Source organism: Spinacia oleracea, chromosome 2 (genome assembly GCF_020520425.1).
Source record: "Spinacia oleracea cultivar Varoflay chromosome 2, BTI_SOV_V1, whole genome shotgun sequence".
NCBI lineage: Eukaryota > Viridiplantae > Streptophyta > Magnoliopsida > Caryophyllales > Amaranthaceae > Spinacia > Spinacia oleracea.
In genome coordinates, this window is record NC_079488.1 from 37,503,469 (window position 1) to 37,575,557 (window position 72,089).

General features: G+C 38.6%; 1 protein-coding gene and 1 long non-coding RNA gene across 3 annotated transcripts; one reads left to right on the forward strand and one right to left on the reverse strand.

Annotated features, from left to right (window-relative positions):
- Window positions 1-34,055: 34,055 nt before the first annotated feature.
- Window positions 34,056-47,604, reverse strand: LOC110795387 (uncharacterized). 2 transcript variants are annotated; one of them, XR_008927031.1, is made up of 7 exons: window positions 47,454-47,604; window positions 47,042-47,202; window positions 35,437-35,607; window positions 35,166-35,304; window positions 34,975-35,076; window positions 34,793-34,901; window positions 34,056-34,676 (listed from the first exon to the last, which is right to left on the reverse strand). It is a non-coding gene; the product is annotated as an uncharacterized lncRNA (long non-coding RNA). The 2 variants fall into 2 exon arrangements; XR_008927032.1 differs by having other exon boundaries at window positions 35,166-35,307.
- A 1,294-nt stretch (window positions 47,605-48,898) lies between these two features.
- LOC110795394 (RING-H2 finger protein ATL13) lies at window positions 48,899-50,941 on the forward strand. Its single transcript, XM_022000400.2, has one exon. The coding sequence runs from the start codon at window positions 49,134-49,136 to the stop codon at window positions 50,652-50,654; it is 1,521 nt and encodes a 506-aa protein (XP_021856092.2). The 5' UTR covers window positions 48,899-49,133; the 3' UTR covers window positions 50,655-50,941.
- Window positions 50,942-72,089: the final 21,148 nt, after the last annotated feature.

Here is a 72,089-nt window from a genome sequence, read left to right on the forward strand (position 1 = left end):
ATAAACGAATCTCAATTCCCCTTTTCATTTCACCCGAAACCTGCTATTTATGGAAACCTGCTAAAAATAGTAACTGCCGTAAAAGGTAGCTTCTAAAAGTGGCAAATCATAAAAGATAGAAATCTGTCAGAATTAGGTGTTGCATTCCAACATAAATCCTAAATGAGATAGAAAACTGCGAGAATCCTATTCCTAATATGATTCGGAAATAAGAGTTACGTATTAATTGAAATCCTAACGACCCTAGAGTTCGTAACGGGCCCAGACGCATTCCGTCATAAAATTGATACGCGCTAAAAGACTCGAATTAATCTCAAACTCTACGGATTTCAGGAATCCGAATCTGACTAAAGAAAACAGCCCAGACCCTATTTTCAACGCCTGGCTCTGGGCGCCGAAATCTTCGGCGCCCAGGCCTGGGCGCTGAAAATACCTGGGTACGTGTTGTTTCCTAATTCTTTGTGGATTAGAACTCTGCAATTCTATCTTTCCACGAACTCTCCCCTATAAATATACCCCTAAATTCGACGTGAAAAGAACAACAACAACACACAATTATATTCTGAGTATTGACTCCAACCCTTAGCCTAAGCCTCTCGCTGCGAAACTGTTCACGCGTTCTGTCGCAATCGATCCATAAATCGAACAGAACGTATCCTGTCCCATAATTGAGATTCGTTAAATAAAAAGGAGAAATAGCAAAGTCAAAGTGGTTAGTTTTCTGAGAACCGTGACGCACCTCTCAAGGGTGCGTCGTAATGTGTCCCTTTTCGATGATTTAACTGCTTTCCTCGCCCTTTTTATGAACTGTTAAACTAACTAAATCTGATTGTTCTATCACGCCTAACAAATATGATATTTTTGGGAAATCGGATTATCATGCTAGGTCCCTTAATCCTATTTAAATCAGATAATCACGATCGAATTAGTATTATATGTTGCATATTGCTAAAATGAACTCAGATTAGTTTAATAGTTAACGCATGTCCCTTCAATTATTTATGCTGAGCTAGTAAGGATATCCTGCCTCTGGAGTTATCGACGAGCGAAGTACTCCTCTCGGTAGTTATAGTCCCCCGAACCCTCAATCTCTACCTTGCGGGTGTATGTTGAGAGATCCCCACACCAGGGATCACAAGGGAACCTACGGCCGTCGTGGTCAAACATAATTGCACTCCCTTTATGTCACGATAACCGGGTTTTGTCAGTTTTTCTCATTGTCGTTAAAAACTGAATGGCGATTCCTATATTACTAGTCAATTGGGTGTATACTCACAGGAAATCCAATTACACTTGATTGAATAAAAAGAATCGTCACACCCACGAGGGACGAGGTCACGCATTAGCATCGTGCTTTTTTCGACCCCCTCACAGAACCGCATTTATTAGACTTAACATTAAATGCATACTTGGACCAAGGGCATTATTTCCTTCAGCGGGGAACGATGGAAACGATTAGTGGCGACGAATTGCACAATAATAATGTTAACTTAGTTTATGCTTAATGTTTTAATAGTTTAATTAAAGACTTATAGTAAGTTATGTACTTTTATTTTGGTTTATAAAAAGGACTATTATGTTATTTTTGGGATTTGTAATAGATTATGATTGATGGTTGCCTTTTAATTCCCAAGAGGGAGTTACGGCAATAAAGTCCCGACCGAATTAGGTAAATTCCGCTGCTTAATTAGATTAATTAGAGGTCGGGGCATTACATTAATAGTTCGGCTCGGCTCGGCTCGAGCTTGAACTTAAACAAGCTACTCGTGAACTAAGCTCGAACAAAAAAAAAATTAAATGAGCCAAGCTCGAACAGGGAAAATTAAAGCTCGGTTAAGCTCGACTCGAGCTCGGGCTTGGAAATTTCTTATCAAGCCTAGCTCGAACAACCAAATATTTGGCTCGGCTCTGCTCGTTGACATCCCTATCTCTATCTAAAAGTAAGATTTTTGTAAGAGTTATTCAATTATTTCCGCTGTGCAATATATACTAATAACGTGTTTGATTTTTGTTATCCGTTGTGAAACAAAAACAAAGTTTCTCTTTTGTTTCTCTTTGGGATGTGTGATATTGTATTCAATCGGTCTTAATGGTTGATGATCAAATACGGGGTGTGTTGGATGTTCAGTAAGTGGTAATAGGTTGTCATTATTCATCGGTTCTCCATATGTCGTAAGATATGGACGGTTTTTCGTGTGTCATAAGACATATACGGTTCTCCTTCTACCTTGAGAAAGGTTTTTCATATTGGCATTTTTTTTCCTTATACGAAACGACGGTAACGACGGGAATCCCTACAGACAAGGCAGGCATATGATATTTTTTTTCCCTTGTACGAAACGGCAGGACTCCTTGAAACGACAGTAACGACAGGACTCCTTGACACGACAAGACAGACATCTGGCATTTTTTTCCCTTGTACGAAACGACGTAACTCCTTGAAACGACAGTAACGGCAGGACTCCTTGACACGACAAGACAGACATCTGGCATTTTTTTTTCTTGTACGAAACGTCAGGACTCCTTCAAATGACAGTAACGATAGGACTCTTTGACACGATAGGACAAACATATCACATTTTTTTATTTCTCCAATCGCAACGTTCGTGAAACTGACGTTCCGATTGCGGGAGGTATTGAGGATAACGCAATTATCCTATATGATAAAATATCGTATGTAGTAGAGTTATATATAATATAAGATAGCAGTCTATATGAATTAAGGAAACCTATAAAGAGTAGGAGATCTAATTTGTATTATAAATAGAGGCGTATGCCCACGAATAACGCAACACAACCTTATATTTTCCCAATCAATATTATTTTATCACCTCAACTTATATAATCTAAACTAGCTTCTTTTGATTGAATTTACGTATCCATGACCGCCTTAAACCTCGATATTCTATTCTATAAGCCGAGTCGTGAAGACTGAAGAGTTTAAGTGTCTACCTAACTTGTCTATTTTGCCCCTTAACCAATCAATTTTCTCATTTAAATTGTTGAAAAAAGTAAAAAAAAAAAAAAAAAAAAACACTTATTCATTAATTTGTTCGGTCAACTATCCTTATTGACTTTATGTAAATCATATCTTGAACTTCTATATTAATAGTATCCTTTGATAAACAATTGCAATTCGTTTATGTTCGTTATTCACTTTAAATACACGTAACTATATTAGGATTATCACCATATTTATATGAATCTGAAACACATATCACGTGCATAAACTCTAGTATAGTAGCAAGTCTGAAAAGCAATTTGGAAGACAAAGCCTGATCTCAACTTGCTTAGATTGCTTGATTAGGAAAAAGAGTAATACTAAAACGTTTAAAAGATAGTCAAAAAGAATTTGGTGAACGTACTTGCTTCGGATTTTTAATGAAATACCCCCGAGTTTTTGCAAAATTCACCAAATGCCCCTCGACTTTCAGAAATTCACCAAATACCCTCCGCTTTTTAACAAATACACTATATATCCTTAGTGAGCATTTTCTGTAAATTCCGTTAGATTTCCGTCAACTTTAACCTAATTAACTCTATTAATCCATACTTATCTTAATTACCCTAACTAAATTTAAAAATAAAAAACTTTATTTTCCTTTACTTATTTCCCTCACCATCTTCCATCTTATGCCCAATCTCTCTCCCCCACCTTCATTCTTCAGTTCTTCCTCTACTCCTCACCATTGAAATCCGCCCAATATCTCTCCTCCCCCTTAAATTTGCTTCAAAACCAAAACAAAAAGCTAATTAACACAAAAATGCAACAATCACCCTTTTACCAGTCACACTAGTAATCCCAGACTCCCTGAACCCACGAGATATAGCCAATGCCACCAAGAACTGAGCCGCACCCACGTCCTTTCACTCAACGACGACGACAAGGGGCTCGAATCGGAACACTCACCCGGACGAGTCTGAGTTGGTCGATTCGGGCGAGTTAGCTGACTCGCCGGCGACGATTGTGGTGGTGGGTGGGAAGATGAGGTTGAGGATCGAATTCGGGTCCACCGGGTCGTGGGAGATAAAAGCCCATGTGTCTCATTTGGGGTTGTTTAGGAGATGAGAGAAAATGGAGATGCGGCCGGAGCAAGAGGAGGTGGTTTAGTAGGAAGGGTGGTGGTTAATGGTGTTGAAAAGAGGTATGATTGGTGCGTCAATTTGTGAGGAGTATGATTGTGTGCTTCTGCTAATGCTATAGCCACTGAATTTGTGAGGCATTATTTTGATTTTTATTTTCAAATTTGAAAGAGAGAGAGGAGAAAGGTTAGTAGCAGATCGGGATTGGGAGTCCATTGAAGAAGGAGAAAGGGAAGTAGCAGATCGGTATTGGGCATCCATGGAAGAAGGAGAGAGGGAAGATAAAAGGGGTGAGTTAGGAGGAAGGTTAGTTGTGGGTTGGCAGTTAAATATTTTTTAGGGTAGTTAATTAGATTAATTAGGAGTTAATTAGTTTAGTTAAGGAAAAAGTTAACGGAAAAGTTAACGGAGCTAACGGAAAATCGTCATTAAGGGCATCTTGTGTATTAAGTTTATAAATAAGAGTATATAGTGTATTTGTTAAAAAGTGGAGGGCATTTGGTGAATTTCTGAAAGTCGAGGGGCATTTGGTGAATTTTGCAAAAATTCAGGGGTATTTCATGAAAAATCCGTACTTGCTTAGACCCCATTTACAACTAAGAAATGATATGCTTAAGTTGTAAGATTATTTTAGCACCCACCTTAAAGCACACTCTCGTATTGTTCATATGTACGATTAGATCCAAATTAATTATTGGAACTTTTGGGTCAAACTTAATTCCCCCGTTCATACTGTAGACACCTACTTTTGTCTCCATTCCCGAAAGGGAAGGTTCGATGATGAGAACATAAATCTCCACTTGACAACGCATCTCCTATAAAATAACGAATCTCAATTCCCCTTTTCATTTCACCCTAAACCTGTTATTTATAGAAACCTGCTATTTATGGAAACCTGCTAAAAATAGTAACTGCCGTAATGGGTAGTTGTTAAAAGTGGCAAGTCATAAAAGATAGAAACCTGTCAGAATTAGGTGTTGCACTCCAACATAAATCCTAAATGAGATAGAATTTGCAAGAGGAATCCTATTCCTAATATGATTCGAAAATAAGAGTTACGTATTAATTAAAATCCTAACGAGCCTAGAGTTCGTAACGGGCCCAGACGCATCCCGTCATAAAATTAATACGCACTAAAAGACTCGATTAAGTCTCATACACTCTGGATTCTAAGAGTCCGAATCTGACAAAGAAACGGCCCAAACATCAATTTCAACGCCCAGCACTGGGCGCTGAAATTGCCTTGATCCTATTTTCAACGCCCAGAGCTGGGCACCGAAATCTTTGACGCCCAGCCCTGGGCGCTGAAAATACCTGGGACGTGTTCTTTCCTGATTCCTCGTGGATTAGAGTTCTACATTTCTATCTTTCCACGAACTCTTTTATAAAAATGGGGCCCTAAGTTCGACGTGAAAAGAGAACAACACACAATTATTATTCTGAGTATTGACTCTAAACCCCTAAGCCTAAGCCTCACGCTGCAAAACTGATCACACGTTCTGTCGCAATCGATCCAAACATCGAACAGAACGTATCCTGTCCTATAATTTGAGATTCGTTAAATAAAAGGAGAAATAGCAAAGTCAGAGTGGTTATTTTTCTGAGAACCGTGACGCATCTCTCAAGGGTGCGTCGTAATGTGTCCCTTTTCCATGGTTTAATTGCTTTCCTCGCCTTTTTATGAACTGTTAAACTAATTAAATCTTATTGTTCTATCACGCCTAATAAAGATAATATGTTGGGAAATTGGATTATCATGCTAGGTCCCTTAAAACAATCTATATCAGATAATCGCCTTCGATCTAGTACTATATGTTGCATATTGTTAAAATCAACTCAGATTAGTTTAATAGTTAACGCATGTCCCTTCAATTATTTATGCTGAGCTAGTAAGGATATCCTGCCTCTGAAGTTATCGAAGAGCGAGTACTCCTCTCGGTAGTTACAGTCCCCCAAATCCTCAATCTTTACCTTGCGGGTGTATGTTGAGAGATCCCCACACCAGGGATCACAAGGGAACCTACGGCCGTCGTGGTCAAACATAATTACACTCCCTTTATGTCACGATAACCGGGTTTTGTCAGTTTTTCTCATTGTCGTTAAAAACTGAATGGCGACTCCTATATTACTACTCAATTGGGTGTAAACTCACAGGAAATCCAATTACACTTGATTTGACAAAAAGAAACGTCACACCCACGAGGGACAAGGTCACGCATTAGCCTCGTGCTTTTTCGACCCCCTCACACATACTAGGAACGTAGACTACGTAACCAAGACAAAAAGACACTATATCCAGTTTTATCATCTACCTAATTTCGGGGTTCAGATGATGTCATGAATCGTTATTTGAAGAATTGTAACTATACATTTTTGTGAAAAATATTCACAAGTATCTCTTATTTTAAACAGTGTCACAATGATGACATGTCATGCTTATATGTCATAATTTATATTAACTATAACATTTAACTTATATAACCTATTATACATGTTATAAAAAAACATAAAAATTGTACCATTAACGACGGGAAATCCAATAATCGTTGATTAATGACGGGATTTCCAGTCTCGAACCCGTCATAAAAAGGGGCCGTCATTAATGGAAAATCCCGTCGTTAACCCGTCATAAAAGACATTTGCGACGGTTGTTCCCGTCTTTGTTTGGTTGTTAGCACCGTATTTGTTTGGTTGTTAGCCCCGTCGCGAAAGGATTTTGCGACGGGATTTTTGACCCATCGTAATTAGGTTGTCGTTAAAGATACAAATTTTTGTAGTGAAAAGGTAGGAAAATCTTAATATTCTAATTTGTTTTCTTCTTCATATCAACTACCTTATTTACATATTTTTATAGTAAAAATATTGCATTGATAGTAAAAATATTCTGATGACTCATAGCCTACGTGATGCTTATATGTATCAATTAAACTCCGACACGTAAGATTGCGACATCTAAATATCGTCACAACATGCGACCTTTATTCTCACCCAATTAATTATTCTTTATTTTATTACTAATGTTTGGGTGCCCAATTGGTTACCAATTAGGCATGCTGCCCAAAAGCCCACTTGGCTAACACAACATAATCGAGCTCGTCCTCAATAGGCTCTACGCCTATTATAAGCGGCCCACGACCCCTGTGTATTAAATCCCATCAACATTTACTAGACATACTATATATATGTCGCCCTAGTGCAAATATCAAGGTACGTTCATTTATTGCCTCCAGACTTATATTTCTCTGGAGAACTCTCTCTAGATCCAAACCAAGTGCTTACTTAGGCATCAGAGGGGTTTTCCTCGAAACCACCCTCGAGGCCAGTAACTAAAGGAAATGTGTCTTTCACCTAAGATGCATTGGACCAATACTAAGGTTCAGATTAATTAAGGAACAATTAATTCAGTGAGATCAACTGATCGGAACAGCTAGCTGGAGCATTGCTTCAGGTCAGTAAATTCTAATCCTTATTAGGCTCACATATAAGGTCACACCAATGGCATAAAACAGATCGCCGGATTAAATGAATCAGAAATTCATTTAATGTCTTTTTTATAAATTAGTTTGGAAAACATAATTATACGATAAAATATTGGATCAGAATCGTATATCGTATTGCGTATATTCGTAAGTTAGGGGAAACGAATAATCATATCGTACAACGTTGGATCATATCGTACTATACAATAAGCATTGACCGAAAGGCCATCGGACGCATACGAAGAGCAGCCCACGAGCCGAATACGCAAAGCACACAAGGCCCATGGGCGCGAGGGAAGCAGCGCTACATCACACCACAAGCCCATGGTCGTTTGGTTGTGTGCGCGCGCTGGAAAAGCAGCGAGGCAGCAACAACAGCGCAACAGCACAGCGCGACCCACGACCCAGCACCTGTGCGCGCGCGCGTGTCGGGCTGACTCGTGATAGCTGGCCGACCAAGCCCATGGTCGGTTGGCTTGCACACTTGCCTAGGTTTATTAACTTAAAACTATTGTTTTCTAATATCTAATTGAGTCATACACTAACCCTAGAACATCAAGAGAAACCCTAATTATTTCTGTGTCTTTATAGTGTGTTCATCCGAAAAAGCTACAAACCTTGAAAGAGATTTAAGCTATCAATCTCAAGGCGGATCTGCATTATCGGTGGGCTAAGTAGAGGAACTACAATTGGAGTTCTCGATTGTGTTCGTAGACTATAAGTAAGTACATGCTACAAATGTATGTTATGCTTAAACTGTATTTTACACATGGATTCTTGCTTAGGGATTATTCTGCTATCTGGTTATTTGTTTAATTGTAAATCTCTACAGTGGTATCATGATCTTCATATGAATTTTTTAGCATATTTTTTATGTATGTATCTGTCGAAAATTTACGTGTGTTTTTCTTTTACATTTCAATTTTTTTCCGGATTATTGGACGAATCGTGGAAAAAGTGTTGTATTTGTATTGTGTCGGAATTTCGACTTTTTTAACCCTAAACCGATTGGAATCGGCGTTGTAAGTTGAACTCATGAGATCGGAATCTTAAAAACATGCCCCAAATTTTTATTTTTTGAGCGTTTTTGTTGTTTAATGAATTATATCGTTAAATTTGACGACTTTTTAAATCAATTATATGAGCAAATCGAATTATAGTTAATTGAAATTTTGTCCTACTGTTGTTATAATATTAGGAACCTATAATAATTTTTCTTTCAAAATTTTTAATTATAAACCCTTATCCCAATTTAACCTAAATTAATGAGTTTTGATTGAAAATTAATTTTTATTAATTGGTTAGATCTAAAAATTTGTTTAGGTGAGAAGGGAAATATAATTTCATGTTTAAATGGCTTATTTAAATATTCAAGGATTAAAATTTTGATTGGATTCGTTAATTTTAATCGTTCGCCTAAACCAAATTTGATAAATTTTTTGAAATTTAAATGTTGAAAGCGATTTAAATGTTTGGATTGAATTATCATAATTATTCAAATTTTTGTTGATGTTCATCATTCTTTAAATTTGAATATACGTTAGCATAGATTTGTTAATTTCATTAATTGGATTGTTTGAAATTATTTAAATCACCCATTCTAATTATTTTTCGTAATCTAAAACGATTGGAATTGTTGAAATTATGAAAAGGTAAATCATGCAAATTATCGTTTCAGAAAAATAAAATTGGATTGTTGTTTTGGTTGGACAAAAAACCACTCGCACAAGGGCGAGGGGATGTTGTCCTTGTGCAGTATGGTGCATGCGGCAAGGCCTCGTGCCATGTGTGTGTGCACGCGTGTGCGGCGAGACGAAGGGCAAGGGCAGGGAGTTGTGCATGCGCGCATGGCTTGCGCCTGCAACAAGGTACCAGTGCTAGCACTGGGAAAATCCGTTGAGGGCGAGTGCTTGGTGCGGCGTGGTGAGGGGGTCGAAAAAGCACGAGGCTAATGCGTGATCTCGTCCCTCGTGGGTGTGACGATTCTTTTATTCAATCAACTGTAATTGGATTTCCCGTGAGTATACACCCAATTGACTAGTAATATAGGAGTCGCCATTCAGTTTTTAACAACAATGAGAAAAACTGACAAAACCCGGTTATCGTGACATAAAGAGAGTGAAATTATGTTTGACCACGACGGCCGTAGGTTCCCTTGTGATCCCTGGTGTGGGGATCTCTCAACATACACCCGCAAGGTAGAGATTGAGGGTTCGGGGGACTGTAACTACCGAGAGGAGTACTTCGCTCGTCGATAACTCCAGAGACAGGATATCCTTACTAGCTCAGCATAAATAATTGAAGGGACATGCGTTAACTATTAAACTAATCTGAGTTGATTTTAACAATATGCAACATATAATACTAGATCGATCGCGATTATCTGATTTAAATAGCATTAAGGGACCTAGCATGATAATCCAATTTGCCAAAAATATTATATTTGTTAGGCGTGATAGAACAATCAGATTTAGTTAGTTTAACAGTTCATAAAAAGGGCGAGGAAAGCAATTAAATCATCGAAAAGGGACACATTACGACGCACCCTTGAGAGGTGCGTCACGGTTCTCAGAAAACTAACCACTTTGACTTTGCTATTTCTCCTTTTTATTTAACGAATCTCAAATTATGGGACAGGATACGTTCTGTTCGATTTATGGATCGATTGCGACAGAACGCGTGAACAATTTCGCAGCGTGAGGCTTAGGCTAAGGGTTGGAGTCAATACTCGGAATATGAATTGTGTGTGTGTCCTCTTCATGTCGAATTTGGGGCTGTATTTATAGGGAAGAGTTCGTGGAAAGATAGAATTGCAGAGTTCTAATCCACAAAGAATTAGGAAAAAAACACGTACCCAGGTATTTCCAGCGCCCAGAGCCAGGCGTTGAAAATATGGTCTAGGCTGTTTTCTTAGTCAGATTCGGATTCCTGAAATCCGTAGTGTTTGAGAATTAATCGAGTCTTTTAGTGCGTATCAATTTCATGACGGAATGCGTCTGGGCCCGTTACGAACTCTAGGCTCGTTATGATTTTAATTAATACGTAACTCTTATTTCCGAATCATATTAGGAATAGGATTCTCGCAGTTTTCTATCTCGTTTAGGATTTACGTTGGAGTGCAACACCTAATTCCGACAGGTTTCTATCTTTTATGACTTGCCACTTTTAGAAGATACCCTTTACAGCAGTTACTATTTTTAGCAGGTTTCCATAAATAGCATGTTTCGGGTGAAATGAAAAGGGGAATTGAGATTCGTTTATTTTATAGGAGATGTGTTGTCAAGTGGAGATTTATGCTTTCATCATCGAACCTTTCCCTTTCGGGAATGGGGACAAAAGTAGGTGTCTACAGGCGTGCCATACAGCGACGTGGCAAGCCTTGCGGCAAGCCAACGCGCGCTGAGCGAGGCAGCGAGGGAGCTTCCACGAGCACTAGCTCGTGCATAGGCCGCGTGCTAGCGTGCCTCTGCGATGCTGCACGAGCATGGGCTTTGGCCTTTGTCTTGTGCGGTGGGCTGCTGCACAGCGCAACATTGGGCTAGGCGCAAGCCAAGCCCACGATGCATCAAATTGTGCAATTTTGCTTCGTTGTATTTCAAGACTCAATCTTTGGGCTTTGGTCTTATTTCTGGGGCTAACGGTGGACTTTTTTGTTATTTTATTTTATTTGACTTGAGCCGGGCCGTGAATTTAATTGTTTAAAATTAAAAGTCCAAATGATATTGGTTTAAGTGGGAGCCGTTTAAATGAAATTATTTAAATTAATTATTTTTAATTAATTTTTCGTAGGACATTTATTTTAATTAAATTAATTATTTGATTATAATAATTTTAAGGATTAATAATTTGGAGTAGATTAATCTTTTAGGACGTGTTTACATTAACATGATTTTAATTAATCATAATTATTTCTAAAGCTTACTTGGGCCATTCATTTTAGGATACGAATGGGTGAATGCATAGTATATTATTATGTATTGTAGGTAATGCATGTTACTAGTATGGACCAAGTAGGATAGTTAGATACAGTATGCGTACCGTTTTATCTTTGAATCTAAAGTTTTAAATATGGTCTGCGTACCGTGAAGTTTTGATGTAATGATTAGATTATTAGTTCAAGTTCTTCTAATGTATTTAAAATTAGAAGTTAGCATTTTGAATGGATTTTAAGACAGTTTCAAGCTAACAAGGTGGAGGGAAGATTGGATGGTTCAAGACCAAGAAATTGGGGCCATACTAGTTCACCAAAATTTAACATATGCTTTTATATTTTGGTATATTTATATTATGCATGTGTATGTTGTTTGTATGTTTGATTAAGGATTTAGTTCACTTAATAATCAAACCAACATAGAAACAACTAGGTCCAAGTAATATTGAGTTTAAAATTTCCTTCCAAATCAAGCACTTACAAAAATCTTCGAACCTAAGATAGTAGGTTTTCGCCAAAGCGAGGTGTTACTTTAGTATTCCTAGCTAGATGGTAAGGTATCCCAAAGGAACACGGTTATTGTGGTTTCAACTCAAACAATATTGGTATATGTTGTGGCAATGGAATAAATTATGGCATTAATTTATTAACCAAGAGTAGTATGGATATTACTAGCAATTGGTTTTTGCTTACCTAAAATCTTAAAATAATTAATACAAGGCAAAGCATGCTTAATACTTAGAGACTTTTAAGGTCGTGGATTCGTTTCATTCATTTTGGACTATGTATTTATTGCATGAATGAAATATTTAATAACTTTAGTGATTTCATGTATGCTCTTATTTCAAGTTATTAAAGTATGATAAATATTTTCTTTGCTGTTTCATTTTGTAAAATATGAATTATAATGCTTATAATTGTAAATCTTCAATTTTATTGCATTTCGGATAATAGAAATGCAATAATTCCTCGATAGATTGGTAACATTTTTTAGAGCAATTCTCAAAAGAAATAAGAATGAGAGCGGATCTTGGATGCTACATTTTCTTATAGTGATCCTCATGGTTGTTTTCAACTAAAACTTGAATGGTAGACCAATTGGACCTCATATATTCAGAATACTGGGTAGTTTTGGAATAATGAAGTATTGAGTTAAAGACTCATGTATTACCAATGGTTAACGACCAAGTTCCTTTAGATTCAATAATGAAATAGACTCGTTGGATGTGGTCATTCAAAATGAATAAAAGGAAAGGGACTTTGTAAACATAACAAAGTAAGAAGATCAAGCAAAGAGTAAAAAAATTGGACTAAAAGAAAATGTGCTAGAAATGATAGGAAACGGGAACGAAAGAAATGAATTCAAAATTCTTTTTCTGCCTAGAAATTTGTGTTAAAGAGAGACAACTTAGAAAATAAATCTCCTATGGTATTGGATTACGCTTGAGGTTCTAACTTTTGTTAAGAACTCAAACTTTGGAAGCTAAGTCTGGTTATTGACCTACAAGCAGGAAATGAAGTAAAGTTATGCTACATTAGTTGTAGGGTCATCTATTTGATTTAAAGACCTTCAAATGGATGGAACTCAATGGAATTTTGTTCCACTGATCATCATAAATAATTTTCTGTTTGGACATTGAAATACTCACATTCAAAGTAAACAAAAACAATCGTTGAGTGTTTACTTCAATGAAATGGTCATTTAAGGGTTGAGTCATATGATTGATTAATAAACAAACAAATCTCTTGACACTCAAACTTCAGAAGGTTCAAATCAAATATCTTGATTTGTGTTCCACATATCTTTGGCAATGTCATACGACCATATCCCAAGACAACATTCGAAAATTCCATGGCATGGATCTTTGAAAGTTGATAAATTTAAGATGCATTGGTCTTTGTTGAACATGACATAGTTATGGACTATTGTTAGAAGGTTCTAGACAATTACGTTCATAGGCCAAAGATAGATTTTATGACTTATCTATTTCACAAGAACTTGAGAAAAAATGGATATATTTACTCAAAGTGAAATACATGAATGCTTTAATGCGATTCACAAAAGGACATAAAATCTACTTGGCAAGATATTTGGAACATCTAGACTAGATCAAGATGATGTTTGCATGAGCCAAGAATGATTATTAAGATTGTTTATATGTCATTATTACAATAAAAGCTCCACAAAAATATGGTATGTCTAGTTGGAAAAATAAAAATTTATTCGATTAATGATAATCACGACTATCTTCCTACATAGTTTCGAAATGATACTCTCAGACGACTATCACACGAAACTAAATTTGTCAAAACTAGAAAAAATATATCCTAAGGATTTAACTCTATTTTAGTATATCTTTTCAGCATATATATATAGGGTTGTCAAATCCAGTGGGAGTTGGTGTTTACATTAAACAAACTCAAGAATAAATATATGTTTCTTTATGAGCGAGTTATAGAAACAAATGGTATTGATTCTACCACAGATCTGGGAACACATGATTGTTGCTCTACATAGTGTCTTTTAGGAAACCATCATATTTCCAAAAAGGCAAGTGGGAGAAATATGACCTCAAAGTGACCTCAAAAGAACTTCGAGTCAAGCAATAAACAAATATAGGATATTTAGGAGCCTTTGAAAGCGCTCCACACATAAAGTCTTTGGAAAAGCTTCAAGAAGACTCTGGAAGGGCTTCAAGAGAATCCTAATACTCAAAGGACTTGAGTAATGTGTTCATAGAGAATCCTAATACGTTTGATGTTCAATACCTAGGTAAATCGTATAAGGAACAGAATTCAACCAAGATAGATACATTGATATCTTGAGGAATGAAACCTATGAAGACTTTGGAAGATCTTCAAGAACATACGACTTACAGACGAATTAAAAATTCCCAAACATGGATTATGGTTTGAGGCCATCAAATCCTAAAATGGTTTGAGGCCAGTAATCTGAAATATCTTCATCTTAAAAATCAAGTCTATTATTTGGTTATTTTGCATAAAGGGTTCACACCCATTGGTTAAAAACATGTTTTCAAGAACATACAAAGATGATATTGTATATACATACCAAAGAAGAGCTAGATTGGTGGTTAGAGATTACAAACAACCTCATGATATTGATAATGTTGAAATTTTTTTCACCAAGTCGGAATACTTGAACTATTTTTGATAAATCTAGCAATAAATGCATATGGAAATATGGCAATTGGAATACGAAACATCCTCCTCAATTGGACTTGTTGGAAGGAGTTGTGTACATTACACAATGTAAAAGTTTTGGATGCTAGATAAAGAAGCAAGCTTAAGAAATCTATACGTAGATTAATGCATGCAAGTGGGAATTGGACCATACTTTTCAACAAGGCTATTGAGCAATCATAGATTTGTGAAAATATGAATCATCTTATAGATGAGAATTTTAGTGGGAGCTAAGTCAACTTTATTGGTTCTATATATGAGATGCATATCTCTCTGTTGAAAATGACATTCAAATTCTAAATGGTTAGATTTGAAAGTATTTCTCAATATTAGAACCATGGCGAAACTTATATCATATTGGTTTAAAGGTCCATTAGATAGGATCTAATGCGTTGTTTGGATTCAGTAAAAGTAATTACTGAATCAAACACAAATGAGAGACTCAAAATAGACTCGCAACCCATATGAGTAAATCTAAGTAATGAATGTTTTAACTAAGTGTAGAGCTAGGTTGTTATTACTAAAGTTAAACATGAAAAACCTTGAAGAGGAACCTTCACCTTATATCACATGGCAATGCCAAGATTTAGCAAGATTCGGTATCTCGTGAAACGGAATGACCTAAAAGTTACATGGATAGATTTTAAATTGCGAATGGTTCTTGCATTACAATCAATCATGTTTGGTGTGATATATAGATTGCTAAGATAACTCGTGAGTGTTAAATCATGACGAGTTTATACCAATCTCTCTTGATCAAAAATCAAAGATCATTAGAATAATATCAAGAACATCCAATACATTTGGACATGTAGGATGAGCACTTGATAAGAGGAAATAAAGATGAACTAAAGTTTTAATGCTACATGCATTGCCTAAACAAAAGTTTAATCTGGTTGTTAGGCAAACCACAAACATACAAGGGAAATTAAGCGTCGTGATTAAAGGGTGGTAACATAGGTTCAAAACCATATGTAATGCATAAGAAACTGAATCAATGATTAGTTTCCAAGTTTCCGGTCAAAAGATGAATCTCCCACATCTCTGTGAACTGGTTGAAGTATTCTAAAAGAGAAGCATCATTTGCAATTCTACATTATTGAAATGAATTAATTATTGCCTAAGAAGAAATAAAAGGGAATTGTTTATATTGGGAGTTCTTCAATGAAATCAGGTGATCACAAGTCTGCTATCTGGATGATTTTCTTTTTTAAATATGAGAATCATTCTAACAACGATGAAAGACTAGACCATTCTATAAACATATTCAAATATCTTTTAATCTTACATTGAAAGACTTTTGATAGAAAAGATACTAAGAATAACAAAGTATGATAAACTAAACCTCTACAACAAATGAGATACAACACTCATATGCAGAAATGGAAACAAGTTTGACTTCCATGAATGTTTTAAGTATTTGGTGAAAGACCCATATCTGTAAGATATTAAATGATTTAATTTTGGGTTAGAAGCCCATAAATTTGAAAGCATTTGGTTTAAACATTTATCATTTATGAAATTATATTTCATATTTCATTTAACATGGTTTAGTATTAAATGATGAAGTCCAAGTGGTTCAAAACCATTCAAATGGGATATCTAGGATGGATTCCTTGATTAAAAAAACGCCCTTAAGTGAAATTGAATATTGAATCACAAAAGGATCCCTAATCCAGGTCATTGAATGGTTAGACGAACAATGACTAATGAAGATTATATTGCAAGTTGATTTATAGTTCAGTTTCTTGAACTAGATGGGACATGGATGTCATAAATCATTTGCATAGATACTTATTGGAATTCGTATCGGATTGACCATGAGAACACTTTAAGAAATTAAAGTCATGTCATAAGTCGTTCTCATTAATGGTGATTGGAACCTATTCTTCAAAACCTGAGTATTTATGGCTGCTTGTTTGAGAATTAGTTTGCTTTGATGCTCGTTAAACGTCGCACCGTAAAAGGAGACTATAAAAGCAGTATTTAGACTAGCTATGAATCAAAGTAAGTTGTTTATAAGTTATATGAAGGGATTGTCATCCTATCTTTGATAGGATATGGTGTTGTTGTTGTACAGGGCCTCTCGAAGAGTTAGATACTATCAAAATGCATGGCCATGCTCATATTGGTTAAGGCACTACTACAAAAATAGCCTAAGAAACTGAGCAGAACAAGGCAAAGAAACCTCACTTTATACGGTGCCTAGGTAGTAGGTCTCTTAGCATAAGAGACCGGAGTTTTCGCCTGGTTTCTTTGATATATCTAAGAAACCAATTTTGACAGAAAACTGGTTTCTTAGATCATTTTCTGTCAATTTAAATACAAAGAATACGAGACCGAATTGATAAAATATGCGGTTTCTTTGACTGTACTAGGAAACCACTTTGTTACAAAGTGCGGTTCCTTTGATTTTGTTATGAAACTATATTTTAAACATCTACGGTTTCTTTGATGATTTAGTTAAGGGTTTGTTCGGTATCAGTTCTATTTTCTTGTTTTAGTTTCTAAAAAAATGGAAGTTGATTTTCGTTTGGTTTTTATATTTTCAAATTGAATTGTATAACTGCTACCAATTGAACACTCGCAAAATTACAAATTATATTAAAAAAAAACAGCAAATATAGAAATCCTAGTCTTGATAACATTGACATTTCAATATTAGATGTACAAGTTTTTTATCTTATCAATAAAGCCTCCTAGTTAGACACATTTATGTTTCTCAACCTTCCATGGCCTAGAATTATTGTCGTCGTTGCCGAAAATCGATGTAGTATAACTCCTCATTACTGAAGGTTGCTGGAAGTTTCAGAGACACCAAAATCTGGTCTTTGATTTTTTAATTCTTTTTTATTAAATTTTAAATATTTGGGTATTCGCAATCTTCTCGAATTCCTCAACCAAATCCTCGACGGAGTAGAACTAGGGTTTTGCTTCCAATCAACTCATCATCAACCGCATCCCACGCCGTCATCATCATCACCACCACCATCCCACATCGTCGTCATCATCAATTGCAAATCCGTGGAAACCTAGCCCTAATTTTCGACCCACACGCAATTCCCAAAACTTACCCCCCTCTGCCTCTTCATCATCATCATCGCCGGTGGTACCGCCGCCAAAATGACGGTAAAGCTTGATAACATTTCTCGTATGCGAAGCAGAAGTAGAAACTGATTCAACGTCATTGTTGTTCACAATTTCGACCATTTAAAGCCTTCAATCTAGATTTAAAATCATTCAAAGACGATGACGGAGAAGTCTGACGGTCGTTAAGGCCGCGTTGTTGTTCATCATGTTGCTCTTCAAAGGTGTCGTAATCGTCATCCTCTTCACTTTCATATTAACGCTCGTCATAATCGTCGGAATCTAAGAGCTCCAAACCTTCACGATTATTGGCTGCCCCCATTGATGAGCTTGAATCGCAGACCGAGAAGAGAGAAAATGAAGGATTCTTGGATTTTGATTTTTGAAAGTTGGAAAGGTTAGCAGTTAAAACTGCGACACCCTTGAAAAAAAATGAAACTGGTGAGGAGAGAGAGGATTGAAATGTGAATTAATTAGAACAAGTTCTTATAATGGTCAAAATTACCTTAAAAAAAATATTAATGTCGTTGATTGAATAATCGAAAATGATGACTGAAATATAGCGAGTTTCGTACGGAGTATTTATATACGTGGATGGAAAAATAACCTAACACAAAATATTGGTAGCGTGATATATGCCAACCATAGTCATATATGGGGAAAAAAGTTCAAAATTACTTAATTGGGAAATCATAGTCATATAAGAAACTGGTTTAGCAAAATCTCCGGTTCCTTTGATTTATTCTTAAAATATAATATTATCAAAGAAACCATATATTTCAAGTATGAGATTTCTTATAGTTTTTCTAAGAAACCGCACTTCTAAGATAATTGGTTCCTTTATCTAAAAAACCTGATAAGTGACTTATACGGTGCCCTAGCAATAGTTCCTTAGACCATTTTTGTAGTAGTGAGGCTTAACCATCTGTAAAATTTTAACAATTGAACTCACTAATTAGAGAAACACTTCTGGACCTAATAAGGATGGCTTGGATCTTACCTTATATTCGGTAAGTAACACTAAGAGACATAGGTATTGGAATGCACACTTGTTTAAAGAACAAGTGGGAGACAGATGAAATGTGTCCTTCACCCAAGGTGTATTGGTCCAATACTAAGGTTCAGATTAATTAAGGAATAATTAATTCAGTGAGATCAAGTGATCGGAACAGCTAGCTGAAGCATTGCTTTCGATCAGTGAGTTATAATCCTTATTATGCTCACAGCTTACTCTTGACTGAACCTAGAAGGTCACACAAATGACATAAAACAGATCGTCGGATTAAATGCATCGGAAATTCATTTAATGGATTTTTGGGAATTAGTTTGGAAAAATAATTATGCGATAAAACGTTGGATCGTAATCGTATATCGTATTGCCTATATTCGTAAGCTAGGAAAAATGAATAATCATATTGTAGGATGTTGGATCGTATTGTACTATACGATAAGAATTGGCCGAAAGGCCATCGGACACATACGAAGGGCAGCCCACGAGCCGAGTGTGCGAAAAACTCAAGGCCCATGGGTGCGAGGGCAGCAGCACTGCATCACAGCACATGCCCATGGCCGTGTGGCTGTGTGCGCGGGCGGGCCATGCAGCGAGGCAGCAACAGCAGCCCAGCAACACATCGCGATCCACGGCCCAACGCCTGTGCGCGCGTGCATGTTGGGCTGACTCGTGCAAGCTGGTCGGCCAAGCCCGTTGGTCGGTTGGCTCGCACACTTGTCTAGGTTTATTAACTTAAACCTATTATTTTCTAATCTCTAATCCAGTCGTACACTAACCCTAGCACATCAAGAGAAACCCTAATTTTCTCTGTACCTCCATATTGTTCATCCCAAAAAGCTACAAACCTTGAAAGAGATCTAAGATATCAATCTCAAGGAGGATCTACACTGTCTGTGGACTAAGCAGAGGAACTACACTTGGAGTTCTCGATCTTGTTCGTAGACTATACGGAAGCTCACGCTACAAATGTATGATGTTATGCTTAAACTGTACTTTAAACATGGATTCTAGCTTTGGGATTATTCTGCTATCATGTTATTTGTTTAACTGTAAATCCCTACGATGACTACGGTCATTACACCGAAGAGTGTAAACAACAGAAGGACAACATCGAGGACCTCATCTGCCGAGGGTACCTCAAGTAGTACTTGGCTGACCGAAGAGATGGAATGCTAGATAAGAAAAACAAACCTGCTGGAAATACTCAAGATTTGTCCCAAAAGAGAATTTACGAAGCTATAGGAACTAGAAAGCCCAATATCTTAGTGATGTTCGGGGGACAGAGGTCCCAATGCCCGCAAAAGATATTTGAGAAGCCTTTCTCATTAGGTCAATTACAGCACAATAGGTGAAAAGGAGACTCACCTTCTGAACATGACCTTCACGGCGATGATTGTCTCAACGTCCAGTACAAACATGATAATACTTTGGTAATCTCCATGGGTATTCAACAACCACAATGTTCACATAGTATTGGTCGATGGGGGAAGCGTCGTCAACATTATTTTCAGGAATTACTTTAACCAACTGATCCTTCAACCCAATGAGGATGCAGTGGCGAAGGTCAGCTACCCGCTAATTGGATTCAATGGGTCATCAACAATTCCCCTCGGAAAAATCACCCTACCAGTCACCATCAGCAAAGGCCATGCTGCAATAAACGTCATAGCAGAATTTCTGGTCATGGGTTAGTGTACAATGTCATCATGGGACGAACCATGATCCACATAATGCAGGCCATCCCATCTACATACCATCAAATGATGATGTATGTCTCGGACGCAGGCTTCGCCGAACGGATAAGAGGAGATCAAGAGATAGCAAGGAGAACTTGCCACACAACTATCAGAAAGCCAAGACTGGGAGATGGTCCGGAAGATGAAGAAGAAGAAGATCCCTTACGTGAGGAGAAAGAGGCAAAAAGGAGAAAGACCGGCTCGAGCAGTCAGGTAACACCCGCAGAGGTACATGCTTGGCCCGAGGACTCTTCTCCCGAGCCAGATCAGAAACTTGAGGATATCTTCCTCGATAACGATTTCCGATAGGAGCGTCAGAATAGGAAAGGTCCTAAGTTCGAAGCTCTGAATGGATCTCATACAATTATTAGGGATGACAAAGATATATTTGCATGGTCGATAGTTGGCATGCCAGGGATAGATCCGAAGATGATATGCTAAAAGCTGGATGTCGGTGTCGTAGCCCGAGTAATCAAGCAAAAGAAAATGAATTACTCCTCAGAGAAGAACAAAGCTATTGCTGAAGAGGTGAAGAAGCTACTAGAAGTAGGGTTCATTGAGCCTTGCATCTACCCCAAGTGGCTAGCCAATGTGGTGATGGTCAAAAAAGAAAACGGTTCATGGCGCATGTGCATGGACTTCACAGATTTGAATAGAGCATGCCCTAAGGATTGATATCCTCTCTCGAGGATAGACTTGTTGGTAGACTCAACAAGTGGTCATGCAATGCTGAGCTTAAGGAATTCCTTCTCTAGATACCATCAAGTATTCATGCACCCCCATGAAAATGAAAAATTGTCTTTATCACAAGCGCATGAGTGTTCAACTACAGGATGATGCCCTGCGGACTGAAAAGTTCTGGTGAAACCTATCCGAGTCTAGTTGATCATGTTTTTGATGATCAGATGGGAAGGGACGTTGAGGTTTATGTGGAAGATTCTATCATCAAAAGAATAAAAGAGGAGGATCACATCAAGGATTTTGCGAGACATTAAGCAATCTAAGGAAGTACAAGATGAAGCTGAACCCGAAGAAATGTGTCTTCGGGGTAAAAGCAGGGAAGTTCCTCATACTTATTATGAGAAAAAGGGGGATTGATGCAAACTCGGACAAAGTTCATGAAAAACTCATTTTACCAGAGCCGAAGACAAAGAGAGACGTGCAAAGACTAACCGACAGGTTAGCCGCGTTATCACGGTTCATCTCCAAATCTTCGAACAAGGGTGCTCCCTTTTTCAAAGCTCTCAAATAAAAAACCCTCCCCGGAGAAGAAGTAGAACCAATAAATAATAAAGGCATCCCAAGGAAATTGGACCCCAAGCTTATCTGGAAACAAGAGAAAAAGGAAGCTTTCCAACAGCTCTGTGCCCACCTAGCTCAACTGCCGAAGTTGGCCATACCGAAAATGGGGAAACCCTCTATCTATATGTCGCATGTAGTCTTGGAACTGTGAGTGTGGTTCTCCTTTAGGAAGAAGAGAAAAGACAACAACCAATCTACTTCACCAACCGCACTCTAACGGGAGTCGAGACTCGGTATCTCCTCATTAAAAAGGTGGCATATGCAGTCGTGGTGGCTGCAAGGAAGCTAAGACCCTACTTCGACTCTCATCATATTGTAGTCTTGCCTGACCAACCACTTGAAAATGTGTTGGACAAAATAGAGATATCGGGAAGATTGCCGCTTGGGCCTTCGAACTTTCAGAGTCCGTCATCAAGTATCAGCCGAGGATAACAATCAAAGCACATGCACTCGCTGATTTCTTAGCTGAATGCTCATATCAAGAGGTATTAGATGAGACCAAGAGAACTTGGGAGGTCTACACAAATGGATATTCCACATTCAATGGCTCGAGAGCCGGGGTGGTCCTAGTCCTTCCAGTGCGAAAAAGATTGATTATGCTCTGAAGTTCGGATTCAAAGCAACCTAAAGTTGCATACGAAGCTGTAATTGCGGGATACAGCTCTGCCTATCTCTGGAAGACGAACATGTCTGCCTCGACAATGATTTATAACTTGTAGCCAACCATATCCGAGGGGAATATGAGGCCAAATGCCAAGTATGACAGCTTATTTAGCAAAAAAAAATCCTTACTTGAACCCTGTTTGAGTTTTCCATTGGAGTTAGATCTTATTCCCAGAGCATGAATTTTTCATCCAAATATGCTATTCTCATAAAACGAAACTCATACACTTTCATCTTCTCGCACAGAAAATACTCTTTTGGTTTTCGAAAAATACTTTGCACTCCATTTAGATTTTTGAGTGCACAAGAATTCCAAAGTCGTGTTACTCATGGAGGGCAATCACATGATGTCTATTGCAATGGGGTAGCACAAATTATCTTTTAGGATAGTTGGATCACCCTGACGCACGACAAACTTTGGAGACAAACTTTAAAATCTCGTGGTTTTAGGCTGATAGAAACAAGACAAAATATATGGAGTGTAAGTTTAGTGGAGTTCAAAACAGAGAGACGGGGGAGACATGGGCGATTACCTTAGATGAGAAAATTGTCCAAGGTTCTGAGATGTTTTTCTATTTAGGATCTCTTTTTCAAAAGGATGGGGAATTGGACGGGGATGTGGTTCATAGAACTAAAGAAGGTTGGTTGAAGTGGAAAAGTGTCCCTGGATTCCTATGTAATCCAAGCATGCCCCAAAGATTGAAGGGAAAATTCTACCGCACGACAATTCAATCGACGTTGTTATACGGCACGGAATATTGGGCAGTGAAACATTGTCACGTGCATAAGATGAATGTGGCGGAGATGCGCACGTTATGTTGGATGTGTGGTCATACAAGAAAGGATCGCTTAGGAGTGAGATTATTAGGAAGAAAGTAGGGGTTGCACCGATTGAGTTTAAGATGATGAAAAATCGTTTAAGATGGTTTGGACATGTAAGAAGAAGATCGAGTGATGCTCCGGTTAGGAGGCTAGAAGGGTGGAAAAGTGATAGGATTAATTGCAAGGGGGGAAGATCTAAGTAAACTTCGAGGAAGGTGATTGAGCACGATATGAGCCTACTTGGGATTGAGGAAAATATGACGTTAGATAGGACAGAGTGGAGGGAGTGGATATACGTTGATGACGTTATTTCACTATACATCTTCTAGCTATTTTGACTCTCTTAGTTTACTTGTTGCGTTATGCAAACCTTTTGTGGACGTTTTGTTTTTTTTTAATTTTTTCAAGACTCACTTGTATATGCTATTTTCAAATATATTTATTTTTATTTTTCTCGTTTTAAACTTTACCTATTTTTACTATCCCTTATAATATTTTTTCTGTAATATATATATATATATATATATATATATATATATATATATATATATATATATATATATATATATATATATATATATATATATATATATATATATATATTTACCTCTTATTTTATTTTCATTACTTTCACTTTCCCCCTCTTCCTTGTTTATTCTTTTAACTTCCCGTTCATGTCTTGTTTGATTGGTCACGTTGACGATCTCCTATGTCAAATTCATATTAACCGACCCCAAATCATTTTGAGACTAAGGCTTTATTGTTACCATTGTTGTTTGGATCACCCTGATGCGTCAAGGCCGTCAACTGTTCGTTTGGGGTTCAACGCAACATCAATATATAGAAGTTAATTCAATTTTGCAATACGTATATCTTGATTTCAGCTACTTTGTACATTCGTTTGTCAGGCACAATTGTAACAATTCTCGGTGAGAAATGACTATGGCCTTGTTTGGCAAATGGCTTTTTGCTGGTTTTTTGGTTGGCTTTTGGCTTTTGGCTTTTTAATCTGGTCAAACAGCCAAAAAATATGTTTGGTAACTGGCTTTTTAGCTTGCTGAAAAGCCAGCTTTTCCGCCAAAAATGAAAAGCTAGTAACACTAGCTTTTTGGAGTTGGCTTTTGGCTTTTCACTATCTAAATTACTTTTTTGTCCTTGTTTTTTACTAATTAACTAATAATTAATAATTAATAATTAATAATTAATAATTAATAATTAATGATTAATGATTAATAATTAATGATTAATGATTAATAATTAATAATAATGATTAATGATTAATGATTAATGATTAATAATTAGTAATTAGTAATTAGTAATTAGTAATTAATAATTAGTAATAATAATTAATAATTAATAATTAGTAATTAATAATTAATAATTAATAATTTATAATTATTAATTATTAATTATTAATTATTAATTATTAATTATTAATTATTAATTATTAATTATTAATTAATAATTAATAATTAAATTAATAATTAAATTAATAATTAATAATTAATAATTAATAATTAATAATTAATAATTAATAATTATTAATGAATATGAATAATTAATAATTAGAATTTAATAATTATGGAGTATTAATTAATGACTAATAACTAAAAGTGAATAAATCATTAATAATTAATCATTAATTATTAATGATTAATTAATAATTAATAAATGAATAATTATTATTAATTATTAATTATTAATTATTAATTATTAATTATTGATTATTATTAATTATTAATTATTAATTATTGATTATTTATTATTAGTTTAGTTATTAATTATTACTCCGTAATTATTAATTAAAATAATAATTTATTAATACTATTGCATAAAGTAATTTGTTTTTAATTTATATTTTATTTATTTGTAATTACGTTTTACTCCGTACACAATACACAATATGTATTGAAAAATGAATAAAAGACATTAAATGTCCTTAAATGTCATTTTACATAGCTACAGCCAACAGCCAACAACTGATTTTACCAAACATATTTATAACCAATCCATAGTCAAACAAACAACAAAAGCAGCCAACTTGAACAGGCAGTCAAACCAGCTAAGTAAAACAGCCGACAACCAACATCCAACAGCCAATTATCAAGGCCTATATGAAGGGTGTACACGAGTGCTGATCCAACCATACTTTAGCTTTTAAGGTAGGCGAAATTGATTACATGCATTAAAATCGAAACATGCGAATTTATCGCCGGAAAATGGGGCAGAAGAAAGTCAAGCATTTAGTAAAACAAACTACAAACTACTAGAAATGAAATAAAAATAGGGAAGTGCTAAATGCAACATGATTTTACTTGACGCAATTCCTTTTTTTCATTTGTTTCATTCTGAAAAAAAAAAACCTAACCACCACTTTTATTGTTTTCTCTCACCCTTTTACCCTATTATTTTTGTACACGTAAACTTGATTGACATGGACGCTTTTTTTGACTTGGAAGACCTTGGAATTGAGCTAATATCAGTTTTTTTTTTTTTTTCGAGTCACTTCATGTAACTTATATGAAATATACACTTCCATTTTGTACAGATTGAACAAAACGGAATTAGCTATTTCGTATAGATTGAACATAGTGGAACTAACTATTTCGTACAGATTGAACAAAACAGAGTTAACTATTTCATACAGATTGAACAAAATATAGTTAACTATTTCTTACAGAAACCAAAGCATTAAAAAGGGTATTTCTGGTTTTTTACAGGGGTGCGCCAAAGTAATTGAAGGTTGCGTATAGCAACCGTGTAAAAATAACATACCACGCACTGCAATTCTTTTGTCGTAAAAACATACTTTTAAACCATGTAATGGTATTATGACGAGTATTTTGATAAACTCATCGGACCATAAATAAGCTCATACTAGAGAAGGGATTGATTATATGTAAGTCCGACAAGTTTCCATCCTAACCAACTGGTGATAGGTGCAAATGTGCTGCCTACAAAATTTATATTTTACTAGTTAATTTCTTTTTATTTCTTCAACGTAGAATAACTAGTCTAAACGCATATGTGGATTATACTTTTAATACCATTTTATTTGATCTTGTGTACGAAGTACGGAGTATTGTATAGGGGATACACAATTTATATATCGACTGATATTGTGATACACAACTCCTTATAAACATAACCAACATTCCATAATCATCATTATAGAAGGTAATTATCGTTACCTTTTAATTAAAAGTGCAATTGTAATTCCCGGCCTTTAGAAAAATGATAATAATAACCCGTCTAAGTTTATTTATAATTCTTGGTTTCTAGGCATACCAATTTGAAGGTAAGTAGAATTTTACTTAGTAGATGGGTTAATGGTTGTGAAAAAAAAAAAAAAAAAAAAAACACTCTCTAAAAACATTCATAACAGACAAGCTCATACTCGAAAAGACCATATCAGAAACTAGAAAAATCAGATAAGATCAAGTAAAAAGAACAAAACCTAATAAATTAAAGGGAGTATTATTGTATAAATTCTTGTAAAACATTGTCCGACTAGTTAGTTAGTTGTCAAACTACATGACACATTATCCAGCTAGCATACTTTTGTGTATTGTCCAACGGTTAACTAAACGACATACGATTTGATAGGAAACTAGCCGATGAATGTTATTGTTTCATTATTTGACTTTAATTGTTTTAAAACTTGTTGAAATATTGTGTTGATATATTATCTCGTTATTATTGCTTGGCATTGATTTCATACGTTAGTGGCATCATTGATTGGCATTGAGTTCATAAGTTACTTTTTTTTTTTCATGCGAATGAGCCATAAGGACAATATAAATTACAAATTGGGGCGTGGAAAATCGAACATGTTGGGGTGTTAAAATGGGCCCACCATTTTAACCTAAAAGCCAATAAAATCCACTCAAGCCCAATATCCCTTACAAGGCCTCAAAGGCCCAACAAATGCACTATATATACCCCTCAAAGGGCAAGGTAAAGGGGCCATTCTCTAACCCTAGAGAAGCCACCCTACTCTCTCTCTCCCCCTAAACACCTCATTTTATACATCAATTGTACTGACTTGAGCGTCGGAGGCTCCGCCTCGGGGACCCCCCCTTGGCCCGGAGTTCATCTTGCAGGCACCGTACGTGATCGGAACTCAAGACATCAAGGACGCTCCTTCCATCGTTTCAACCCCGGAACAATTTGGCGCCGTCTGTGGGGAGAGAGTACAATAACCCATGAAGATCCACTTTTACATGGCTATCGTGTTCAAGCACAAAAGTGGTCGGAAAATTTGAAGATAGCCAGCCAGAACTACTAGTTTACTAACAAATCTTCATCATTCGAAGGTGGATAATGTGTTTGGCAAACTCATTTGACGACACTTCAGTCGCAAACAAACAAATCAATTACGAGCTACGCATCAGCAAAACATCTAATGACCAAGTTCCATTTATCAAGAGCCAAGAGAAAGATCTGTTTAAAAGATAAACAATCTTTTACTACAAGAAAAGCATCTTCCTGGCGGTAAATGATTAAAACAAGTTGCAATTTGTTTTGTAGGTCCCTATTTACATTAATTAATGATAAAGAGGAAAGCTCCAACAAAAAAAAAAATAAGCTTCAGGATGTCAAACCGAGCCGAAGGTAAAAATCCGAAGGATAAAACCGAGCCGAAGGTAAAAATCCGAAGGATAAAAACCGAGCCGAAGGTAAAAATCCGAAGGATAAAACCAAGCCGAAGGTAAAAATCCGAAGGTAAAAATCCGAAGGTAAAATCCGAGCCGAGATTACAACTCGAACCGATGTTACAATCCGAGCCGATTTTAGAAGCACGTTCTTAAACAGATCTCCGGATTTGAAGAAAGAGGTTAAAAATCGCTCAAAGATTACAACTCGAATCGATGTTACAATCCGAGCCGAAGGAAAAAAGCCGCTCCGAGATTACAACTCGAACCGATGTTACAATCCGAGCCGATTTTAGAAGCACGTTCTTAAACAGATCTCCGGATTTGAAGAACGAGGTTAAAAATCGCTCAAAGATTACAACTCGAATCGATGTTACAATCCGAGCCGAAGGAAAAAAGCCGCTCCAAGATTACAACTCGAACCGATGTTACAATCCGAGCCGATTTTAGAAGCACGTTCTTAAACAGATCTCCGGATTTGAAGAACGAGGTTAAAAATCGCTCAAAGATTACAACTCGAATCGATGTTACAATCCGAGCCGAAGGAAAAAAGCTGCTCCGAGATTACAACTCGAACCGATGTTACAATCCGAGCCGATTTTAGAAGCACGTTCTTAAACAGATCTTCGGATTTGAAGAACGAGGTTAAAAATCGCTCAAAGATTACAACTCGAATCGATGTTACAATCCGAGCCGAAGGAAAAAAGCCGCTCCAAGATTACAACTCGAACCGATGTTACAATCCGAGCCGATTTTAGAAGCACGTTCTTAAACAGATCTCCGGATTTGAAGAACGAGGTTAAAAATCGCTCAAAGATTACAACTCGAATCGATGTTACAATCCGAGCCGAAGGAAAAAAGCCACTCCGAGATTACAACTCGAACCGATGTTACAATCCGAGCCGATTTTAGAAGCACGTTCTTAAACAGATCTCCGGATTTGAAGAACGAGGTTAAAAATCGCTCAAAGATTACAACTCGAATCGATGTTACAATCCGAGCCGAAGGTAAAAAGCCGCTCCGAGATTACAACTCGAACCGATGTTACAATCCGAGCCGATTTTAGAAGCACGTTCTTAAACAGATCTCCGGATTTGAAGAGCGAGGTTAAAAATCGCTCCGAGATTACAACTCGAATCGATGTTACAGTCCGAGCTGAAGGTAAAATCCGAAGGTAAAAATCCGAAGGATAAAACCGAGGCGAAGGTAAAAATCCGAAGGACAAAACCGAGCCGAAGGTAAAAATCCGAAGGATAAAACCGAGCCGAAGGTAAAAATCTGAAGGATAAAACCGAGCCTAAGGTAAAAATCCGAAGGATAAAACCAAGCCGAAGGTAAAAATCCGAAGGTAAAAATCCGAAGGTAAAATCCGAGCCGAGATTACAACTCGAACCGATGTTACAATCCGAGCCGATTTTAGAAGCACGTTCTTAAACAGATCTCCGGATTTGAAGAACGAGGTTAAAAATCGCTCAAAGATTACAACTCGAATCGATGTTACAATCCGAGCCGAAGGAAAAAAGCCGCTCCGAGATTACAACTCGAACCGATGTTACAATCCGAGCCGATTTTAGAAGCACGTTCTTAAACAGATCTTCGGATTTGAAGAACGAGGTTAAAAATCGCTCAAAGATTACAACTCGAATCGATGTTACAATCCGAGCCGAAGGAAAAAAGCCGCTCCAAGATTACAACTCGAACCGATGTTACAATCTGAGCCGATTTTAGAAGCACGTTCTTAAACAGATCTCCGGATTTGAAGAACGAGGTTAAAAATCGCTCAAAGATTACAACTCGAATCGATGTTACAATCCGAGCCGAAGGAAAAAAGCCGCTCCGAGATTACAACTCGAACCGATGTTACAATCCGAGCCGATTTTAGAAGCACGTTCTTAAACAGATCTCCGGATTTGAAGAACGAGGTTAAAAATCGCTCAAAGATTACAACTCGAATCGATGTTACAATCCGAGCCGAAGGTAAAAAGCCGCTCCGAGATTACAACTCGAACCGATGTTACAATCCGAGCCGATTTTAGAAGCACGTTCTTAAACAGATCTCCGGATTTGAAGAGCGAAGTTAAAAATCGCTCCGAGATTACAACTCGAATCGATGTTACAGTCCGAGCTGAAGGTAAAATCCGAAGGTAAAAATCCGAAGGACAAAACCGAGCCGAAGGTAAAAATCCGAAGGATAAAACCGAGCCGAAGGTAAAAATCCGAAGGATAAAACCGAGCCGAAGGTAAAAATCCGAAGGATAAAACCGAGCCGAAGGTAAAAATCCGAAGGACAAAACCGAGCCGAAGGTAAAAATCCGAAGGATAAAACCGAGCCGAAGGTAAAAAACCGAAGGATAAAACCGAGCCGAAGGTAAAAATCCGAAGGACAAAACCGAGCCGAAGGTAAAAATCCGAAGGATAAAACCGAGCCGAAGGTAAAAATCCGAAGGACAAAACCGAGCCGAAGGTAAAAATTCGAAGGACAAAAATCCGAAGGTAAAACCCGAGCCGAGATTACAACTCGAACCGATGTTACAATCCGAGCCGAGGTTAAAATTCTGAGCTGAAATCGACTTTCACTTGGAAGTGATCAAAATCAAAACCCAACCCATTTTTCAAATAGAATTGGGTCTGGGGGGCATTTGTTGGGGTGTTAAAATGGGCCCACCATTTTAACCTAAAAGCCAATAAAATCCACTCAAGCCCAATATCCCTTACAAGGCCTCAAAGGTCCAACAAAGGCACTATATATACCCCTCAAAGGGCAAGGTAAAGAGGCCATTCTCTAACCCTAGAGAAGCCACCCTACTCTCTCTCTCCCCTAAACACCTCATTTTATACATCAATTGTACTGACTTGAGCGTCGGAGGCTCCGCCTCGGGGACCCCCCCTTGGCCCGGAGTTCATCTTGCAGGCACCGTACGTGATCGAAACTCAAGACATCAAGGACGCTCCTTCCATCGTTTCAATCCCGGAACAGAACATATATAAGACCTATTGTACACAGGGCCTTGATCTTAACTACTAGCTAGGCCAATACCTCATTGAGTTCATAAGTTAGTGGTAGTATTGACACATGGTATCGATTTCTTACGTTACTTTACGTTAGCATCTTTGTATTGTTAGCCTCTTTGTTCTATAAATATGGGACGTCAATAATAATCTAAGACAAGCTTAATTTGAGTGCTCATATACTCTTCTCAAAACTACTACTCTTACCGGTGTACTAAAACATTTAGACAAAATTACTTCTTGAGTAGGTAAATTCGGCCATTAAAAGTTGTTGATTAGGTTAAACATTTGGCAAATCGTTGAAAAAATAGTAGACTTTTTATCAAAGTTCTCGAATCTTGGGAATAATTTTAGATGCAAATAATCATGAGATAGGAAAGGTGTATAATAAAGTAATTAATAATGAATCTCTCACTTTTCCAAAGACAACAAAAACCAAGGGAATATCCAAACATGCCACTAAGGAGACATCAATAAGCATAGAACCTTCTTTTATGTAGCCTTTCTCTTGGCTCACTCCTCACTGCGCACATATCTATGTCCACTACCATTTCTGATTTCTCTATGTGGTTCAAGTGGAATTTGACCCTTAAATTCATACGGTTTTTGTCCTAAACTTTTATTCATTTTCGATCAGGATAAGGTTAACTTTTAGTAACACCCTTTTTAAATATGCTAAAAGTAGCTCAATTAAAATAATAAGAACTTATTTTTATGGGCTATGAACGGTATGGTAAATTGGTAATAGGAAAAATGTTCACTAAAACAAGGAATCAGAGGTAAATATGGACTTCTAGTGATATTAATTTTATATTGATATACTTTAGAATAGTAGGGTTTAAAACGATCGAGCGTTATTTTATTTTAATTTTAATATTTTTTTTTTTGGAAAGTAATCTATGTGGACAACCAGAATCATTCTCTTAAATAAACTACTATGTACTACGTATAAATATATAATAAAATAAAATGAAATAACACAATGACACTCTAGAGCCAACATTGATCAAATTTTAAATTCATTTCGCTGTAAAATCCATGAATAGTTTTTATGATCGATTTTAGAAAAAAAAAATTGTTCGTCTTCATGTTAATTGAATGACTTTTCTAAATATATATATAACTGGACAACACAATTACTCTGTATGTTTATTTTAATCAAAATAAAACAATAAAATATTTAGATCATAAATTTTTTGTTGCACAATAAGGCACAATGACATTACCAATTATAAATGAAAATTACAACTTATTACCTACTAGCTATTGCATATTACCACTATGTCAAAATCTCATACATATCTAAAATTTGTTGGGTCGCCTGAAATTGATATTACTCCAAAATTTACAACCCATAGTTTTTAACACAATAAAAGTGAAAACCGTTGACTTCCCATTAATAGATTTGTCACCATACAAATGAAAAGGTCCATTTCGATCAGATTTGATATGGAGTAGAAAAACCCAAGAGTGCAAAACAAAGTACACTTATTTATAAAATGCCATAAATTATAAAATTGTCAAACACATATCACTATTTCCGTAACGTTCAAATCTTCTTCACTCGTTTCCCTCTAAATAACTCCTTTTTTTCAGGTTTAGTTTTCGTTTGTTTTTTAAAAAAAATGAACCTTTTAATCAATATTTAATGCTACATTTGTTTTATTGTTTAGGTGTAGAGTTGTACTAGTGTGGACAAGGAGACGAGAGTGATAAATACTCATTAGACCAACTACGTACTAATGTTAGAAGGAAGTTCTAATCAAATTATACGTTCATGCATTTCTTTTTTTTTATCTCAGGACCGGTAATAAGTGAAGTAATCCACCAAACTTACAGATTAGTCATTCTTCGTCTTACTTCGTATAGTACAACCAAACTCACACAGTCACTTATGCGGAGTATTTTAATAGGATGTTATTTTACTTATTAATATCCTTTTATATTTTCTCCTTACATTATATACACATGTACGAAAATGTGAAAGGGTGTACCGTACACGCAGGTACATCTTAGATGTGTTGTCCTGTTCTTTTGCGGAAGCGACAAATAAAAAGGAACGAAGGAGTACTATGTACTTCCTCTGTATTTTTTCTAGGGTTACATATACCATTTTTGCGGCCGTATTGTATTTATTTAGAGGTTACATTTTTTTTTTGCAAGTTTTCTACTCATTCACAAATTATTTAATATTTAGGGGCTGTTTGGTTGACATCAAAAAATGGGGGAAGTAGAAATTCATGTGAATTTATAATTTGGCTAGGTGTTTGGTTGACATAAAAAAAGTAAAAATTGAGGAAGTTTGAATTCCTACAAAACATGGGAAGTAAATTACCTAGCCCCCCTTGATCAATTAAAGTTATGTTAAGTTCTAATTCCCATGTTGTTAACCAAACAAGTCAAATAAATTCTATAAATTTAACAAAGGGACTAATTTCCCTTAAATTACATTCTTATGTCAACCAAACAAGTACTTAGAGCATACTTCGTATATCTTACTTACCTATAAGACTACTACTATAATAAACTACCAACATAAGTTGGTGGGGAACTCACCTTGTAACTTTGAGGTCACAAGGTCGAGCCTCATCAACTACGAAATGTTTGGGAGTGGCTCAAACGAAGAGATGTGTAGCTGGGACTGGTTAACCCTAGGTGCTGATTCATTAGGGTTTCTTCTTCTTACCAAGTAAAAAACTACTATAATAAACGCATTCTCTACTTTGATTAAAATACATTTTTCTATCATATTTTATTTATTTGTTTATTACCCCTTCACCACTTGCTTTATTATTTACTAGTCTTATATGCACGCGATGCGTGCGAAATTATTATATGCATCGCATGCATATAAGACTTATGAAATAGGCAAAGCAGGTCACAAAGATTGACGGAATGGTGAAATCGAGAGCCCAACAAATTCACATCTTGCTATGAAGCATCTTGATTTATAGATTAGTAACTGTGAATTTGAACATAATCAAGAACACTGTAGTAACACTGTATTTTCATAGTTACAAATTCACATCTTGCTATGAAGCATCTTGAATTGTAAATTCATATCGTGCTATGAAGCATCCATAGATCAATCAAGAACACTGTAGTAACTATGAATCTTCCCTAAATCTCAAAAATAAAATGTAACTATTACAATCCCATTATCAACCCATGAAACATTCAACACCAAAACAGACAACCTACTCTACTGAAAATGAAGGACACATATATATTCAAGAGGCTATAGTTGCCAAGCTTGCAAAAAGTTCAATTAATAGACTATTTAGTAAGTAAGAGAGGTCAATTACAACTTCAATCTGGTGTTATTTTCCCCTATCTATAGAAGTTGATACAAACATCTTAGTTAATGTTTGCAAAGGGAGCCCTGCTAAGCCAATCTGTATTCTAATGATGTGGTGGCAGTGTCTTGGTTTCGGCCTGTAGAGGTTCTGATCTTTCCCCAACATCTACATGTAGATTGACATTCATAGAGGGAACGACAACTCTTTTCTCCGGTGTTGCCTGCTCACCTACCTTGTAAATAGATGTAATGCTTAATAAGGTACACTTCCAATTGGTTCTGAATGGTTGTGAGACTTTTGCCGTGCTCAATGTGCAAAGATTCAAGCTGATTGAGGCACTTATTTGATAAGGAGTTCATCTTTTCCTTTGTTTCCTTGTCTAACATATAAGTATCTGCAAGTGTCCCACACACACACACACACACTTGTTTAGCATCTGCATCAAGCAAACATTGGTTCAGGTAACAAAAAAGGTTCTGCATCGAGAAAGGCAGGTAACAAAAAACGTACCCTTAAGTTTAAAAAGCAGACTTGACACAATAAATCAAATTCAGCATTCTTCACCGATGATGTTGTGATACATTGACTCTGTGTCGTTTCATTTACACAGACTCTTTTACTGTCATCAGTAAATGCTAATTAGTTGAGTACAAAGTGAAACAGACCATCGATCAAGATAGGCTTATGCTTACTTGATGGTAGATTGTATTCTTAATGTTCCATCATCATTTAATTTTTTGACTGAATGTGCAGCTCTTTTCCAGTGCTCTCTTGAGTTATTAACCTGGTGTGAGCTGAGAACCAGAGAAAAGTTATCAGAAGGCTGCTAAATTAATTAACCTAGCTCTAAACATTCAAAACAATCTAATTACCAACATTATACCTCGCTCGGGATGGAATATATGGCTGTAAATTTACTCCAATATATGGCTGTAAAAATTATCGAGCCCCCATTTCTAAAGCTTGTGACAGCAAAATACCTCGCTCAGGGTTTACAAAGCCTGACAGCGCAAAAACTACCCCTTCTTGTCCATAATATACCGAAAAATCATAATCAAATACATTAAGAACAATTTGACATAAATTTGGTAGAAACGGACTAATTCACTCATGATTCTTCAGCTAAAGAGAGAGAGAAAAAACGCAAAAAATACCTTAACCTTCATCTCACAGTATTGAGCAACAACAAAATCCATAAGCATCGAGCGATTAGTTGACAGGGCATCGTATCACTGCTCTTCTCGAAGCTAATCGTCTCAACTTTTTCGGATTCCTCACGTGATATTCTCTCAAAAAATATAACAGAACCATCCTTCAACTTCGACCTGCAAAATATTCAACCAAATTCAAACAAAGATTGATGAAAATTCTGAGAAATCACATAATTTTATTAAAATTGAATTGAATTAAAGAAGCTAGGTTAATGAAAATTCTGGGAACTTTAATATCGATATCAATACAACATCTCTGTCATATTTCTACAACAAAATAGTTGATATTTAGTCATTTTTAACCTAAATATCAAATTACCAGCAAAAGTCAACGAAACCCGGAATCTTACTCACGGGAAAATGAACATAGAATCATATAAAGCATCAAAACAACAAATATTCCCAGAAATCAATCGATTCAGATAATAACTGTTGCAAACAGTATTGAGTAATTTTTATAGCTCGGTCGATAATTTTTACAGCCATATATTGAAGTACTATTCCACTCACAATTCCAACCCCACAGAAACCCAGATACTGAAATTCCTGTTAAATTCATTGGTTTTTTTTGACATTATGGTTAATTTCTCTAAGAATTTAACTCAAAAAATTAAATTCCAGAAAAACCCGCTTGTTAAATTCTTATTAAATTGACATAATGAACTGAGTTTTGACAAAATTTGTATTCCGTGTTCTGTTTTAGATGGAAGAAAGTGAAATTAAGGAGGCTAGAGAAGTTGGAGGGAGTACCCAGAAGACGATATTTGTAGTAGGAGCAACTGGAAGTACTGGTAAAAGGATTGTTGAACAGTTATTGTCTAAGGGTTACTCTATTAAGGCTGGAGTTTGTGATGAAGGAAATAATGCCCTTGGTCCAAGTATGCATTCTATGTTAAGTCTAATAAATGCGGTTCAGTATTAATTAACAAGTTAATAATTCAGTGAGATCAAGTGAGCTGAATGCCTAGCTAGAGGCCGCTTCAGTTCAAGTGGAATTAATGATATTAATCCACAGCTTACTCTTGACTGAACCCGTAGGGTCACACAAATAGTACGTAAACGGATCAAGTATTTAATGGCATTAAATACTCCATCTATGAATATTCGGAACCGACGGATCTTGGTTTCAGTGGGAGCTAAGATCGTCACAGGCAAGAAATGAATACTCCGGAAACGATGATATTGCCGGAAACGGAAATATGGATCGTATCGGAAATATGAATATTATCCAAGTCGTAGATGTTGCCGGAAACGGAAACATGGTACGTATCGGAAAATATTATTGGAAATGGAAATATTACCAGAATCGGAAATATTACCGGAAACGGAAATATTGTCAGAATCGGAAATATTACCGGAATCGGAAAATAATTCCGGAAACGGAAATATTAAATATTTGTTCGAAACGGAAATTAATTCCGGAATCGGAAATATTAAATATTGTTCGTATCGGAAATAGATTCCGGAAATGGAAATTTAATCGGAAGCGTATCGTACGAATTAGCATCGGACGAGGCCTGCCGGACGAAGGCCCAGCACGAAGCCAGGCCATCGCCCAGCAAGCACGCACGCCACAGCCCAGCGCGCACAAGGCCGCGCATGCGTGGGCCGCGCTGCGTGGGCTGCTGCTCGCATGCGTGGGCAGCCCTTGTGGCTGCCGTGTGTGTGTGAGTTTGAGCTCATGCGAGATTCCTGAATCTGCAAGAGTCAGTGTATGATTAAATGTCTATTCCTATTGGATAAATTGATTAAGTAGAATTCATGTAGAATTCTAATTCCAATTAATTCGCATCCTACTAGGATTACGATTCCTTTTCCATAACTCTATAAATAAAGGCCTAGGGGTCATAATTTATACACAAGTTTTCAAAGTATTCAAAAGTGAGTTTTTGAGAGAAAATTCAAACACCCATCTTGCCCCAAAAGTGCCGAATTTTCTGAGTACCTTAAGGGCGATTCTAGTTGGTCAATCTTAAGGCGGATCCGGACGTGCTGTGGACTTTCTACGGAGGGACGACACTTGGAGTCCTAAAAGACTTGTTCTTGTTCGGTTCGGGCGCAGCTAGGGAAGGCACGCAACAAAGAGTATGCATCTAATTATGCTATATGATTATGTGTAAATAATATGTTTCCTGGGTTAATGGTTGTTTCCGCATGATCTATGTAAATGTCATATGTATCATAACCTAACAGTGGTATCACGAGCCCCTTATTATTTTCATAATCTAAATTGCATGAACATGGTTAAATATTACAAATTTGCAAGAATTAAAAGGGGTGATTAATTTTCGTAATTGTTAATTAATTGCAAATTGCGTTTATTTAATTATATGTACGCAGTTTTTCGGCAGTTTCTTCATTACTCATCCGAATTGAGTGATTTTTGTGTCAATTCCGCATGTAAAAGGCATTCTAAAATTTTGACAAAAATAGTATTTTTCTGCCGAACCCAGAATTCTCAAATTCGAAGCCTAACTATGACTTTTCGAAGGTTTTAGTTTTTCGGATGCAAAATTTCGTAAATTTAAGATGTTAAATTAAATATTTGCGATTCCTGTTGATAAATCTTGAATTTTTGATTGACCTACTGCATATGTTTAACAAGTTTGAATGCCTAGTCTTGTTAATTATGCAATCTAATTTGTAATTATGATTAATTTGTTGAAAATTAGAATAATTTAGAATTAATTTGATTTTCATAATTAATTGTAATTTAATTAGAAACCTATGATTAAAAACCACCATAAAAATTGTAAATTTACGATAAATTTTAAATTTTTATGACCTAGACTTGAATCCATATCAATCGGAAATCAATTGGATAATAAATTTTCGATTTTTCGCCCTAAAATTATGAAATTTATATTATTTATTAATTTGTCATTAATTTTAAATATAAATTTTAAATTTTTATGCGATTCGTTCAAATAACTTGCACGCACGAAGCAATGGACGCTTCGTGTTACCCTTAAGGGGTGTTGTATAATGCGGGCATGCGACGACGAGCAAGGGAGCTCGTCGCCCGTGCGGCACGAATGCAATGAGCAAGGGCGTAGTGCACGAGCACAAGGCAGCAGCCCTGCCTTGTGTCGTGTGCCACGAGCAATGAACGGATGGGCATGGGCGAGGGGCGAGCCAAGGCAGTCGCGTGTGGGCAGCAAGCGAGCTGCGCCACAGCGCGCGCTGCCTCGCACAACAGCGCGCAGCCTCGTGCGCAGCGAGCGCAAGCTCGCGTGCCACGAGCGCTGCGCACAGCATCACTCGCGCGCACAGCGCGCGACGTCGCCCGCCCAGCGAGCGATGTCGCGCACCAGCGAGCGATGGCTCGCGCGCGCGCAGCGAGCGATCTCGCGCGCCAGCGAGCGATGGCTCGCGCGCACCAGCGAGCGATCTCGCGCGCCAGCGAGCGATCTCGCGCGCCAGCGAGCGAACCAGCGCGCCCAGCGAGCGATCTCGCGCGCGCACTGCGAGCGATAGCTCGCGTGCGATGGGGCGCTGTGCGGAGGCTTGCGTATGGGACAGCAGCAGCTATGCAACGAGCGCATGGGCTGCGCGCACATGGCCAGCAATGGCTGTGTGCGTACAGCCCATGGGCGTGCAACGCGTAGGGTGTTTGCGTTACGATTAGATCGTTTTGAATGTTTAATTTGAAAATTTCAGTTCACGTAATTTTAATTAATTTTAAAATTAATAATTTGAATTAATTTCTTGGATTTTAATTTTGAATATTATAATTATAATAAATGGAATTTATTCTAATTATTTTACTAAAATTAAAATCATGAATTAATTTAAATGCGACTGAAATTAAATTAAATTTTGGATTCAATTATAAATTTATATGAGATTTAAATTTTAATTAAATTTGTATGTTTCCGGTTAGACTAGAAATACAATTTTATGTTTAAAATTAGTAAAGCATATGAATTTATTGGTTTGAGTGGGAGTGCTTTTAGTCATAAACTCTTGATTAGGTCTACAAATCCTTAAGGTTAAAACAACTCGATTAGAATTAATAAGGACTGAATAATTGGTAGATTATTGGTGACCTTGATTAATTGCTGCAAATGTTTACGTGATGCATAATGTGTTTTACTAACCAGCTATGTGGGCCATTCATGATAATGAATGGGTGAATGGTATATATTGTATATGTACTGTTTTGCAGGTTATGAAGTGACTAGTATGGCCCAAATAGGATAGAAAATATGGTCTGCGTACCATTAATTTGAATGTAATTGGTCTAAAGTACCAAAGTTGTTTTTCAATTCAAATATGGTCTGCGTACCATCAAATAGTTGTAATTAGTTATAACTTATCCTATTTGAAGAAAATGGTGCCTCCCACGGAGATTTTCAAGACGGACTTTGAAGTCAAAGCTTCAAGATGAAGTCGGGCCATACTAGATCACAAATATCTTATGCATGTTTTAAGTTATTTATTGCTTTAAATATGTCTTAGAATGCATGAGATCAAAAGCTTGATTATGTTGCATGATTAAGGATTTTAGTTCACTTAAAATCTAACCAACATAGTAAGAGCCTTAAGTTCCAAACTTAAAAATTGAGTTAAAAGGTGCCATGCCAAAATATACACTTGCTTGGATATCCTTTACATCAATCTAGTAATAGTTTTCGCTCAGCGAGGTGTTACTTATTGGTCCTAAAGGGGCAAGGTACACAAATAATTGTGATACATGTTAGTTTTGGTGAAACTCAACGATATAAGTAAGGAGTCCTTTTATGTCGTGGCAAATTCGATAGGTTTACCTAATAAGTTCTTAGACGTACCTATCAACCAAGAATAGTTTCTAGACTATTAGCAAAAGGCTTTTGCTTACCTAAGATGTTCTAGGATTAAGTCGACAAACTGTGCTTAGTTCTTCAATGATTTTAGGATCTTGGAATCATTTTATTCACACCTGCCGGAACACATAACTTGAATAAAATGCTTAATAAACATTGAATTATGCATGAATGCTAGAATTTAAGTTTATTAAGAGAAACTGTGAATGGTTATTTATTTGTTTATTCTTTTCAATTGTAGTTTTTAATATGGCAAACAACAATTCATTCAACATTCGATCAATTCTCGAAAAGGAGAAGTTGAACGGGAAAAACTTCCTTGACTGGCAAAGGAACTTGCAAATAGTTCTTATGCAGGAAGAAAAGGAGTATGTCCTAGATGAGGCGATGCCCGAAGCTCCAGGCGACGGGATCACTCAGGCAGCCCTCAATCGTTGGATTGATGCCAACAAGGATGTGAAATGTCTAATGCTCGCCACCATGAGTGCGGATCTGCAGAAAACGTTCATCAACTCAGATGCTTTCACAATCATCAGTGAGTTGAAGAACATGTTCCAAGATCTGGCTCGAGTCGAAAGATTCGAGACTCATAGGCAAATTCTTGAGACCAAGCTTAAGAAAGGCGAGCCCGTAAGTCCACATGTTCTCAAAATGATTGGACTCATTGAGAATATGAGTCGGCTGGATCAGCAATTTTCTCAGGAAATGGCTATAGACACCATCCTCCATTCTCTTCATAGCGGGTATGATCAGTTCAAACTGAACTACAGTATGAATAGTCTGGACAAAACGCTCACTGAGCTTCACGGTATGCTGAAGACCGCTGAAAAAACGCTCAAAAGTGATAAGCAAGATGTGCTTATGGTGCGTGGGGGCAAGTTCAAGAAATCTGGAAAGAAGAGGAATGCTAAGAAAGGCGGCAACAAGGCCAGCCCAACTAAGCAAACTGGCGCCAAATCTGCAAAGAGGAAGGTCAGTCAACCCACTTCTGAATCCGAATGCTTCTACTGCAAGAAGAAGGGGCATTGGAAGAGAGATTGCTTGAAGCTAAAGGAAGATCAGAAGAACGGAACAGTCGTTCCATCTTCAGGTATTTTCGTTATAGACTGTATACTTGCTAATTCAACTTCTTGGGTATTAGATACAGGTTGTGGCTCACACTTATGTTCCAATCCACAGGGACTAAGAAGAAGTAGAAAGTTAAGCAAGGGAGAAGTCGACCTACGAGTGGGAAATGGAGCACGGATTGCTGCATTAGCCGTAGGAACTTACTATTTGTCGTTGCCCTCCGGGCTAGTTTTGGAACTGGAAGAATGTTTCCATGTTCCAAGTCTTACTAAAAACATCATTTCAGTTTCTTGCTTAGATGCTAAGGGATTTTCCTTTATAATAAAAGACAATAGTTGTTCGTTTTATTTTAAAGAGATGTTTTATGGATCTGCTAGATTAGTCAATGGACTTTATTTATTAGATCACGACAAACAAGTATATAACATAAATACCAAAAAGGCCAAAAAGGATGATTCAGATCTCACCTATCTGTGGCATTGTCGATTAGGCCATATAAACTTGAAACGCTTAGAAAGACTTCAAAGGGAAGGAATTCTAGAACCATTTGACTTAGAGGATTATGGTAAATGCGAATCATGTTTACTTGGCAAAATGACAAAGCAACCTTTCTCTAAAGTTGGAGAAAGAGCAAATGAACTATTGGGTTTAATCCATACAGATGTATGTGGACCAATGAGTACAAATGCTAGAGGTGGTTTCAGCTACTTTATCACTTTCACTGATGACTTCAGTAGGTATGGTTATGTCTACCTAATGAAGCATAAGTCTGAATCCTTTGACAAATTCAAGGAATTTCAGAGTGAAGTAGAGAATCAATTAGGCAAGAAGATCAAGGCACTGCGGTCTGATAGAGGCGGTGAATATCTGAGCTATGAATTTGATGACCATCTGAAAGAATGTGGAATTCTATCAGAATTGACTCCTCCTGGAACACCACAATGGAACGGTGTGTCAGAACGGAGGAACAGAACCTTGCTAGACATGGTCAGGTCAATGATGGGTCAGGCCGAACTTCCATTAGAATTTTGGGGACATGCACTAAATACAGCTGCACTCACTATAAATAGAGCTCCGTCTAAAGCTGTCGAAAAGACTCCATACGAATTATGGTTTGGAAAGCCTCCAAATGTGTCTTTTCTTAAGATTTGGGGATGTGAAGTATACGTCAAACGATTAATTTCAGACAAACTTCATCCAAAATCTGACAAATGTATCCTTGTGGGCTATCCAAAGGAAACAAAGGGGTATTACTTCTACAATACATCTGAGAACAAAGTGTTTGTTGCTCGAGATGGTGTCTTTTTGGAGAAAGATCACATTTCCAAAATGACAAGTGGGAGAAAAGTAGACCTCGAAGAAATTCGAGTCGAACAACAAACTCTAGAGAATGCTCAAGATGACATTCAGGATGAAACTCAGAGATCTTTAGAAGAATCTGGTGAGAATCATGGTCAATCTAGAAATGTTACCCCGCGTAGATCGCAAAGATATAGATCTCAACCGGAAAGGTACTTAGGTATTTTGACGAACGAGAGCTATGACGTTCTATTACTTGAAAGTGATGAACCTGCGACTTACAAGCAAGCTATGACGAGCCCTAGCTCCAAGCAATGGCAAGAAGCCATGCAATCTGAATTAGACTCCATGTCTGAAAACCAAGTATGGGATTTGGTCGATTTGCCAGATGGCTACCAAGCCATTGGAAGCAAATGGGTTTTCAAACTGAAAAAGGACAAGGATGGGAAACTTGAAGTTTTCAAAGCTAGATTGGTTGCGAAAGGTTACAGGCAAGTCCACGGTGTGGATTACGATGAAACCTTTTCACCAGTTGCAATGCTAAAGTCTATTCGAATAATGTTAGCAATCGCTGCATATTACGATTACGAAATATGGCAGATGGATGTCAAAACTGCTTTCTTAAACGGCGTTTTAACAGAAACTGTGTTTATGACACAGCCTGAAGGTTTTGAGGATCCAAAGAATGCTAAAAAGGTATGCAAGCTAAAGAAATCAATCTACGGATTGAAGCAGGCATCCAGGAGCTGGAATATACGTTTTGATGAAGCGGTCAGTGACTTTGGTTTCATCAAGAACGCAGACGAATCTTGTGTATACAAGAAGGTCAGTGGGAGCAAAATTGCTTTCCTAGTATTATATGTCGACGACATATTGCTTATCGGAAATGACATTCCTATGTTGAACTCTGTCAAGATTTGGCTTGGGAAATGTTTTTCGATGAAGGATCTAGGGGAAGCACAGTACATATTGGGCATCAAGATTTACAGAGATAGATCTAAAAAGATGATTGGACTTAGTCAAAGCACTTATATAAATAAGGTGCTTGATAGGTTCAAGATGGCGGACTCCAAACGAGGCTACCTACCCATGTCTCATGGAATGACTCTAAGCAAGACTCAGTGCCCAAAAACACTTGATGAGCGTAGACGAATGAATGGGATTCCATATGCATCATTGATTGGTTCAATAATGTATGCTATGATATGTACACGCCCGGATGTTGCGTACGCACTCAGTGCTACGAGCAGATACCAGTCAGACCCAGGAGAGGCGCATTGGACTGCTGCCAAGAACATTCTGAAGTACCTAAAAAGGCACAAAGATGACTTCCTGGTCTATGGTGGAGATGATGAATTAATTGTTAAAGGCTATACGGACGCAAGTTTCCAAACCGACAAAGATGATTTCAGATCACAGTCTGGGTTTGTCTTCTGCCTTAACGGAGGAGCAGTAAGCTGGAAAAGTGCTAAGCAAAGCACCATTGCGGATTCTACAACTGAAGCGGAGTACATTGCTGCACATGAAGCAGCAAAGGAAGCTATATGGCTAAGGAAGTTCATAGGAGAACTTGGTGTAGTCCCCTCCATTAAAGGACCAATAGCCCTGTATTGTGATAATAACGGAGCTATTGCACAGGCAAAAGAGCCTAGACACCACCAGAGAGTCAAGCATGTACTTCGTAGATTTCACCTTCTACGAGAGTTCGTTGAAAGAAAAGAAGTCGAGATAAGCAAAATTGGAACTGATGACAACATATCAGATCCATTAACTAAACCTCTGCCGCAAGCGAAGCACAACTCGCACACTGCAGCTATGGGAATCAAGCATATTGGAGAATGGCTTTGATGTCTCTGTTTAATGTTTTAAAGTTTTAGAGTTTAAATCTTTGTAAAACATTATTGGTTAATCATTCACAATAAATGAAAGGAATTCATTTTTCCATTTAATTTGTGGTTTATTAAATGACGAGTCCCTTCAACTTGACGATATATTCAAGATAGACTGTCAGGACCAGTCCTGTGACTAAGAAATGTCTATCAAGTGAACTTGAATGTCAAAGGTTGAAAATGGTCCCTAATCGGAGTTTTCTATAAAATTGGACGCATAGAAAACGTTAGACGATTAGAATGCAAGATGACTAGTAGTTCTGTTTCTTGAACTATGTGGACATGGCAATGTCATAATCATTTGCATAGATACTTACTTTGGGAAGACTAGTATCGGACAAGACCTATGAAACTTTACTGTAAGAGATGAAAGTCTGTCATAAGTAAATTTCATTAAATTATTAGACACTAAATCCTCAATACCTGAGTGATTTGAGATTACTTGTTTGAGAACTGGTTGCTTTGACGTTGACCAACCGTCGCACCGTAAAAGGAGGCTATAAAGGCAACGCTCAGGTAATCACCTATCAAACGAAGTCTAATCTCAAGATCGCAAGATTGGGATTGTCCTCCCATAAATCGGGATGAGATGCTTAAAAGTTGTACAAGGCCACTCGGAGAGCTAGAAACTGTGAAATGCATGGCCGTGCTCGGATGAATCATAGGCTATGATTATCTGTTTATTTGATCAGTTGAACTCTGAAACCGAGGAACACCTCTGGACATAATAAGGATGACAACTCTTACCTTATGTTCAAGAGCAAGCATCGAGCGACAAAGGAATTAGGAAATGCACACTTGTCCCTAAGGACAAGTGGGAGACTGAAGGAAATAATGCCCTTGGTCCAAGTATGCATTCTATGTTAAGTCTAATAAATGCGGTTCAGTATTAATTAACAAGTTAATAATTCAGTGAGATCAAGTGAGCTGAATGCCTAGCTAGAGGCCGCTTCAGTTCAAGTGGAATTAATGATATTAATCCACAGCTTACTCTTGACTGAACCCGTAGGGTCACACAAATAGTACGTAAACGGATCAAGTATTTAATGGCATTAAATACTCCATCTATGAATATTCGGAACCGACGGATCTTGGTTTCAGTGGGAGCTAAGATCGTCACAGGCAAGAAATGAATACTCCGGAAACGATGATATTGCCGGAAACGGAAATATGGATCGTATCGGAAATATGAATATTATCCAAGTCGTAGATGTTGCCGGAAACGGAAACATGGTACGTATCGGAAAATATTATTGGAAATGGAAATATTACCAGAATCGGAAATATTACCGGAAACGGAAATATTGTCAGAATCGGAAATATTACCGGAATCGGAAAATAATTCCGGAAACGGAAATATTAAATATTTGTTCGAAACGGAAATTAATTCCGGAATCGGAAATATTAAATATTGTTCGTATCGGAAATAGATTCCGGAAATGGAAATTTAATCGGAAGCGTATCGTACGAATTAGCATCGGACGAGGCCTGCCGGACGAAGGCCCAGCACGAAGCCAGGCCATCGCCCAGCAAGCACGCACGCCACAGCCCAGCGCGCACAAGGCCGCGCATGCGTGGGCCGCGCTGCGTGGGCTGCTGCTCGCATGCGTGGGCAGCCCTTGTGGCTGCCGTGTGTGTGTGAGTTTGAGCTCATGCGAGATTCCTGAATCTGCAAGAGTCAGTGTATGATTAAATGTCTATTCCTATTGGATAAATTGATTAAGTAGAATTCATGTAGAATTCTAATTCCAATTAATTCGCATCCTACTAGGATTACGATTCCTTTTCCATAACTCTATAAATAAAGGCCTAGGGGTCATAATTTATACACAAGTTTTCAAAGTATTCAAAAGTGAGTTTTTGAGAGAAAATTCAAACACCCATCTTGCCCCAAAAGTGCCGAATTTTCTGAGTACCTTAAGGGCGATTCTAGTTGGTCAATCTTAAGGCGGATCCGGACGTGCTGTGGACTTTCTACGGAGGGACGACACTTGGAGTCCTAAAAGACTTGTTCTTGTTCGGTTCGGGCGCAGCTAGGGAAGGCACGCAACAAAGAGTATGCATCTAATTATGCTATATGATTATGTGTAAATAATATGTTTCCTGGGTTAATGGTTGTTTCCGCATGATCTATGTAAATGTCATATGTATCATAACCTAACATGTGACATTGAGAAGGCGAAAATCGCCTTTTCGACTAATCCTACCCTTCAAATTGTAAGTGTTTTTTACAACTTGTCCCTAACTTCGGAAAGAAATGAAAGTTCTGAAGATGTTCCACATTTGTGAATCAGTATGACAATTTGATAAAGAAATTTGGTATTGAGGTTGATACAAACATCTTGAAGGTGATACAAACATCAAATTGTGGAACTATTTTCACCAAAATCAACCAAGCAACTATCAAGTCCCATAAAAAAATATCTCAAATTGGTAAAATTAAATTAGTAAAAACAAATTGATAAATTTAAATCAAATGAAACTCACCGCGGTTGTTGCTGCTGTTATTATTGTTGTTGTTGTCGGAAACTCGCCATCCCCGCCCTCGCTCCGCCGGTCCCTGCACCACCTCCGCCGTAGAACACATCTCCGAAAAACCCAGACGTCATCGTTTTCTTCTTCTCACCTTCCGATTGTTTGATTTGAAGCTAATACATTAGAAAAAAGACAAAAGCAAAACTTATAAGGAATCCAAATCAGATTTCTAAAACCTATTAGGAATCCAAATCAGATTTCTAAAACCTAATCAAAAGCAAAACCTCGTAATGAAAATTGCAAAAACGAAAACAAAATAGCATTTAAAATCCTTGGTTTCTAAAATCGGGGTCGGAAAAACAGAATCAAATCCAAAGAAACCACAAAATTGATGAAAAAAAATTGAATTGATTGTATTAATTACTTGAGAATGAGATTGGACATGAGAGAGGACTAAAACGGGGACGTTTTGTTGGAGGTCTGAGGCGGTGAAAGCCATTGAAGAGCAGAAGAATTGGTTCTAATTTTGGAGTGAGACATTAGAAGGTTTCAATCAAGGATAGAGATTCGGAAGCCATTTGACCGTTTCTTTATTTTTGGAGAGAGAGAGGAATAACAATAAAATGTAATGGTGAAAGAGCTGAGGGTATTTCTGTAAATTACTTGGTGGACATAAAAAGTGATGTTACGGAAAAGCCCTCAGCTCTTGGCTTATATAATAGAGATATTACATTCAACTTTTCTTTCTCAATACTTGTACGGTTATACCGGGGGGTCGTTTTTTTTCGTATATTAGATATGTGTGGCAACACAGATATCAGCTAAAAGAGAAATAGCTAAATGACAAAAAAAATGAAGTACCATTCTATAAAAAAAAGTACTCCGTACCATTTTGTAAAAAAAAGTACTTCCTCCGTTTCTTTTTGTTTGTTACGTATTCCTTTTAGGGTGTTTCACAATGTTTGTTACATAGGGGAATCTTTCCTTTTATAAACTTATTATACTATCATTTTTTGTGCCAACTTTTAATTTTAATTGGTCCAATTTTTTCAACTCATTCAATTTCTTTACTATTTCCTAACTATGTTAAGTTAGCAATCTTTGTGCTTTTCCATTATTGGTTTATTTTGATAAATAAAGCAATCTTATTGGTTGTTGTAATGATTAGTGGATTGAGTTTTTACTTGGGTTAATTGTTTTAATAAAAAGAAAAAGAATCTTTATTATACGTTAATAAACGTGCAAAAGTCCAAACGTAACAAACAAAAAGAAACGGAGGGAGTATCATTTTTGTTTAAAAAAGTACATTTTTTTTTATCTTCTTTCTACTTTTGTCTTATGCTATGATATACACTAACAAGCATATATCAGATATGCAAAAATACTTCCTCGTTGTACCTGCTAACATATAACTCTTACGGAGGGAGTATTATTTAGAAAAACTTTAATCTATTACCCTTTTAATACTACATAAATGAATCATCGGATATGATGCCCAAATGTTGGCCACTTCAAGTCAACCTAACAACCCTCACATTTGGTGAGAAAATACATAAAAGTCATAATCTTTCCATTCTCTTCCCCCCAAAATTTAATTTAAATATATAAAAAAAAAACCACCCTCCTCATTAAATTCCCCCCCTCCCCTGTCTTTCTCCCTCACTATCAATAATTTATGACTCTCAATAAAAATAATTTTTTTTGGTAATTCCTTAATCAGATCTTTATTACATAATTAATTACCCTCCCCCCTCGGGAAATGATAAATCCAAGGAAGAATTTCACTTCTTCCAAGGAAATCACCTTTAAAAAAATGTGGATTTCCTTGGAAGAAGCAAAATTTTCCTTGGATTTATCAATTCCCTCCCCCCTCCTCTCTTTCCTCTATTTTGGTAGATTCATTTCAATTTCAAATTCACTGATTTCCATTTATTGCTACCCACTTACATCACCATCTCCCTCCCCTCCTCTCCCCCTTTGACTTCCATTTCCTTCCTTTTCTCTCTATTTTGTTTTCTTTCATAAAAAAAAAAATTAAAAAAATCCCATATTTTCTTCATATTTAGAGTACATTGTTCATTTGTAAAAAACCCATCTAAAAGAAATGGAGCATCCATCAATGTTACTACCTCCGCCACCGCGGCCACCCCTACTTCCACCACCACCACCGCACCACAAAAGTTTTCAGCCTTCAGCCTTAAATTTAGACAACAAAATCAACCCAAGTATCATCCTAATCATAATCATCCTGGCAATAATATTTTTCGTTTCGGGATTACTTCACCTTTTAGTTAGATTTTTACTAAGACCTAGCCAAAGAAACCCAGATGAATTTCTGGAAAATGTGACCGCACTCCAAGGGCAGTTACAGCAACTCTTCCATCTTCACGATGCTGGTGTTGATCAATCTTTCATTGACACTCTCCCTGTTTTTCAGTACAAAACGATTATCGGTCTTAAAGACCCTTTCGATTGCGCTGTCTGTTTGTGCGAGTTCGAGCCTGATGATAAGTTGAGGCTGTTACCGAAATGTAGCCATGCTTTTCATGTCGATTGCATTGATACATGGCTTCTTTCTCACTCCACTTGCCCGCTTTGTCGAGCGAGCTTGCTGCAGGACTTTGGGGCTACAAATAATTTCTCACCGGTTGTTTGTGTTCTTGAATCGGGGAGTAACACTGTGGAAAGCTCCCGGGAGTTGGAGAGGGGGAATAGTTCGAATCATCGGGATGAATTCGGGTCAAACCGGAGTGACACGGCGGAGGAGGTTGCAAAGACGAAGAAGAAGGAAGATAAGATTGTTACGGTTAAGCTGGGGAAGTTCAGAAATGTGGACGGCGGTGAAGGAAGTAGTGATATTATTACTACTACAAATAACAGTAGTAATAATAATAATACTCAAAATGGTGGTGGTGGCGGTGGCGGCGGCGTTGGCGGCGGAAGTGGTGGTGGAAATAATCTGGGTTCGAGGCGGTGTTACTCCATGGGATCATTTGCGTACGTTTTAGACGACGCAACATCATTGCAAGTACCTATAAGAACGCCGATAAAGAAGGCGAGAACGACTACTAAAAACAAATCCGGGTTAAAAGCCGGGCAAAGATCCGCAATGTCGGAGTACGGAGGTGGCGATTCGAGGAGGGAGTTCAACGGGATCGACGCTTTTCGAAGCCTCGAGATTCTTGGGAATAATAACAATGGTGGTGGAAGTGGGAGTACTAGTAACAAAGAAAGTTTTTCGATCTCGAAGATTTGGTTAAGAGGTAATGGAGATAAAAATAACAAAAAATCAGGGAACGTTATAGGCAACGGAAATGGTAACGGTAACGGGAACGTTATTGGCATTAGCAATGGAAATGGTAATGGAAATGTTATTATTGGCAACGGAAATGGTAATGGTAACGGGAATGAGATGGATAGGTCATCGAGGAGGACGATTTCGGAGTTTGAAGTAGATGTGAGTGAATTAGGAATTGATGAAGAGACACAAAGTTGTTATAGTGTTGATTCACTTGCAAATCCAACTACAACAACATCTTCTACTAGAAGAACACTTCTTTGGCTAATGGGAAGACAAAACAAGATTGTTCATAATCATTCATCCTCCTTTTCATCAAATATTTAGCTTATTTTCTTGGAAATTTTCTCATACAACTATTGGTGTTTTATTTTATAAGGTAAAGTTCTTGTTATTTTCTAGTACTATTTTTTTCGTAGATTTTCGAGTAGAATATTGGGTTATAAAATGAAATTGAAATTGGTATGATATCATATCATATACAAGTAGATACAAAACAGAATTTTGTGCATGTGATTGGAAGATAATTAAACACTTTATTTAGTGAAAGAATAGATTGGAAACTTCATTTTGTACTATTAAATCTCATTATTTTATGTTTCAAGATTCTTTTACTTGCTCTATGAGTCTATTGCATATTGTTTTTTTGTATCCCTTCTTTGATTATAAATTCCATCTATTCATAGCCGTTTGTCTAAAGAGGATGGAGAATTCTTATTCATGGATTTCAATTCTCTTAATTTTTTTTTAATAACAATTACATTTTTTTTTACGGAGTACTACCTCCGTTTCAAAATGATATTTACAGTTACTATTTGCACGGACTCAAATGCAATATTTAACTAATAATAAATCTAATTTCGTATGTGAAAAAATTATAAAAATTTGATATTCTGAAAATACATCCCGAGACCAATCTAACAAGATATTACATGTGACGTTTTGATGTATATAATGGTGAGAATTTACGGTCAAAGTTTTTATACTTTGGACAAATTTTCCAAAGCGTAAAGAACTTTCTGAAACGGAGGTAGTAGTAATTAATCAAGCTCTTTTCCGATAAATATGTAACCTTTAGAATACTCCATAATAAGTTATTAGTATGCTAGAATATGTCAATGTATAAATTCCCCTTGAAGACTTCCATTTCAACTACAGTACATTAAATGATGATAGGGAAATTTCTATTGTAATGTCTTTAAGTGCATAATTAAAGCTGTTTTTGGAATTTATGTATTTGGGCTAGTGGGTCCTTAAAATATTCAAACAAGAAGAGATTGAAGGATTTGTAGGAAGCCCAACATATAAGAGTTTGAGGTTCAAGTACTCTGAATTGTACAAAAAGAGTATGAGAAATAGATTTTACCTTTTTTGTTGAAAATTTGAAAAGGAGTGAGATTTTTCACATCATTTCCTAAAGTGACTAGTCTAGGACTTGGGTGACCATCTGGTCCGTTTACTTCAAGTTTGGGTTGAGTCAATCCGAGTCTGATCATATAGAGTTAGGAGACTTTCGGTTTGGAATAGGTCGAACTAAGTCCATCCAAGTAAGGTTCATATTCGGGAGAGAAGACCTTTTATTCGAGTACATATCAGAGACGTTTTCAGGTATGGTTTTTATTTGAGACAGTTTTGGAATATCCAATATATTAACGTGACGAATTTTAATCTGCACAGATCGGGTTAGTTTTGCATACTCTAATATTGTTGCGAATAAACCAAAATTAGAACAAATTTATCTGATTCGATGAACTGAATGAAGAACAATTGTTGCATCATGGACACCCACAGTCCTAAAAGACGATTCCGCGCTACCTCCCGGTGCAGTAGAACAGAATGCGGTTGCCCTCCAGGATTAGCGCAACTCCGACGTTGTGTGCACTCACAAAGCCGGATGGAGTCAGAACATATGCCCAAAATCGAGAGCAATTTTGTGTGATAGAAAGAATATGTTTTCTGTTTTCTGTGTGAATGATTTTTTTTGTGTGTTTTGAAAGAATCCGAAATTCTGATTTAAGTAATCAGAATCAAAGCAAACCAACAGACAGAAACGGCTGAAATGAAAGAGGATTGCAACAGCCAAAAACGGTCAGAAATAATCAATGTTGTAACGGACGCGAACCGCATTCCCACCCCACGCCGCAAACCGCATTCCCAAGGCCAATGGCCCACGGCCCGAGGCCCGAGCCCGGCCCTGCGCGCGCGCGTGTGTTTGTGATGTGTCCACCCATACCACTCTCACACTTTCTTAAACAAGAGTTACACCCATTCCCCAATTAATAAACTAGGAGAATATGAAGAGTTTCTTCCATGTGGGACTCTCTTATTTTTCACTCTCTTTTTCCTTTGTGTTTCCCAATGAGAATTTCCAACAATCCCCTACAGGTTCGAATATGCGAAAAGAAAGAAGAAAGAGAAGGATATTGGTTTTGGGCAAAACAAAACAATTGAATAGGTGCCAATGTCTTTCGACTTGAATTAACACTTAGTGACATTTAAGCTATGATCTCTTTCCTACCAAGTGACTTTCGTATTGAACTTGATAGGGAGTTAGAAACCCGTCACTTAAAGCACGCAACTGAATATGTATGATATTCTCTCCGCGAATAAAATGACGCCTTATACTGGCCATACGTCCGACCTGGATATGCTCATAGGTGCTCTAGAGAATAGCCCACATCGCAATTCTCATAGGAAGCGGCCACACTTCCACACCTACATAGGTGAATCCCATCAAGTGTGAGCTACCTTCACACCACCAAACATATGGTATGAGTTCATTAAGAGCCGTATGCTCAACCTCTTTCCGTTGTAGCAAGCACATTATAACATCTAGGGGATGGACAAAAAATAAAATTTGTGCTTCCGAATTATAACATAATATCGTCCTTTGAACTCTGTGAGTAGGAGTTCATTATTTTACAATTCATTCAATGGGCTTCAAGCCCATTCCTTCCGATGTTTCCAAAACTAGTTTTCTACACAGGCTTTCGTTAACGGATCCGCAATGTTCATTTCAGACTTTACATAGTCTAGTGATATCACCCCACTTGACAACAATTCTTTGACGGTCTTGTTCCTCAAACGAATGTGCCTTTTCTTCCCATTGTAGGCATGGTTGTTTGCCACAACAATAACCGCTTGCGAATCACAATGAAGTGCAACTGAAGGAGCTGGCTTCCCCCACAGCGGAATATCTGCAAGCACTATTTCTCAACCATTCTGCCTCATGACCTGCCAATTCAAGAGCAATAAACTCAGATTCCATAGTAGACATAGTAGTACAAGATTGTTACAAGATTTCCAAGACACAGCTCCACCCCCTAGGGTGAAAACATAACCATTGGTAGAGTTGATTTCATCATTGCCAGAAACCCAGTTGGCATCACAATAGCCTTCCAAAACTCCTGGAAACTTGGAGTAGTGCAAACTCCAATCCATGGTACCCTTAAGGTACCTAAGCAATCTCTTCAAAGCATCCCAATGTTCATGACTTGGGTTATGAGTGTACCTGCTCAATCTACTCACAGAATAAGCAATGTCAGGTCTAGTGTAGTTCATTAAAAACATAACACTACCAATAATCTTAGCATTTTCAGATTGGCTAACAGGATCACCATTATTTTTCTTTAATGGATGCTTGGATCATAGGGAGTCCTAACTGGATCGACGTCAAAAGAGTTAAACTTTTTAAGTAATTTTTCAACGTAGTGAGCTTGGCTAAGACACATGCCATTTGGAGTTCTCTTGATTTTCACTCCTAAAATCACATATGCCTCACCCATATCTTTCATTTCAAATTTAGAACTTAGAAAACTTTTTGTCTCATTTACTCGATCCAAGTTAGTCCCAAAAATTAACATATCATCCACATAAAGACAAATAATCATACAACCATTAGAATCATGCTCAAAGTAAACATAAGAATCACCTTCATTTACATGGAACCCATTACCTGTCATAGTTTTGTCAAATTTGTCATGCCATTGTTTTGGAGCTTGCTTAAGCCCATACAAAGACTTGACTGATTTACAAACCTAGCTTATTCTCTTGACCAGGAACAATAAAGCCTTCTCTGGTTGAACCATGTAAATTTCCTCATCTAGATCACCATTAAAAATGCAGTTTTAACATCCATTTAATGCACAACAAGATCATGAATTCAAGCAAGAGCAATCAAAGTTTTAATAGTAGCAATTTTAGTGACAGGAGAGTAAGTATCAAAATAATCAACACCATGCCTTTGGGTGAATCCCCTTACCACAATTCTAACCTTATACTTGTCAATGGATCCAGTGGATTTCATTTTTTTCCCAAAGATCCATTTACAAGTAATGGGCTTGCAACCCCTAGGCAAACCAACCAACTCCCAAGTATTGTTACTTAGGATTGACTGAAGTTCACTATCTATTGCCTATTTCCAAAACACTGCATCAACAGATTTCATAGCCTCTTCATAGGTCCTAGGATCATCTTCCAAAATAAAGACATAAAAAAAATCATCATCAATCAAGTAAGGTTCAGTTAAGAAAGCAGTAATAAAATCATCACCATAACCGGTTTCCTTTCTTGCCCTCTTGCTCCTCCTTGGCTCCAATTCAGAATTCACATTAGAGGTGGGAGGAGCAGCAACAGGCATACCAGAAGAAGTGCTAGAAGAAGGCACATCATTGATACAAGATATTTTCAAAGGAAATACAGTTTCAAAAAACTCGACATCTCTTGCCTCAATGATGTTACCACCTGCATAAGAATTGTTAGCACCCTTAACAAGAAAACGATATGCAGCACTTTGGTAAGCATAACCAATAAAAATACAATCAACAGTTTTAGGACCAATCTTGTCCCTTTTGAAGCTGGGTATAGCCACCTTTGCTAGACACCCCCACACTTTCAAGTAACTTAGGTTAGGTGCACGACCCTTCCATATTTCATATGGAGTCTTGTATAGCTTCTTGTGAGGTACCCTGTTCAAAACACGACAAGCAGATAATATAGCTTCCCCCCACATGTTATCAAAAAACCCAGAACTAATAAGCATATAATTCATCATGTTCTTCAATGTTCTGTTCTTCCTTTCAGCAATCCCGTTCTGCTCGGGTGTGTAGGGAGCCGTTGTCTCATGAATGATCCCCTTCTGCTCACAAAATGCCTTAAGAGTGTTAGGGTCATACTGACCACCCCTATCACTCCTAAGTCTCTTGATCTTCCTATCAAGTTGGTTCTCCACTTCGGCCTTGTATTTGAGGAACATTTCCTCAGCCTCATCTTTTGACCTGAGAAGATAAACCATGGTAAATCTTGAGCAGTCATCAAAAAAAGTAATATAATACCTTTTACCAACCCTGCTCTCATAATTTTTAAAATCCCCCAAGTCACTATGAACAAGCTCTAGTACTTCAGTTTGTCTATCTATTGATTTAAATGGCTTCTTTGCAAACTTGGCCTCAACACATACTTCACATTTTGCAAAATCAGTTTTAGAAAAACTGGGAATCAAGTTAAGTTGTTTAAGCTTTTTGATTGAAGCAATGTTGAGATGACCCAACCTTGCATGCCATAAATCAATAGACTCGACAATATAAACAGAAGAAGTACTAGCATTCTTATTCATAATTTCGAGTTTGACATCAAGAGTAAATAAACCCCCATAACAGAAACCCTTTCCCACAAATTCCCCATCGTGAGTAATAACAAGCCTATCAGAATCAAATGAAAGCTTCAATCCATCCTTCATTAGCAAGCTACCAGAAATCAGATTTCTACGCATTTCTGGAACATGCAACACATTGGTAAGAGTAATAAGTTTTCCAGAGGTAAGAGTGAGAACGATCTTCCCTTTACCTTGAACGGTTGCAGAAGCTGAATTATCCATGAAGACATTTTCACCATCAATTTTTTCGTAGGTAGTGAACATGTCTTTGTTGGTGCAGATGTGTCTCGTTGCTCCAGTATCAACGATCCATTCAGCAACATTACCTGTCAAATTAGCTTCTGAAACAACAGCAACAAAATGGTTAGGATCAGAAACTTCATTAGCTTCAGCAGGTTGGCTTGGTTTTGATCCGACTTCTTCTTGGTTCTGCAATCCACAGACTTGTGACCAGTTTTCCCACATTCAAAACATTTCCCTTTGAACTTATACTTCATTGGTTTCCCTTGAGGCTTGAAAGGACTGCCCTTTCCCTTAAACTTATCAGAATATGCATTAGGCTTAGGTTCTATAAGGTTAGCCTTAGCGGAACCGGAAAATACAGATTGACCCTTATCCTTAATACGATTTTCCTCCTCAATTTTCAGGTGACCTACAAGCTCCTCTAAGGTAAGGTCCTTCTTCTTATGCATCAACTGATTACGAAAATCTTTCCAAGAGGGTGGAAGTTTCTCAATTAAAACTATAGCAAGAGTAATATCACAAATACCCAAACCCTCGGCAGCCATAGAAATGCAAATATTCTCATAAGCATGAATCTGATCAATAATTGGTTTATCATCTTTAACTTGAAAACCTAACCACTTAATGAAACAATAACGCTTAGTACCAGCATCATCAGTTCCATACTTCTTTTCTAATGCATCCCAAATATCCCTAGCATGACCAAATCCCATATAGATATCAAGCAATGCATTCGACATATGATACAGCAACATGCCCTTACATGTCCTATCATCTTTAGCAAATTTCAACTCTAAAGCATGCAATTCAGCTTCATCATCAGGTTCGACAACATCATCAAGCACATAAGCAATCTCAATTTGTTCTAAATAGAATTGCATCCTAACAGCCCAACGTTTATAATTCTTGCCATCAAGAGGTTCTAACTTAGACATATCAGGAATCATGAATTTCAAAGTCAAAGCCATAATAATCGTCTTTTAGATTGTTGCGAATAAACCAAAATTAGAACAAACTTATCTGATTCGATGAACTGAATGAAGAACAATTGTTGCGTCGTGGACACCCACTGTCCTAAAAGACAATTTCGCGCTACCTCCCCGTGCAATAGAACAGAATGTGGTCGCCCTCCAGGATTAGCGCAACTCCGACGTTGTGTGCACTCACAAAACCGGATGGAGTCAGAACATATGCCCAAACCCGAGAACAATTTTGTGTTTTCGGTTTTCTGTATGAATGATTTTTTTGTGTGTTTTGAAAGAATCTGAAATTGTGATTTAAGTAATCAGAATCAAAGCAAGCCAACAGATAGATTCGGCTGAAATGAATGAGGAAAAAGAATAGGGTTTGCCCACAAAACCCACCCCACGCCCGCGAACCGCATTCCCAAGAGCCCAAGTACCAAGGCCCAAGGCCCACGGCCCGAGGCCCGAGACTCGAGCCCGGCCCGGCACGCGTGTGTGTGAGGTTTCCACCCGTACCCCTCTCACACTTTCTTAAACAAGAGTTACACCCATTCCCAAATTAATAAACTAGGAGAATATGAAGAGTTTCTTCCATGTGGGACTCTGTAGACACCTAATTTGTGTCTCCCCTTTGGGATGATGACGATACCATTATCCTTGTTAGGCGATTGGAGTAACTCCAGGCGGAAATCCCAATTGCTATGAATATCTCCGAAATCCAAAGTCCAAAATCCAATCCCTGAGACCGTTCCCCTCCCGGAACTCGGTATAAAATACAACTTCCGAAATCCAATTTCAAAATCCAAGTTCAATCTCAATTAGTGGACCATCCCATTGGTCTTACTAGGCCTTTTCCACTCAAAATCATATAAGGCAAGTCAAATTCGGGCGCCGACCCACAAAACCGAGCATGCCGGGCCCCGTCCCGTAAAATCGGAATTCAAAAACCCGAGAAAGGTTTATTTTTAGACGCAAATTCAAGCCTTAACCTCCAAGAAAACACTACATGCCAAACATCGTACTATTCGTACGAAGGTACACCCATACAAGACAAATCAAGGAAGGCATCTTTCCGTCCTTTTTGGCGGCATTCAGCCCACGTCAGCAGCGCCCAGCGCTGGCCTGGCGCTGGCGTGTGCTGGCGTTTTGCACCATTTCCCTCCTATAAATACCCCTCATTTCCATCGAAAAAAGGAGAGCACAACACATACAACGTCGTAATTTTGACATTACTCCTCATAATACAAGCTTCAAAACTCTTCAAAAACACATACAAAAATTCCAAAATTCAAGAGCAATTGGGAGCTCGTGCCTAAGCCTAACTAGGTAAATCCGAATCCCATTTCAATCAATCATGCTATGTTGATTTCAAATGATTAGCAAGTTGGTGTTTTTTTCCATAAAAAAACACCACTTGCAACAATCATACATGCTTTTTTCAAAAATACAAACTTTTTCAAAATACAAAATACAAATTTTCAAGATTCAAGGATGTTCAAAGTTGTTTGCATTCATCTCTTTGAACTAGAATCACCTTCAAATGTGGAGTAATCAAAGATGACACCTTTTAGAATTTAAAGGTTTAGTCTTTTGAGATTCAAGACTCCATTTTTTAATATACAAGTTCAAGTTTTCAAATTTCAAAGATCCCACCATATTTAGGGTTGTTCATAACTACCTCTCTAAACTAGGATCATTTCAAGTTCAAGTTTCAATCTTTTCAAGTTCAAACCTTTCAATATTAAAGCTTTCGATTTCAAGTTCAATATACAAAATCTAGAACATTTGGGTTGAGCAACCTCTCCCAAGTTGAGATTTTTGGCTTTGAATTCGTGTCGGGCGCACTTATTTTTAAGGAGCCGCTTGGCGTTCGAATCTCATGTGCCCAAGTACAAATTTCAATTATGCACTTTCAATATCGCAATTTCAATATCGCAATTTCAATACCGCAATTTCAATACCAATTTCAATACCGCAATTTCAATACCGCAATTTCAATACCGCAATTTCAATTTCGCACTTTCAATTCCGCACCTTTACTTGCCTAGTCCATTTCTAGGCAATGTGGACCTACTCCCTAGTCCTTTTCTAGGGGGTCTTGTATTTACTAATTCTGCATTTTATTTAGTATTGTGATGTTTCTTTATGTTCTTTATTGCTTTCATCACCAACATGCTAAATACAACAAAATACAAAGGTTACATCACGCTTAACGAAGATATTTTTGGACAAACCGGCCTTAGGTTCCTTAAATCAATCTTTAAAGCAAAGTGACCACCGTACAATTAGAAATTCTATTTTGTTCTAAATTTCAAACCCACATAGTCTAATCTTAGGGTTTATTTTCGAAACAATGTTGTGCCAACGTACTTGAATATTTCTAAAGCTCGACGAATAAGCATTTTCGTTCCCGAGCCCGGATCTCACCCATCCGTTTCAAGGATTCAAGGCCTTATCCAAAAATAGAGTCATTGTGCGGTCTTCTCAAACAAGACCTAAAATAAGTTTTGTGGCGACTCCTTCGAGGTGCAAAAACAATTCAACGGTTCTCTAAACAAACCGCCGCGTGCCAAACCCCCCATTGCAGGAAACGGGAAAAAAGATCCAAAAAACCCCCTACAATTCTTGGCGACTCCGCTGGGGATTTCTCTAATTTCAATTTCGAAAATGAGAGCAGATTTCGAGCAACCAACCAGTGATCTGCCGAAGTACTGGATGCCAGCATTGGCGCCAGGCGCAGCCCCTGCGCCCAACGCCACTGCCTGCATCCAGGACAGTGGCTCACAGTGGCTTGTTACCCACTTTTGCTCAACTTTTCGTGTTGGGAGTTAGTCTGTTTTTGCATCTGGAAGGACGCTCCCAAGCCTCGTGAACGAGTGCCGAAAAACGGGCTTTACAAATACAAATTCAAGTACGATTTCAATTTCAATTTCTAGGCAATTCATGCATTTTTCGAAAACCATATTGTGCAAAATGAATTTCTACCTTTGCCCAAACGGATGTGTTCTACATTCAGGCTAGCCCCGGGGGCAACGAAATGGTGACTCTCCATACGGTTCCCGACCAAAGTGTGTGACCATTTCTGCGCCTACCGAAACTTGGCATTTGCTTGACATTCCCGATGTCAGGTATGGAGGCCGTATTCCGACACACACTTCCCTTAGGCGGAACGTGAAAGCTTGTCGCCGGATCCGTCTCTTAGCCGAGTACCTTTTTGACACCAAAAGCCGACCACTTGCATCATACAAAAACTTAGACCGACCTTAGGTTGAGAACTTTGCATGTCGCATTCATATTCATGAGTAGTGTGACAACGTGCTTCTTGTGCATTGTGCGGGCGTCTTTGCACGCGTGAATGGCTAACCTCGAGTTCTAGCTTGCCAAAACCAATTAGCCTCCAACTAGGAAACCAAACCCCTAGGAGCATCATTCAAACCTCATGCATCCAAATCGCCGATTTTAGGGTATTTAGGAGTGTCACTCCATTTGATTCAAAACCCTTAAACACGCCTCACGCACAAATGCCAAATTCAAGTTCAATCCAACGGCGTCATAATGCCGGATTTTCAAGTCCAAATTCCAAGCCACAAATTCAAAATTCAATCCAACGGCGTCATAATGCCGGATTTTCCATTTCAAAATTCCAACTTTCAAATTCAAAATTCAATCCAACGGCGTCATAATGCCGGATTTTCGAGTCAAAATTCCAAGTTCCAAGTTCAAAATACAATCCAACGGCGTCATAATGCCGGATTTTCTATTTTCAAAACCTCAAATTTCCAAGTCAAGTCCAAATCCAACGGCGTCATAATGCCGGATTTTCTAGTCCAAATTTCGAGTTTCAAAGTTCAAACCGAAATTTCTAGTCCAAAATCTCAATTTTCAAGTCCAAATTCAACGGCGTCATAATGCCGGATTTCCTAGTCTTCAAGCTTCAAGTTCAAATTCAAACTTTCTAGTCCAAAACTTCAATTTTCAAATACAACCCAATGGCGCCATAATGCCGGATTTTCTAGTCCGAATTTCGAGTTTCAAGTTCCTGGTCAAGACTCAATCCAACGGCGTCTTAATGCCGGATTTTCTAGTCCAAATTTCAAGCTCCAAACTTCAAGTTCGAAAACCACAAATCCAACGGCGTCATGCCGAATTTCCTATTTCAAACATTCAAATCTTCAAGCATCGAAGTCAAGTTGCCGATTCCAAGTCTCAAAACCTCAAAGTTCAAATGCCAAGTTCATGACCGGCGTAATGCCAACTTTTCAACTCCAACTTTCAAACCTCAAATTCCATGTCAATCTTTCGAATTTCAAATCCTATGCTCAAAACTTCAAATTCCAAATGCATGCCGTCGTAAAGCCGATTTTCCATTCCATATTTCAAACCTCAAGCTCGAAGTTCAAAAATTCCAAACCTTCAAATTGCAAATCCTATACTCCAAGTCCACGGCGGCATAATGTCGGACTTTCAAGTTCCCAAATTCAATGTCTCAAATCCACGGCAATATAATACCGGATTTTCCAAATACGAAGCTTCATGTTCTACATACAAAATGCATCCCTTTCCATTTCAAAATTCAAACTTCGAGTCAAACTCAAATTTCAATCGGGTTGAAAATCCCCTGAAATAATACAAGTTCAAATTCGACGGGTCGAAACTCCCCAGAAATAATACAAATTCAAGATTCCATCAATGGGTTGAAATTCCCTTCAAATACTCCAATTCTAATGGGTTGAAATTCCCCTAAAATATTGACTGGTTGAAAATCCCCTAAAATAATACAAACCCCATTCCAAATATTTCCAACGGGTTGAAAATCCCCAGAAATAATACAAGTCCAATTGTTCAATCGGGTTGAAAATCCCCCTGAAATAATACAAATTCCAATGGGTTGAAATTCCCTTCAAATATTCCAAGTCCAATGGGTTGAAACTCCCCTAAAATATTGACGGGTTGAAATTCCCTTTTAAATAATACAAAACCAAATCCCTTTCAATCGAGTTGAAATTCCCTTCAAATATTCCAGGTCCAATGGGTGGAAATTCCCTTGAAAAATTCAATTTCTAGTACAAGTCCAATTTCCAAATCCTAGAGCGGGTTGAAATCCCCTTCAAACAAGTCCAATTTCCAATAGATCGAAATACTCTTTTTCGACATTCCAAATACAAAGAGCCAACTTTCACAAAAGAATGAACTCTCCTCTCAAACATTTCCAACGGGTTGCAAATCCCGAATACAAGTACAAAATCCAAAATCCCGAATCTTCGGAGTGGCACTTATAATCAAGTCTAGGTCTCATTCATTGCATGCATATCATACATGTGTCGGGAAGTCCAAGTCCTGAAATTGTCTGGTGTGTCCTAACTAGGAGTCCAAAGATCATGTGGGTTCGTCGAAGAGGAGAGAGGTTGAAAAGAAATCCATCAGCCCTAGCTTCCGTCATAGCCGCCATCGAACGAGCAACCAATTCATTTCCTACAAATCAAGCTTCAAATCCCTTTCAAGAATCAATTCAAATGGCAAAATGTTCAAGATTACTGTGGGCGAAAGATCTATGATGAGCGAGTCCGAGTCTGAGGATGAGTCTGGATCTGAGTCTAGCAATGAGTCTAAGTGTATAGAACTAGAGTCTTGCATCAATCAAGTGCCTCTAAAGGCCGAGCTTCAAGTCAAAACAGTCGATGTAATGATTGCTGATTTCAATAACACTTCAATTTCTACTTACTCTTCGAGTCCTAATTCAAAATCAAATCCTAATCCACACAACTTTGCTTCACAAGAAACTGACTTTGAATTTCTAAAAGCTATCGAAAATCATGAAAACAGGACGCCCATAATTGAGGAAACAGAAAAAATCAACCTTTCTAACAACAGTGATTCAAAACTAGTTCAGATTGGTTTAACTCTTTCTCCATCAGAGCGGGAGGATCTTATCAAGCTACTTTCAGAGTATGTAGACGTCTTCGCATGGTCCTATCATGATATGCCAGGGGTTGATCCAAGCATCGGTCAGCATACAATTCCCCTTATTCCAGGGTCAAACCCCATCAAGCAGAAGCTCCGTCGCATGAAACCGGATGTTTCCCTCAAAATTCAAGAAGAGGTCTCCAAGCAGTTAGAGGTCGGGTTTATTCGAGAAGCAAAATATCCAGAATGGATCGCAAATTTCGTCCCAGTTCCAAAGAAAGACGGCAAAGTACAAATGTGTGTGGACTACAGGGATCTTAACAGGGCCAGCCCTAAAGACGATTTTCCATTGCCTCATATCGACGTCCTGGTCGACAACACCGCAAATCATGCCTTACTCTCTTTTATGGACGGGTACGCAGGCTACAATCAGATTCCCATGGCAGAGGAAGACATGGAGAAAACAACCTTCATCACTCAGTGGGGTATATATTGCTATACAGTTATGCCGTTCGGACCAAAGAACGCAGGAGCAACAACCATCATGAGCGATATGATTCATAGGGAAATTGAGGTATATGTCGACGACATGATTGTCAAATCCAAAGAACGGCACGAGCATACCTCAGTACTTCAAAAGTTTTTCAACAGGCTCAGACAATACAATATGAGGCTCAATCCTCAAAAGTGCGCATTCGGGGTAACGTCAGGCAAGTTGCTCGGATATGTTATCAGCTCTCGAGGCATAGAGGCCGACCCTTCAAAAATTAAGGCAATTCTCGAGATGCAACCACCAACAAATGAAAAGGAAATTCGGGGTTTTCTCGGCAGATTATAATATATCAGCAGGTTCATTTCAAGACTCACAATGATCTGTGAACCAGTATTTCGAAAGCTCTGGAAAAGCGAGCCCAAAGTGTGGGATGACGATTTTCAGCATGCGTTCGAAACAATCAAAAGCTACCTTTCCAACCCACCAGTACTAAAACCAGCAATGCCAGGGACTCCCCTCAGACTCTACCTCACAACAACAGATTCAGTAGTAGGGGCTATGCTTGCTCAAGAAGGAGAACGCCGTATACTACATAAGCAAAAAACTGATCGAGTACGAGACCAAATACACTCAGCTCGAGAAACTCAGCATCGCCTTGGTTTGGGCCACAAAGAAACTACGGCACTACATGCTCTCCCATACAATACATGTGATCAGCAAAGCCGATCCTCTCAAATATCTATTCGAGAAACCAGCACTCAACGGACGTTTGTCCAGATGGTTGTTCATGCTAGCAGAATTCGACCTCAAATACATTCCACAGAAATCTATCAAGGGTTCAGCAGTCTCAGATTTCCTAGCCAACTGTCCCGTCGAGGCAGAAGAGGAAGATTACGACTTACCCGACGAGCAAATCTTGATGACCAGTGATGACAGTTGGTCAATGCATTTCGATGGTGCCTCCAATCAGATTGGATGTGGTGTTGGAGTAATTCTAGTAGCCCCAGACGGCACACACATTCCTATATCAGCAAAACTGCAATTCAACCTCACAAACAATGCGGCAGAATATGAGGCATGCATCATGGGCCTGGAAGCCGCCTTAGCCCTAGGTGTCCAGAAACTTCGAGTGTACGGGGATTCCTCCCTAATCATCAATCAAATTTTCGGCAAATGGAAAGTAAGGAACGAGAGCTTGGCTCCATACCAGTCTTACCTTGAGCAGTTGTATGAACAAATAGAAGAGCTCCGCTATACATACCTCCTGAGAGAGGAGAATCAATTCGCCGATGCATTGGCAAAACTAGCCTCAATGATCAACATTCCAAGCGGCATGGCTGAAATGCCACTTACTATTGAAACACGTCAAGAAGCAGCATATGTCCATGCTATTGGCAACGTCGAGCAAGACGAAGATGAACCTTGGTTTACAGACATCCAAAGGTATCTACAAAGTTCGGAGTATCCCCCACACTTTTCAAGCAAGAATCGAAGGGCTCTACGACTACAATCAGCCAATTTCGTCATAGAAGGCGACATTCTGTACAAAAGGTCCCTTAATGGTCCTAACCTCCGATGTGTTGACAAGCACGAAGCTCAAAGAGTCATGGACAACATACATGCAGGATTCTGTGGCACCCACATGAATAGGAAAATGCTAGCTCTCAAGATCGTCAGGGCACGATACTACTGGACTACCCTCGAACGGGACTGCTACTTCTTTGTCAAGAAGTGTCCCACATGCCAAAAGTGTGCGAATCTGAAGCACATTCGTCCATCACTACTATACTCTCAATCATCACCATGGCCATTCTCAGCCTGGGGTATCGACGTCATCGGCAAAGTCACTCCAACAGGCATCAGGGGTCATGAGTTCATACTGGTCACCATCGACTACTTCACCAAATGGGCCGAGGCCAGGTTATTCAAAGTATTAGGTTCCAAACAAGTGGCCCAGTTCATACAAGAAAAAATTATATGCAGATATGGCGTTCCTCACGAGTTCATTAGCGACCAGGGGACCCACTTTCAAGGAGAGTGTGAAGATCTATTCACCGAATACAAGATTCAGCATCATCGCTCTTCACCTTATCGCCCACAAACCAATGGGGCAGTCGAAGCAGGCAACAAAAATGTCAAGACCATCATCATGAAAATGACTACCAATTAGAGGGACTGGCCCCAAAAGCTACATTTCGCATTGTGGGGATATCGAACTTCAATTCGCACTTCAACTGGTGCAACTCCGTTCCCATTGGTCTATGGAATGGAAGCAGTACTACCTATCGAACTGGAGATACCTTCTCTAAGGATAGTCCTAGAAAGCAAAATCCCAGAAGCTGGATGGGTACAAGCAAGGTATGACGAGCTAGTCATGCTCGATGAGCGACGGGTTCAAGCCGCTCACCATGTACAAGTCTATCAGCGCCGAGTGGCCAGACATTTCAACAAAAGGGTCAGAACCCGAAACATCAAGGAAGGCGAGCTTATCCTGAAAGCCCTTCGCAAAAGCACCATGGACCCAAGGGGAAAATTCAAACCCAACTGGGCAGGCCCATACATCGTCAAGAAGATCCTCTCCGGGGGAGCAGTTAAACTAACAGACATCGACGGAACAGAATTCAGATCTCTTACCAACCTCGATCAACTCAAGAAGTTCTATGTCTAAGTTCCATGTTCAAATTCAAGAATCCAAATTCAGGTCTTGTAAGGTAGTCAGAACTACGTCCGGCCTGATTCCCTAACGGGACACGTAGGCAACCTCATTTCGAGGCCCCACCACTTTAATGCAAAAAAAATTCAAAATTTCCTCAATTAAGGGCATCCTAAAAATCAAATCAAGTCAAATTTCAAAACTCAAATGTTGTTGTCTTTATTCCAGATGTGCCAATTCAAAGAAAAGCATGTTCAAGCGTAATTTAACACAATAACTCTTTATTTGGCCCTAAGGCCTTCAAAGTTAATTCAAATACAAAGTCAGGATCAAGTGAAGCATAGTTCAAAAGCCTTTTCACTTCCTAAACACATTTTCAAACACATCTTTCTAAACACATCTTCCAAACACATTCTAAACACAATTCCTTCCAATACAATTTCAAACACATTTAGCCTACAAAGATCTAGGGTCGGGCGACTATGCTCTCGAGTCTTGGCACCTTGAGTACTATCCCCTGGCTCCTCCCCCAATCAATCATCAATCTTCCCCTTGCCCAAGCGGCGGGAGAAGGAACTTGCAAGCCTTCCAAGACGGGAGGACGACGAACCTCCTTTGGATTCCGAACGGTCAAGCGCCGGACGGGCCACACTCCCGTCACCTTCCTCATAGTCAGTTGATGCAGGACGTCTAGCTCTAGAACCTCGGACTCTAGCTGGTCCTGAGAGAGAAATGTCCCTCTGGCTTAGGCCTCTCATCCATACAATGTACCCCCCAGACAGAGTAACTGGCTCAGGTGGGAACTGAATACTCAAGAACGGTTTGGCGACCCCATACCGCCTCCAAACTTCAAGTCGATTTGCATTTAGCGCAACAGGTCTCGGGTTCTCTTCCTTGCAATCCGGGATCTCCTGTTTCAAGCCATATTGTCTCATCACTCGAGCATGCGAGTAGAAGACCAGCATTGTGAGGCTTGGCACCCTCAAAGCAGTAGAACCAGAGGCATGTCTCATAGCAGCAATTCCCCACCAAGGAACTACCCACCTTATACAAGACTCAATCCCATAGAGTGCGCATCTCCACTCGTCCAATGAAAGCCGGCCATACACCATGGGCCGCACAGTGAATCCCTTTATATTGTAGCTCGCCATGTTCTCCGGTGGTGCCACCAACATGAGCCTCTCCATAAGCCAAACCTTGGGGAATATACAAGAAGCACATTTCAAAATTCAACATTCAAAATTCAAATACAAGTACAAGTTCAACAATACAAAAAGGCTCCAGATCCTTACTTGGAGTAATGTCGGACTTCCCGACGGCAATGAAGAGGGGTCCGACTTCAGCATATCAAGGCCCATCAATGTTTTTCCAATCACGAGCGGCATTGGGTCCCAACCATTAGCAAACTGCTCTACAATCTCAATTAGGGAGGCATCGCCATTGCCAAACCCCTGCTTCGAAAAGAGAAAGCGAGAAAATATACAAAAACTCAAGGCTCTTAAGCGGAAAACTTAGGGAACATCAAGCCCAGCAAAGTAGGTGACAAAGAAGGACAAATCCACCCCTCTGCCATGTACAACAGCACTCAAAAGTGGGGGCTTCAAGCCCAAATACCTTTCAAAACTCGAGAAAAAGTGTTCTTCAACACTAGGCATACATGGCTCCAGCATCAAGGGCATGCCATCAAGCTCCCTTTTCTCCAACTTGCCTAGCGAACCAAGCCACGAGTTCAAGGCACTTTAAAAAGACACAGCCATATTTTCTTTTCTTTTCGAGAGGAAACAATATGCAATGATAGAAGGGAAGGATTGATGCAAGAAATGATCGAAAAATCTCCCTATTTATACAAAAGTCGGCTTGCACGACAGCTAACAGGCGCCAGGCGCCAAGCCTGCGCCAGGCGCAGGGGCCTGCATCTAAGGACGAGGCCACCGTCCTCTCTTATGACTCCGAGTACACACTCTTTAGTATTTCGGACAGCAGAGTACAATCTCCATTATTCAATATTCCAAAGCCGCAAGCCGCGCGATTTCAAGCAGTCCGGATCAACGCTTCGGGCAGATTTCGGGTCGATTTTTCAAAATTCAAGCATTCTAGTCCTTGATCGGCGTCCTAAGTCGAGTCTGCATATGCATTAGCAAAAGTTGAATATATTTTGACTTGTGCTTTTCCTAACCAAAAAACCTCAGTCAAAGTGGGGGCTTATAGTGGGTACATACACCCGAAAAAATGGGGAAATTTTTTCAAATTTTTTCGCAAAATTGTCATGCATGCATATAGCTACAAAATTTCAAGGCACACACTACGCATACAATTTCAAGCATTCGAACATACAAAAGCCAATCTTCAAATTTTACAAACCAATTCAAGTTCAAAACCATACAAACCATACAAAAAAAATTCAAGTTTCAAGCCATACAAACACAATACAATACAACCTACACAAAATCAACCCAGGCAAGCTGGAACTCGCTACCATGCAGGGTCAGTCTGAGTCATCATCAGCAGCGATATCAACCACAGGCCCCTTGTCCTTGTTACGCCTCCTAAAGCGCTCCAGCTACTGATCCAGCTCCGTCCCAGGGGTACTAGGATCCTGCTCCGAGATACGAAGTGTGCCAGTGGAGGGATGAACTCCCTCCTGAGGAGAGGAATACTGATAAGGCGGCGGCATCGGCATATACGGGTACGACCCAAACATCTGAGCCTGGCGCATCCTATCCATCTCCGCGTAGCAAGCCCATGAACCTGCACCCCAAGGCTGAGGACCACTTCCTCCGAAGTAGTAGCCGGAAGGAGGAACAAAAGGCCGTGAACCGCTAGCACCTCCGAATGAATGCCTGGTGGGGTCAACATGTACAAAAGGGGAAGCTCCCCACTCAGCATCAGAATGCCTCTGATGAGCACCAGCACCGGACCCCTGTCCCAGCTCCAAGCTTGGTCTCTCCTGTCTCAAGGACGTCTCCGCCTGAGGCTCCCTGTCAGCAGAGTCTCAACGCTCTCGACGGCACTCCTATACAAGATACAATTTCAAGAATCAATTTCCTAGTTGGAATTTCCAGTATACAAGTTCCAAGATCAAGTGAGGTACCTCTCTATTCCGGCCAGAAAGCTTCCGGGTCAGCTTGGCGCATTGCCTCTTCCAAGAATCAAGCAAGAGCATCCAGTGACGCACTCTCGCCCGAGGCGCCTGCATACAAAATTCAAAGATCAATTTCCAAATACAAGTTACAAACCGTTTCAAAAATGCAACAGTACTTACAGGGGCATAATGCTCAGGTACAACATCATATGATTTCCGGTGCGGAGGAGAAGCCCAAGGAATGGTCTCCACCACCTCTTCCCCGTCCGAGTTCTCATAGTGGAGGATCCTATCAGCATGAGGAATGTCCTCAAGATCAACCTCCTCCTCCTACATACAATCATACAATCATACAATCATTCAATCAATACAAGAATACAAGAATACAAGGATACTAGAATACAAGAATACAAGGTTCAAAAGCTCACCGGCAGTACGAAGCGTACTGGTGGAGCCAGCCTCCTCAAGAAGTCATCATAGCTCCCCTTCCTGTGTACAAACTCCCTCCAAGAGCGGCAAACAGCCTCGCCCCTAGCCTTCGCATAGAGCCGGGCCAACTCTTCATCCAACGCCAGCATGGACTCCGGCGGATCCTTGGGGACAAGCCTATCCCCTGAACTGTGTTGAAGGGACACTCGCTCTCCCGGATACCACATATGGCGGTACAGTCCTGGAAGAAAAACCCGCCGCCCAGAAAGGAATTGGGCACGAGCAGCTGAGGCAGGTACAACCGCGTTGGCAAAAGGACGCCATACCACCTACAAAGCAGATAACTCAGGCAATAGTGCAAATACAAATACAAGAAAGCAAAACTGTACAAAAAGATTACCCTATCAGCAGGCAAAACTCTCCAAGCTCTGCGAGAAGCCGCCAGGGACGCACCAACGCGCACCGCTCTTATCCAAGAGGCAGCACACGGGTAAGCCGCATCTCTAGTACGCTCCGGCGCCAAATAGATCCAAATCTTTCAAGTAACAAACAAATATCAGTCAAGTTCAAGATACAAGCATACAAATACAAAGTATAAAGTACAAGGAGTCTCGAATACCTCCAGCACGCTCCACAGAGCAGCCATGCTCGGGTCACTCCCAGTGCAATCCGGGAGGCCCGCCCCATTTCATACAAGAGGTGGCTATAGGCCAAACCACCCCAGTTGTAACTCGGAACAACTCTCAAGTCCCTCAGAGCGGACAAGAAGCTAATATGCACCCGACTGTTCGTACTCGGGGCAATCACTCTGCTAACCAAGACAAGGAGGATGAGCCTAACCCTCTGCTCCGCGGATACACCCTCACCACAGATAGCATCCACAAGCACCGTCACAGAAGCGTGAGAGTCGTTCTCTGACAAATCAACAACAGGGTCGAGCAAGTCCCTGGCAGCGGCCGAGCGCCATGTCAGCTCAGAGTCAAAGGTCACGTTCCTCTCAGAAAAAGGAAGACCTGTAATCATAGCAAACTCAAAGGGGGTAATAGTAATCTTCCCCCATGCCATGTGGAAAGTGTTGGTGGTATCCCACCACAGCTCTAACAAAGCCCACAAACGGTTTTTATTCCCCGTTCTCCTCGAGGAACCTCCCATGGTGCGCCAGAAATCGGTCAGGCCCATCTGCGACCAAATCCCCATAGCCTCCTCATCAGCACGGAGAGCTTTAAAGGCCCTCTGAACCTCCACCAAGGACCAGTAAGTACGGAACGGCTTTCCGTCGGCCTACAGGTGAACGAGTTAGCTCAAGACCTATACAAGTACAAAGTACAAACCCAAAACACAGTACAAGACTCACCATGCCAGCGCGAGGCCGTTGAGACAAGTGCCAATCCGGCCGAAACACCAGGTCGGAAGGGGTCCAACCAGCACCAGGGAAAGCAGGCGCATCTCGGGGAACCATACCCCCACCTGGCGCATTCATTGCAGCCGCTTCATCATCCGAAGTGTCTTCCTCAGCAGCTCGAACCACAGATGATTCAACGAGCTTTCTCCAAGTGTAACGAGGCATACTAAATCAAGCAGCATACAAAGTGTCAAAATTCTAAACCGGGGGCTATCCTACACTAGCCTAAACAAAGTAAAAAAAATAAAAAAAATGCAAAACAAAATCCCCAGTGGACCTCTAATTCAAGATACAAGTTCTACACCAACGCCTAGGCTACCCACGCCGAAGCAGGTATTCAAATTCTACACCAACGCCTAGGCTATCCACGCCGAAGCAGGTATTCAAGCTCTACATCAACGCCTAGCTATCCGTGCCGAAGCAGATACAAGTTCAAAAATTCAAAAGTACAAGTTCCAACAATTCAAGTTCAAGTGGCTATCAAACAGTTTTCTACAAGATTCAAGAAACTTAAGCATACAAGCATGATTTCAAAGTACGAGAAAATCAAAATTGTTAGGTTATGATACATATGACAATTCATAAATCATGCGGAAAAACCATAAAGCCAGGAATACATATTATTTACACATAACCATTTAGCATAGTTTAGATGCATACTCTTTGTTGCGTGCCTTCCCTAGCTGCGCTCGAACCGAACAAGAACAAGTCTTTAGGACTCCAAGTGTCGTCCCTCCGTAGATAGTCCACAGCACGTCCGGATCCGCCTTAAGATTGACCAACTAGAATCGCCCTTAAGGTACTATTATTTTCGGCACTTTTAGGCAATTGTGTGACTGAATTTTTCTCTCAAAAACTCACTTTGAATACTTGAAAACTCGTTGTAAATATGTGACCCTAGGCACCTATTTATAGAGTTATGGAAAAGGATTTGGAAT

What these genes read in the sequence shown, in the direction of transcription:
- LOC110795394 (XM_022000400.2), top strand. Translation starts at nt 49,134, where the DNA reads ATGGAGCATCCATCAATGTTACTACCTCCGCCACCGCGGCCACCCCTA.